Source organism: Peromyscus californicus, unplaced genomic scaffold (genome assembly GCF_007827085.1).
Source record: "Peromyscus californicus insignis strain IS unplaced genomic scaffold, ASM782708v3 Scaffold_11__1_contigs__length_118956290, whole genome shotgun sequence".
NCBI classification, from domain to species: Eukaryota; Metazoa; Chordata; class Mammalia; order Rodentia; family Cricetidae; genus Peromyscus; species Peromyscus californicus.
In genome coordinates, this window is record NW_026294402.1 from 94401828 (window position 1) to 94473916 (window position 72089).

A 72089-nucleotide genomic window follows, 5' to 3' on the forward strand; every position below is an offset into this window, starting at 1 on the left:
TTGGTGCTTGCTCCAGAGCTCTGGTGGCCTTCATCTTCAATGAAGCTTATTTCATTCACTATGCAGTACCCTTTAAAGTAGGAACTATTTTATCAGAGTAAATATACAGAAGTTTGTGACCCAGAACAGGCTGAGAGCTGCAAACCCAGTTTTTGGTCTCAGAACTGAATTGGATATTCATTAAGCTTTGAGTTTATTATTTTTTTGCATTGAATGCAGTAAATATGCTTGGAGGATGCTCAGACAATTTGAAAAATGTAATTGTGTGTTGTCAAAGTCCAACTTCATTCCAGAAACTAAGAATTAAGAATATGTATTTTTGCTCAAATAGAATACTATTATCTTTAACCCAACATATATAATATAATAAATACAAGTATTAAATTAGCAAAAAAGCTTTGCATTAAAATTAGTTGCAGACTCTTTAGAAATGTGTCCATAAACTGTCAAGTTATCATTCAACATTAATCACTAAGAATGATCTAAAAATGCTAAAAATGATTTCATCATTGCAACTAAAAATTGGAGACAATCAAATAATTTTTTTTTAAAGAGAAAAGACATTCCAGCTCCAGAGTGTGAGTTTATAGGTTGAAGAGGTTCAGGTCAAGTCCCCTGGAGTGACTGATGGGTCTAGGAAGAATATGATAACAATGGAAGAGAGAGCAGAGAAAGCCACAGTCCCTTACGGAGGAACCTGTTCTTGACCATAGGAAGTGTATTCCCACTTCATGTTCCAGCCTCCAGCTAATAGAGGAGAGAAAGTTCCCTGGAATGTTACAGCAAGAAACCAACTATGTCCTAAAGCACTAGAACACAAACTTAGGAGTCAAGATTCTGGTTTATCTTTCTCCACATGGTTGCAGAAGAAGCCCGAGTTCATCTAATACCTTGAGGTACCCTTTCCTTATTTGTAGGAAGAAACAGGAATATAGGTGTCTTAGTTAGGTTTCTATTGTTGTGAAAAGACACCACGAACATGTCAACTCTTATAAGGAAAACACTTAATTGAGGGGGATCACTTACAGTTTCAGAGATTCAGTTCATTATCCTCATGATGGGGAACATGGGAATGCAGGCAGACATGGTGCTGGAGCTAAAAGTGCTACACCTTGCAGACAACAGGATGTTGACTGACTGTGACATGGAGAGAAGCTTAAGCAAAAGACTTCAAAGGCCACCTCCACAGTGACACACTTCCTCCAACAAGGCCACACCCACTCCAACAAAGCCACGCTTCCTAATAGTGCCACTCCCTGTGAGATTATGGGGGCCAATTACATTTAAAGTACCATAATAGGTGTGGTAATTTGAATGAGAATGGGCCCCATAGGCTCATATATTTGAATGTTTGGTCACTGGTTGGTGGACTGTTTAGGAAGGATTAGGAGGTGTGGCCTTGTTGGAGGAGGTGTGTCACTGGGGGTGGGCTTTTGAGGCCTCAGACCAGGCCCATCTTGTGAATAAAGTGTAAGCTCTCAGCTACTGCTCCAGCACCAAATCTACCTGGCTGCCTGCCATCATACTTCCAGCCATGATGGTCCTGGATGAAGCCTCTAAAACTATAAGCAAGCCCCTAATTAAATGATTCCTTTCATAAGTTGCCTTGGTCACAGTATCTCTTCAGAGAAATAGAACAGTAACCAAAACAATAGGGCTTTACTTTCTGGGCTTGTAATATTTGAATTGAAAAGTACAGGAAGACCAAATGGAAGCAGAACCAAACATCTCAGGTCATTTATGTGATTTAATTTTGCCTTTTAATCTTAAGTGAAGTTATACATGAAAGGAAAAGTCATTATCTCAGATTTTAAAAATAAAAATTTATTTCAACTTTGCTTCTGCAGCTCTGTCAATATGCTGTGTCATATTTCAAATCCCAGATCATTTTTGGCAACCCCTAGGTGAGAGGATTAAAAACATCCCCCTAATCTAGCTGAGAAGGAGAAGGTGGAATTTAAGCTTCCAATTAGAATAAGAAGCCCCATGCAAAGCTGAATATATCTGAGGTGGTGTGCTGTAAGTACCCTGAGTGATAATGGTGGCTATTTTCTTTAGTGTTTCCAATTCGCTTTTGTTTCCACATGGATAATTTCTCTCTGTCTTCCCCAAGCCTCCCTTTTTGACAGATCCCAAATTTCCAACAAATATGTTTTGCGAGCATCAAAGGCAAACACATTTCCATACCAGTCAAACCCTGCTCGGTGAACTTCACAGTGTATCCAAGTTGTTTAGATGGAGTGCAGTTCTAAAGTGAGCGTGTGGCTGGGGATCTCACTCTGGTGGTGGAAGCTAGAGGAGACGATGAGCTGACAGCTGTAAAACTCCCGTTGAAATGCACGTTTTAGAGGGTGCTTTGAAGCTAAGAGAGAGTGAGGCTATACACATGCATGTGAATTCTCTGCATTCTACCTCAAAACATTAGACACTGTTATTTACCTGTGTTGTCAGGAGGCAGGGATGAGGGGGGGATCCTTAATGAAAAGGCCTTATTTTTGCCTGCTTTAAGAGATGAGGGGTGTTACAGTGTCCTGATGAGGGGTGTTACAGTGTTCTGATGAGGGGTGTTACAGTGTCTTGGCGCTCTGTTAGACAAGGATTGCAACCCAGTCTTCATCCACTTGCTTCCTTTGTGCCCTCCTTTCCATCTCCTCATGAAAAAAAAAACAATAAGCATACAATTGTGTTTTTAAAAAGGTACCCTAGTAGATTAGACTGAAAATGGCCAACAAATATATTTTTGAAAAAGGAATAAAAAGGAAGAAAGAAAAGAAGAAGCTCAACTTCAATTTACAACTTCATATTCTAAGTTGCATAAAAAATTTAAATGGTAGCTACTGCTAAGGAAGTCCAGGAAAATAAGAACTTTTCATACAGCACAGTGAAATTTCAAATCGACATTTTTGAAGGGCAGTTTTTCAATTTACACAAAAAGCTATAAGAATGCCCATTTCCCTCAGCAATTATACTTTAATAAAAGTATAAATGTGTATAAGAACTTAGTTTCAGGAATACTTATCACAGTATTATTTACAAAATCCAAGCACTGAAAACAAAAAGAATCTTTATCGGTGATTAAAAGGATTATACTCTATCTACACAGAGATGGTATAGACAACATATTTTATAATAGGAACAAGTGATTAGAAATAGTGAATAAAAGGTTTGTATATGTGTGTGTGTGTGTTGTTTTGATAAACAACTCTCTGATCTACTAAACAATGTCTCAGGGAATATTCTAAAGACAGTAGAAGAAATTAGCAACACTCATCTCAGAGGAACTTTCCAGGGAGGAGGATTCATTTCATCAGTACAGCCTGAACAGTAAGAGTTAATCAAGGGCACGACCGTGCTCACTAGAGATTTGTGTAGAGGAAAAGTCAGTGAATGAAGAGACAAAGAAGCAAAGGAAATGAGATAATCTGGAGAGACAGAGGGAGGATGGGAAAATAATGTTGGGAAACTTGAGGAGAGGGCTGTAGCAAAATGTGGAAAACAGAGCACATTGCTTTTAAAGTGTCAAGGGAAAATGCCTGTAAGACCACGGAATTGAGAAGGTATTCCCAAAGTCAGTAGGAAAGTAAAAGTTTGCCTCAGAGTTTGTGAGAACAGAAGTCAAATGGAAGGAAACGGCTCATTCTAAGTCTGGCTGTGAAAGGAAAAATAGGGGGGACACTGGAGAGGTGAGCAGAGGAAAAAAGCAAGTGGTGTTCTCCAAGCTTGAAGAGGCCTGGCAAAGGTCAGAATGAGCGAGATCATCTCTTTCCTCAGAGATAAGGAAGGACAGACAGACACCAAAGGATAAATACAGGGGTCAGTCTGTAATGTGAACACATTCAAAGTAGGATTTAGAATCCTATATACTTCTATGGTAGAACCCTGAACCAGAGACCTAGAAAGACAAAGCTGTGTAGAACTTGCTGATTTGAATCAAGGTTAAGTATTTGAGGTACCTTTATTTTATTTTATTTTATTTTACAATACAATTCAGTTCTACATATCAGCCACGGATTCCCTTGTTCTCCCCCCTCCCACCCCCCTCACCTTCCCCCCAGCCGACTCCCTATTCCCACCTCCTCCAGGGCAAAGCCTCCCAGGGCAAAGGACTGAGATCAACCTGGTAGACTCAGTCCAGGCAGGTCCAGTCCCCTCCTCCCAGGCTGAGCCAAGCGACCCTGCATAGGCCCCAAGTTTCAAACAGCCAACTCATGCAATGAGCACAGGACCTGGTCCCACTGCCTGGATGCCTCCCAAACAGATCAAGCCAATTAACTCTCTCACCCATTCAGAGAACCTGATCCAGTTGGGAGCCCCTCAGCCATTGGTTCATAGTTCATGTGTTTCCATTCGTTTGGCTATTTGTCCCTGTGCTTTATCCAACCTTGGTCTCAACAATTCTCGCTCATATAAACCCTCCTCTTTCTCGCTAATTGGACTCCTGGAGCTCCACCCGGGGCCTAGCCGTGGACCTTTGTAAAAACTCTACTGATTCTCTCTCTCTCTCTCTCTCTCTCTCTCTCTCTCTCTCTCTCTCTCTCTCTCTGTGTGTGTGTGTGTGTGTGTGTGTGTGTATGTGTTCTTTTTCCACTATTCTAGTCCATTAGTCTGTTATAAATGTTTTTGTCTTTTTGGGTTTTTTTGGTGCTGGTACCATGCTGTTTTGGTACTATGGATATGTAGTATAATTTAAAATAAGGCATTTGGGCACTTCCAGCATTGCGTTCTTCTCAGGACTGCTTTGACAAATTGCCAAGAAATACATAAAAAAAATCAATATCCTTAGCTATCAGTGAAACGCAAATCAAACATACACTGAGATTCCGTCTCGTTCCTGTCACAGTGACTTCCAAGAAAACAAGCAACAAACACTGGAAGGGGTCTGAGGGGAAAGGAACACTCCAAATGCTGGTAGGAATGTACATTATTCCAACTACCATGGAAATCAGTATGGAGATTCCCAAAATACTAAAATCAGAATTACAATATGATCCTAAGCATATGACTGAAGGAATCTAAGTCAACACACCACATATACTGACATATCTACCCTTATTCCAGCACTGTTCACAATAGCCAAAATACATAGTCAGTTTAGATGTTAGATAAATGAGGAAGAAAAATATTGATTCAGCCATAAAGAACAGAGTTATGTCATTTACACGAAAAGGTATCAATCTGGAGATTATCATTGTATTAACTATTTTTTTTCAGTTGCTGTAATAAAACACCACGACCAAAAGCAGCTTATGGAAGAAAGAGTTTTATTTCAGTTTATGGTCCAGGGGGCTAGAGCCTGTAATGGTGGAGGAGGCATTGGCAGCAGGTGGCCAGAGCAGGAAACTGGTAGATCTCACCTTCATCCACACACAGGAAGCAGATAGTGAACTGGAAGCAGGGTGAGGCAATAAACTCTCAAATCCTGCTCCCAGTGATGCACTTCCTCCAGGAGGCTATACCCTGTGAAAGTTCCATAACCTCCCCAAATGAAGCCACCTACTGGGGACCAGGTATTCAAATGCTGGAGTATATGGAGGACACTACTTATTCAAACCACTACATTTATGCTTAACAAAAGGAGGAAAATTCAGATGAATATTGAATGTTTTATCTTTTATGCAGAATCTAGATTTTATATACATTCATGTACAAATGTGTGTGTGTGTGTGTGTGTGTGTGTGTGTGTGTGTGTGTGTGTGTGTGTGGTGTGTAAAAAGGAACATTAAAAGGGAGATTATTTGAGGGTGAGAAAGACCAGTGAGGGGACAGTAGAAAAAGAGAAGGTAACGGGAAGGTGTGAAAATGAGCAAAGTATATGATGTACTTGTTTAAAGGTGTAATAATGAAATCTATTATCGTTTATAACAAGGAAACAAAAAATTAAATAGAACAAGTGTTGCCTGAAGGAGGCTTATGAGGCTAGTGACATCAGATGACCTGATGATGAGTCCAACAAGTTGAGATCAGGGAGGGGCAAAGGATGGACAATGTAGGAGAGGTCTAGTGAAAATGAGGAGTGGGAACATTGAAAAGGCCATGGCCAGTGATAGTGCTAAGAACTGGAATGTGGGATAGGAGGGAGAGATTACATCCCAGGATACACTCACTTTTTTGCTAGGGTAGCCAGATATTCAGAGGGACTGATTTGAGCAGAAGATAGATGCAAAATTTAAAGATGAGGAGTTTTCAGAGTGATAGGAATGGCTATGGTGGATGGCAATGCTAGTATTAAGGTATAACTCAGATTACCAGACCCATATCTCTCACATTTAGTGAGCTTGGCTTTCCCACTTATATAATGTCTCAGCTGTTTGGCCGTATAAAAATCGCAAAATCCCTCCAGTCCCCTTATTTGCTGCATAGATATTGATAATGGTGGTGGAAGTGTCTCATATATGGACACCATTAAAGATCTTATAAAAGATTTGAAAGTATGGTCCTGGTTACCTTATTTCTAGGGTGCTAATGAAAGCAGCCATAGGCAAGTTAAAGCTGTTGCCTTGGTCCCATAATGTGCCGGAGGAGCTGTCCAATGTGCTGAAACATGTTTGCTTGGTCTGCAAGCATGCTCCTAAATTCCATTGTTCTGTTTCCCAGTTCTGTCTCCAGCTACTAGACTTGGTTGAAGATTTCCAGTCCTTGTCCTTCAATATGTCCACAAGAACTGTATGGTCTATAGGTGGGCTCTCTAGACTACTGTCTTTGTTTTGTGTTTACTTCAATAGAATTATTTTAACTCATCTGTTTTTTCTTTTAGTTTATTTAAAAAACAAAATACTGTAATTATGTCAATAGCAATTTTGAGTCCTTTACAAGTTTTAATGTTTATTTTTCTCTATTTTTGGAAAGTAAAAAATATATAAGATATTCTAGGCCTTTTTATCTTTAAAAAATTATTGAAGTAAAAGAAATAATTTGGCACTGAACCTATGGGGGATTCAATATTTTTGAAAATAGCCCAGTAATTTTACATGAATAAGCCATTAAGTCAGTATACTCATAAACCAGACTCTTAGTTTAAATATTATCTTTTAATTTGTTAGCTTAATCATATTTTTTGTCAAATTGTGTAAAAATTACTTGTAGTAGCTATTCAGAAAAACATAAATTCTTCCCATTCATGTATAAATTAGTAGGAATAATCTGCTTGTTTTCACTAATCACCATTACCTGTCTGTAATAGATGATGGCTACATATCAAAATATATAGATCTTCAGGCATCAAGTGTAAAGATGATGAACAAATCCACCAATAGTGTACCATTCTCACAAATATGGTTCATATATAAATAATGTATGTATGTAAATTTCAGCATTAGACATAGCATGCATATGCATGTTTCAATGTAGTTCACTTATAGATAGGGCTTAGTATTAGGTTTGAGGTTCTAAGATAAACGAAGATCCGGGGAAGCCACTGTGTGTTAGGGTGGGTAAGGAGACAAGATGAGAAGCAGAGGCAGGGAAACTGCTCAGCAAAGAGATCAGGCTGATTGATCAGCTGAGGAAAAACAATCTAGACTCTCCTCCTTCTTCTCATCCCCTAAAAAAGTAGATCAATTATTTGCATAATTAAATATTTAAATCAGCTAATGTCCACAGACCTGAATAAAATTTTAAACATGAATGACTTATATCTTCATGTTCTCTTTGATTCATAAAGCCCCTTATCCATTTCCTTAATTAATGCCTTCTTTTGATTGGAGATGTCATCTCTGAAAAGTATCTGAGGAGTCTGATGTGAAATTAGACACTTTAAAATATGTGGACGCATAAATATAATTTTTAAATTTATTACCGCAACCTGGTAGAGTCTGCTCTAGGCTCTCAAGAGCATTATTGACAAATGAGGACTTAAACATGTCGATGACTCTAAAAGTTCATGATTTAAGCACAAGGAGAAGTTAGAAATCCAATATTAGAACAAGGATATTTGAAAAATGACAGCTTATTTATTCTATGAATTTAAAATATGTTTAAATTCCAATAAAAGGAAAGTTTAGACACTACCATCAAAATGAGATAATCACTGTTAAATGGAAATATAACTACTTTGTAACCTTTTGGTTCAAGGACAATGGAAGTTGGCTACCCTACTCTGAATCTGTATGAAAACATTGGAACTGAAGGAAGGGTTATTAAAGAAATGGATTAGATCTAACACATTCCTAGATGTTTCTATTCTGTCAGGCCATTTGGAGTATGTGTTGATTCTCTCTGGAACCTATACAAATGGAAATGTATGTGTGCTTTTGGGTGATTTGAAGTCTTTCGGTATTTGAATTCCCATTACTGCAACACCCAAACACCCTACTTACCTTTATCACATCTGCCGCCTGAATTTGGCTAACCCCTAACCATTTTCAACTGAAGTGCATCTGCTTGGTACTTAGCAGCTAGCTGAGAAGATTCTTCCTTCCCAATCAACACAACCACAGCATGAAATGAAGACAGAATGAGAAGTAAAGAAGGGAAAGAGAAGGAGGGGGTGGGGGGGCACTGTTTCTTTATAAAAAAAATCCCCTTTGCTTCTTATGTGTTCTGGAAGGACTATTAATATTTCTTCCTGACTCTTCCTGCACCGCTAGGCTCCCCTTTCTCTGTCACCCTCACACCTCCCCATGCAGGCAAAGTCTTGAATCAGCAGATTCAGAGCTGGAGCAGTAAAGAGCTATTGAGGGACAGACTCTGATAGCATTACAGCCAAACATGGAACCATTTTCTGTGGCGAATCGCTGAGTTCTACCTGGTTATCTCTTGCCTTGCACATCACTTCCAAATGACATGCTCTCAGTCTGGGCAAAAATGAGAGTTTTTTAAAGAACTGGGATTTCAATAATATGTGACGAAAGGATGAGATTACTTTCTGAGGTAGGGGAAGGCAGGGAGGCATAGGGGAGGGAGAGGGATGAGGGAGAGAGAAAGAGGTAGAGAGTTGGGGAGACAAGAGGGAGGGTTGTGTGTGCCTGAAAGAGCACTTGATTCTAAATGTTTCTGTTTCCTGACAAGACTGACTTGGAAATTCAGAAAGATTATAAATCATTTAAATGCCCTTTGTTTCTCTTCAATCTTCTATTTTTCTCATTGTTGGAAACTGAGCATTGTAGATACTCTGAAAACTCAAGTAATTTCCAGAGATTCCTGTCCCTTGGGTTGTGATACCCAGTTAAGTAAGGTGGGTACTCACACTATTTTGTGTTCTTCAACACACAGCAGTTGAAACAGATAATAGAGCCCTTTGGTGGGGAATAGGATCACCAAGCTCATGAACAAGGGAATCGAGAATCAAGCAGTTTTGGAGGTAAACTTAGTAGCTAGTTGTCCTATCTTCTCCCAGTAATAGAAAGACAGCTTCATGGTTCACAACACTCTCCGATGCCCAATATCTATCACCCCTTCCAAAGTGTCTAAGAGGAAGAAATGGGGACACATGGAAATGCTTCATGTATGTAATTAATTAGTATGGTTATGATGTGGGTTATCCCTATTTTAATGAAGAAACATGAAGGAATGATAATTTAAAAAATTGTTATATGTATCCTTGTGAGAAGATTTAAAAGAGAAAAACACAAAAAAAGGCCATCTTTGTCCATAAATGGCGTACAGCTGCTTTTACCCCCTTCCTATGGAGAAAAGATATATTTTCATTTGAACTTGACAGTGGCATTAATTTCTGCCAGTTAGGGACACAATCTCAAGGTCTAGGATGGACCCTTAGTGGCCCTAACATTCCACACAACAAGTGTGACAAGAGACATGTCATAAACGGCACCTCTAGGCTCTTCCAGCACCCTCTTATGAACTCAAATCCCAGAAAAATCTTCACAATAATAATTATAAAATGGCCCCAACTGAGGATGAGTAAGAAATAGGAACAGAACCTGATCAAAAAGTATTACAGAGAATAAAGCTCATTGATCCTTAATGTCTAATGTAAGGTAAGTTCCATCACTTAGAATTGCTAGCGTGATGTGCACATGTGATACAAAGATGGGAATTATATTTTCCTAATTTTACACTAATGTAACAAAAGTAATTCAAAGTGTGTAGAGCACAATGTGAAAGTTTCATGTCATGAAATCCCACCTCAGTCTGGGACCCTTTCTTGAAAACAGCCAGTGTTAAGGTATTTGTTTGTCGTCTCCACCTATCACACTCACTGGCATGCCATGTTCTCTCTTCTTTTGTCACACATGTGATTCATCCTTGGCATACTGTCAGACAGCCTTTTCCCCACTTGATAGATCTTGGGGAAGTGTTCTGGTCAGGAAGGAAGATGACACTCTTTACTCTCTTTAAAGCTGCGTCATCTTCCTTTGTTTGGGTGTGGTAATTTATTTGGGACTTACCAAAAAGATACTCTCTGAGGTCTTGTTAGCCTTTTGCTCCTGAACCAAACATCATAATAGTTTTCCACATAAGTTTTTGTGACAATATGCCACTTCTATCACTGTTATCTTGAACTGATTTCAAACATACAGAAACATAAGAATAGGATAGAATGTCCCCCTTCCCCCCTGCTCCCTGAGATCTATCAAGGTGGAGCAATCTGCCACCTTCTTTTCTTTCCCATGTGTATTATCCACACATTGTGTTACTATTTTTTTCACACATTATATTACTATTTTTTAACAGCAATGTTCTTTGCCATTGTCTTAGTTAGGGTTTTATTGTTGTGTAGAGACACCATGACCACTACAACTCTTATAAAGGAAAACATTTAATTGGGGCTGGCTTATAGTTCAGAGGTTTAGTCCATTATCATCATAGTCAGAAGGATGGTGGCATGCAGGTAGACATGATGCTGGTGAGGTAACTGAGATCAACATGCAGCAGAAAGTGACAGTGAGGCGGTAGGTTTGGTTTGAGCTTCTGAGGCCTCAAAGTCCATGCCCTAGTGACACACTTCCTCCAACAAAGCCACACCTACTCAAACAAGGCCACACCTCCTAACAGTGCCACTCCCTACAGACCTATGGGGGCCATTCAAACCACCACAGTTATCATCATTCCCTTTCCTCCACCAGACTCTTCAGGTGTATTTCCTTTTTAATATTTCTAGGTATAGATAGATTTCCTTATGTTCTAGAACTTTAAAAGGACACACATAAACTATCTTATAACTATTCCCTGAGTATTAGGACACCATCAGGAATGGAAAATGAGGAATATGCTTTGAAAATGGTGACACAAGAGTAAGTTACATGGAAGGAAGTATAAATAGGAGGGCAAAAACCATAACAAACAACACTATGTTAGTAGTGGGGGCACAGCTCAGTGGGAGAGCCTGCTTACTATTCATAAGGTTCCAGGTTCAGTTCTAGCACCAAAAAAACATTTCTGACTGGAACTTACATTCCAAATAATAAGAATATAATTGAATTAGCAGCAGCTAAAGTTTTTAGACTTACATTAGGTTTCATCAAACAAGTATGTTTTTCTCACCCATAAGGGACTCAAAACCACGTGCTATTATCACACAGTGGCTCCTCACACCCATCAATGCTCAGGTCTTCTACACACACCTGCTCCAACTGTAGTGTTCTCACGCCTGGTATCTCACATAGAGAGCTACTAGCACAGCCTGTGTGCATCACATCCACGTTAAAAGTGAGAAGGGGGGAGGTGAGCAGGAAAGTGGGTCTCCTTCACAAAGAAATCAAAAGTCTCTAAGTAAATTTTCTTTAAACTTCACTGACCAGAATGTGGCCACTTCCCTACTCCTAGACGCAAAGGATCTTGGGAGAATGGATATTATTTGGTCTTCTAGTACTAGAGTAAAAAGCAGCAAGCAAAGAAATAAGAAAGAGTGGAATTGACTGCTAAGTCGGCCCACATACTGAGATTGTCATATATGACAAATTCAAAGTCTGCTCAATGTGAAGAACTATTTTAAGAAAGAAGATTCTCTTGTGTGTCTCTAATATTTAAAGGGTCATTCTATAGAATAAAGAATAGTTCATAATTGCCAAACTGGGCCAACAATGGGATTTCATAGGTGAACTAATTTCATCTGGTGGTAAAGCCGAAGTGGAGACCTGGTTGTGAGTTAACAAGCTCCGACATTTAGCTGTTTGTTGTCTGTGCCTCTCATTATTACTCACTTAAGTCTAAGAAGATGAACATGTTCTTCCTGTAATAAAGATTTTAAAGAGCCAAGATCAGGTGTGTTAATGTCTGATACAAGATTATACAGCTAGTAAGAATCAGACTGAGATGTGAATCCAGGCTGCCTGGCTCCAGAATCCATATTTCTTACAGACTTTACACCCTGCTTTGGGGGACAATTGGCTCTAATTACTTTACAGGTCACTTCACAACATTCTTAAAATAGATCCCTTAGGTATTAAGTATAGGCGTGTCTAAGCTCTATAACTGTTATTTATCACTGTTTAACAGATTGATTTCCTTTTGGAGGCTCTAGAGAAAAACCTTTATTTTCAGCTCTCTTTGAAGATGTTGAAATTGGAGTATAACTCTACTATTATTTCTGGGTCTAATAATACTTAATGTCAAGTTCCTCTTCATAATTTGGCAGTACAAGATGCTCACTTACTTCCTCAAGATCTCTCGAAACACTTTAAAGAGTCTTGTCTGTTGGTATAGAAAGCATAACAAAACTATTTTAGAACCAAGATATCTAGCAGGTTGAAAAAAAAAACAGAGCCAGAAAAAAGTGGGGCTTAGCAGGAGCCATCCATGCTCAGCATGATGCTGAGTGCTGAGCTCTGAGTGCTTTGCAGCCTTGTTTTCTCAAATCAAGACCCTACAATTTGTTCCAGGAGTCCACATCAGTGAGACAACCTGGAATGATCCCACTTACAATTCTTTCCTAAAGAGATGCAATCAGAGGGATCACAAACTCTTGATTTGTCTTAACTCTTGCTTCAAGTTAGCAGAAGGCTGCAAGCCTGCTTTTCCTATGATCTGATGGAATGAAGTCTTTCAGTGGGTTGCTTCTAAAAGGCCAGGGACAGTGACAAGGATAAGGATCTCATTGACTGCATCAGTTGAGATCAAAGATGGCCATGATCTACAGTTCCAGACTGCAGTGTGTGTATGGTACCTGGAGTTTGGGACAGGATTTCGAATATTGAGCAAGGGAACATGGGCAAGGCCATAGCCAGGGAGGGAATTGTGAGGTTGGATAGTGGGATTTAGTCCCAGCAGAGCAGTCTAGACCTCAAGGATGGAATGGGCTTCTGATAGAAATAAGGTCTTCAAGACTAGAGGACCATCCTCAGTTCTGACCTGATTGGCAAGAGCATCTCCCTATGGGAAACAGAGTACCGGGACATGAGTCTGCAGATATCAACCCCACATATCCTTCTTTTCCCACTGTGTCAACTCCCTACACATTGATTTCCATTCTTTTGGTGCTATGTAGATAAGGATCTTGGTCTGTCTACTATGTGAGCTGAACTCTTGCTTTTCCAAGTTCCAAGTAATATAACCTCATCCTAGTTCCAAAGAATATGCTGGGTAAGGACTAACATGGCACAGCCATCACCAAGGCAAGCCAGGCAGCCCACACTGGGATTTGCTGCCTTCAGCTTTTCAGTCTGTAAATCAAGTGAGTGACAGCTACATAACAGTGCCAGGATGCAGGGCCATGCTGGAGGTGAGCCTGCCATGTAAACAGGAACTCATCACATTACTGTGAGTTACAGTGCCTTTGTTGTAACAAGTCATGCCCCAGAGAGGGTTGACTTGGTAGTGGCAGCAGGACTCAGACTGTGGGGAGTGGCCACTCTGAGAGGTTTACTTTAAAAGGCGCATGACATTCTGGCTGAGCTGCCTTATTGGGCAGATGCATTACAAGATAAAGAGTAGAGGAACAGAGTTATATTAGAAATATTTCTTGGATTTTTTTTATTAATTACTTAATTATTTTTCCGAGCCCAATCACAATGCCCCCCTCTTCCCAATCCCTCTGGCCAACCTACCCTCCCCACCCACATAGACTCCCCTCCTTTCTCTTCAGAAAAGGGCAGGCCTCCCATGTATATCAGCCAGCTAAGGCATATCAAGTTGAATAAGACTTCCTATGAAGGCTGGGCAAAGCAAGCCAGTAGAAGGAAAGGGTCCCAAAAGCAGGTAACAGAGTCAGAAACAGCTCCTGCTCCCACTGTTAGGAGTCTCACAAGAAGACCAAGCTATGCAACTGTGACACATGGGCAGAGGGCCTAGGTCAGTCCAATGCAAGCTCTTTGATTGGCAGTTCAATCTCTGTGAGCCCTTATGAGCCAAAGTTAGTTGATTCTGTAGGTTTTCTTGTGATGTCCTTAACACCTCTGACTCCCATAATCCTTTCTCCCCCTCTTTCACAGGATTCTGAAGGTCCACCTAATGTTTGGCTGTAAGTCTCTGCATCTGTTTCCATCAGTTGCTAGATGAAGCCTCTCTGATAACTATTGGGCTAGGCAACAGTCTATAAGCAGAATATCATCAGGAATCATTTCATTGCCATTTATTTTTTGCCGGTCATATTTAGTTTAATCATAGGTCTCTAGGGTATCCAGATTCTGGGTCCTGGCCTTCCAGGCAGTGTCAGGAGTGGGCGCCCTCTCACGGTATGAGTCTCAAGCTGGACAAGTCATTGGTTGGCCACTTCTTGTATTTTTAACTCTTGCCTTATTGGATAATCGGGCTTCTGTATGCTTACAAATATTTCTTCTCTATTCTTTGTTTCTTATATGTACTCATTAAGAACTGCAGAGTTTTCTTGCACATTATTTCTCTATAATAACCAGGATAATTAGAGACTTCATTATTTGCTCCCTCTCTCAGGTCATTGACAACATGCTCAATTGAGTGGGTAGGTTTGGAATCAGCCCTTGATGCTGTCACGGGTGAGTTTAAGTTAAGAGGACTCCACTCCCGTGAATAGAGTAACACCCTTGTAAAGAGGGTTGGCTGTGAATACTCTCTCTTCTGCCAGAGGTTAAAACATACAAACCAAGCTTATTGGAATCAGATGCTCAACTTTGATCTCAGCTTCCTCAGCCATCATGACTGTAAGAATTGCTTTGCAGAAACCACCAATCGGTGAAACTTTATTTTTGCAGCACGAAGTGGCCTAACATTGAACTTACTTTTCATCCCAGGTGGATTTACATGTTCCCTGGGAACAGAACTCCACTAATCTCACTCATTAGCATGAACTCCCGAATGCTGAGCCATCTCTCCAACCCCATTACTGACTTTTAAAATTCTAAATTTCATTTTTGTTCTAGGACACCTTCCACTACTAACTAGATGTGTTGTAGATTATAATTTTCTTTCCAGTCTATTGAGTTAGATTGTGTGGTAACACTCTAATGTGTTCATATCACTGTAGCTGGAGCTTTCCTGCCTGGCCCACAGTCAGGACAAATTTCTCTCAACTGCCAGTCCCACAGCCGCTCAAACCCAACCAAGTAAACACAGAGACTTATATTGCTTACAAACTGTATGGCCGTGGCAGGCTTCTTGCTAACTGTTCTTACAGCTTAAATTAATCCATTTCCATTAATCTATACCTTGCCACATGGCTCGTGGCTTACCGGCATCTTCACATGTTGTTTGTCATCATGGCGGCTGGCAGTGTCTCTCTGACTCAGCCTTCCACTTCCCAGCTTTATTCTCCTCCTTGTCCCGCCTACACTTCCTGCCTAGCCAATGGCCGATTAATCAGTGTTTTATTTATTGACTAATCAGCAACACATTTGCCATACAGAACATCCCACAGCATATCACCTCATGGACAAATCCTACTCACTGTCATAGCTCACACCAGTTCCCTGACACACAGCCTCCTCTATCCTTCTGTTGGAAACAGTCATTTTTCTTATCTGAAAATCTCACTTCCAAACCTATTCCCAGGGAGGCATTTTGCCCATCTATGATTGAGTAATTAAAGTCTCCTTTATTACTACCTAGTCTAATTTTGCAGCTTCTGCGGTCTCAATTAACATTTCTATCCCTGTTTCCTGGTCAGGTGGGCTGTAACATATCCCTATTAGGACTTTTTAATTATATCAGAATACAATTTCTACCCACGGAGGTTTTATCAAAGTCCCCTTTTCTGATAAGATTTTTATCCTCCTGCTTTGTTGAGCTATGCTTCACACAGCAGCATTATTAAATGTATTTTATTTATATCATCATCTTTGCAAGGCATATTTGAAGCAACTCACATGCACACAAACACACCAAAAGAGAGAGAGAACCTCCCGTCAGTAGGAAAACAGGACAACGCGATAAAAGGGGAGAGAGAGGGCATGAGGTTGGAACGAGCTCCTGTTCACTGGTTACTAAGCAGTAAAATTACCTCAGTTTCCTCACAGCCAATATGAAGAAGAAAGTAGGATCAATTACACGAAATAGAGGGTTTTTAGTACAGAATCAAACCATTTCCTAGGAAAGGCACAAACATTTCTTCTTCAGAAATTAAAAATTCTCTCCTGGATTTTAATGATATCTTCAATTTTTTTTATAGTAAATGCAAGATACTTCACCAGTCAGCAGTTTCTGAATGTGCTTTTTAGCAAAGGTAAAAGTAGCAGCTGGGCCAGTGAGATGATTCAGAAGGTAAAGAGCTTTCAGCAAAGTCTGAGGACCTGAGTTCAATCCTTGAAGCTCACATGGTGAAAAGAGAGAAGCAACTCCCAATATGTGTATGTGTGTGTGTGTGTGTGTGTGTGTGTGTGTGTGTGTGCTCATGCATGCACACAAGCACATGTGCACACATTTGTGCATGTATGTATCTAAAAATATAATTTAGTGAGAATGATTTGATTCGAATGAATTTTTGAGATGGATTCAAGAATATCCTCCCTGCCATATGACTGAGCTGCAAATATTCTGTGTTCAGCCAGGTCAGATACCTTGATAGTCAACTGAATAAGTGTTGACTCTCACAACTATGTAGTAACACTTCTAGAACCTTAACTAGAATGAAGAGTACTTCTCCTCTTTATAAAAAAGTCTCAAGGCAGAAATGAGGCATTACATAAGGCTTTTGGGGGCCAGATCCAGTTTTTGCATGAACAGGTGAAAAATATTTACTGTAATCAATGACTTTCATCTTGGAATGATTGGTATTATTATCAATTCTAACTTCTGGAAGTAATTAGAAAGCTAGGGTTTTATCCTTTTAGGGCTTCCACATTCTGGATAAATGAAATTATATGATATACACGAAGTTTGGACAAGTTTTTTATTGTCTTTAGTATGGATAGTTGTCTAGAAGACAGATGAGGGCTTTGTATGCTATGGAAGTAGCTATGGTCTCAAGCTATTAAGGTAAAAGCTGAAAACAAGAAGGAGCCAGGTGCGGAACACAAACCTCTTTTATTTTACCAGAATGCTCCTCCTGTATCAATCAAGTATTTGTCTCAGAATCAAATGGGAATATTATTTAGGTTCCAGGTAAATGTCAACAATCCTGGATCTCTACAGGCATTTTAGTCTTTAGTTCTTTTCACAAAGCACAAAGAAAGATCAGCAGAACTGAGCCTCTAACAGATGAAAATGTCACAAAGATGTTTCTAAGTCTACAAACTGCCAATAATAAGGCAGGTACCTGAGAGGCTTTCCTGATTCTATAAAGAATGTTGCCTGGCAATGAGCTAAGAAGGAGAGTGCACACACTGTCTAGGATAGAACTTGAATGCTATAGCAAACTGTGCCATTAAAATATATGAGACATTCTAAACTTTTGATTAAACTCTGTGAAATTATAGCCAAGGGCAGTACTGAGTGAATTCACCAGCAAAACCCCTTTCTCATGACCCTTGAGCAGCTTTGGAGCTAGCCTTTTTCCAATAGTTGCTAAATTAGTCAAAGATTTCAAATCCATTTGACTATATAAGGAAGAACTCTTGGGCCAGCACAAGGCTCAATTTATTGGGTCAATAAAAGCCATTTTTACCCATCTGTTGACTAAATAGTCCAGACTGACTTGGTAGAAGATAGGTTTGGAGAACATTTCTACAAGTGTGACTGGAGAATAACTTCAAGTGAGTGATCATGAAGAATAGATGCCAGGGACTGAGAGATCATTTTGAAGGTGTCAATATTGATACAGTCTTTCAATTGCACTTTAAAAGTGGAAGTTTCAGCAGTTCGCAGAAAATTCACAAAGTTGTACATATCACACTATTCCTAGCATATTCTCGTCACACACAATAGGAAACTGGATGTGTATCTGTGGTCAGTCTTCATGGTCAGTCCCAATTCATCCTTCTCCATTCCTTGGCACAGCCAGTTTATAATTCCTCTCCTTGATTTGCCAGTGTTGGACATTTCATATAGCTGGAAGCATACTACAATCTTTTTTTGTCTTTTGGTTTTATTCACTTATCTTGTCAAGCTCAAGGATCATCCATATCATAGCATGTATCAAAAGTCCATCTCTTTTTATGGATTATAGTATCCCATTGAATGGATATGCTATGCTCTGTTGATCATTTGTAATTGTTGATATAATTAATATACGGCTATGAACATTCATGTACAAGGCTTTCAGTGGATATATATTTTCATTTTCCTGAAGGTAAATCCACAATTAGAATTGTTGGATGGTTGGTAACTCTGTTTAACTTTTAAGATTTATTTTTGAGGAACTGCCTAAAAGTGTTTCAAAGAACATATACCATTTAACACTTCCACTAGCAATGCATAAGTGTTCAGACTTTTGTATATCCTTACCAATACTTACCAGTTTTCATATCCCCATTGCCATGGCTTAGCAGATATAAAGTAGTTCCTTATTGCAATTTTTATTTCTGTTTATTGATGGCTGATGATGATGAGATTTTTTGATAGTTTTTGACTGTTAATATAATTTCTCCTAATAAATTATATTTGAATCTTTTGCCCATCTTTTAAAACTGGGTTGTGAATTCATTGTTGAATTGTGGGAGTTCTTTGTATAGTCTGTAGAAAGTACCTCATCAATAGTATAGTTCATAAAGATTTTTCTTTATTCTGTGAATATACTTTCATTTTATTTTAAAGTATTTTATTTATTTATTTACTTACTTACTTACTTATTTACTTTTGAGACATGATCTCATGATGTAGCTCAGTCTAACCACAAAGTCCCAGACCCTAGCATCAGTCTTGGAATCACAGTAGTTCATGACTGTGCCCTGGTTATTTTCGTTTCCTAAATGACACTCTTTGAGACATGAATGTTTTTAGTTTTGAAGAGGTCTAACTAATTATTTCCTCTGGTGGCTTCCACTTCTGGTGTCATACCTCAGGAAACACTGCCAATCCAAGAATATAACAGTTTATTCCTATGCTTTCTCAAAGAGTTTTGTGGAGTTAGCTCTTACCCAGGCTTTGAACTTGCTTTTAGACCATAAAGTAAATTAGAAGTCATCCTCATTTTATTACATTGCATGTTGATATCCACTTGTTCCAATACCATTTGTTGAAAGACTATTCTTTTCCCAGTGAATTGTTTCAACAAACTATTTAAAATCAATCAACAATAAATGAGAGGATATTTCAGGACCTTCAAATTAAATTTCAATATCTTGTATTTTATCTTATGCCAATAATTTCAAATTATCTTGCTTACAACATATTTGTAGTAAGTTTTGACATAATATAAAAGACAGCAGAAGGAGTGGAGTGTTGTGAATGCCTTTTTCTTAGTAATGACACCGCCATTTTTCCCCTTGAACTCTTAGCAACAGTGATCATCAGCACAAGACCTATACAAGATTGAGCCTGCCAACATGCCAACATTCTGTCCTGGAGGTGGGAGGGAGTCATGAAGCTCTACCTCTCCCTGAGGATGTAAACACAGCTACTGGTTGTTGTAGGAATGTCATAGTTAGGGTTTATATTGTTGTGAAGAGACCATGACCATTGAAACTCTTGTAAGGAAAACATTTAATTGGGTGGCTTACATACAGTTTCAGAGGTTCAGTCCATAATCATCATGGCGAGGATCATGGCGCTGCACCATGCAGACAGACATAATGCTGCCTACATCTTGATCAGAAAGCAACAGGAAGTGGACTGTGACCCTGGGAGTAGTTTGCACATAGGAGACCTCAAAGCCACCCCCACAGTGACACACTTCCTCCAACAAGGCTACATCTACTCCAACAAAGCCACACCTCCTAATAGTGCCACTCCTTGGGGGGGGTGTGTCTTTCTAACCACCACAAGGAGGAAGATACATTTTCTTCAGTGATAAGTTGTTTCTTCAGTGGTAAGTTGTCTATGCTCTAGTAAGCAGCCCCTAATCTATAACCTCCTATAGGCAACTCTAATTATACCCAAGGGCCACCTAAATAAATAGATAAAAAAGTAAATGAATAAATAGATACAGGAAGAAAGAAAGGAAGGAAGGATGAAATGAAGGAGAGAGAGTAAGAAAGAAAGAAAGAAAGGAATAAAGAAAGAAAAAGAAAGAAAGAAAGAACAAAGGAATGAAAGGAAGGAAGGGAGAGAGGAGGGAAGAAAAAGAAATGGCATGACAACAGAAGATAAACTGTGAGAGACCTGGGAAGACAAAAAAGACTTAAGATGGTTCGATATTATCAAATTACATTATATAAGTATGTGAAAATATCGTATTGAGACCCAACCCATTCTTATGTATAATAATATATATTAACAAAAACTTGTTAAAAGGATAAAACAAAACCTAAGAAGGTGCTCTTCCTACAGAGAGATAGTTATTTTTTAAATTAGTATTCTTCAGTCTGTAATAAGTCTTTGGCTGATTTTCAGAGTTCTGAATGACTTGATTTTGACACTTGTCATTATCCTTACTGCTTCTTTGGAAAATTGAACTTTTACATTTTATTATTTCATGATTTTATGAGTATGCATGTTTTGCCTGACTGTGTGTCTGTGGATCACATGTATGCCTGGTGCTCTTGGAGAATGGTATCAAATCCCCTGCAACTGAAGCTAAAGAGGGTTGTTTATCAGTGCTAAGAACCAGGGTCCTCTGGAAGAGCAATCATTGCTCTTAACCACTAAGCCAACTCTCTAGTCTAAAGAGTGTCCATTTTGAGGTTTCATTTCATCATCTCAAAGCTTAAAGTTCATATTATTGCCTTCAGATATAGTCAACAAACATTATGATTAGGTAGAGGCATTGTGGCCTGGAGCAGCTTCAAGAGTAACTGTTGGATGCTCTCTTTCATGGTGTAAATGCAGTTTTTATCCCACTTCCTTGTTTCAGGCTTGTAAAGAAGTCAGGGAACTATTGGTATTTTCAAGACTTTACTCATGTATTGTGCAGGAGCATGTGCCTATGTCAAGAGAATAAGTAATAAAATTTGAACACACCAGAAAGGTCACTACCCTAACTAAAAGAGTAAAATATAAGAAAAATGTACTTGTAAGCCTGTCATAATTTTGTATACCTCTCTCATCATAATCAGATTATGTGATTTTGGCACAAATTATGGAGTGTTAAAAACATTTGATATGAATATCAGGTAAATAACGGCTTCTAAATTCTAGTCTCAAAAAAACCACATTCAGATTAAAAGAATTTAAAGAAATACACACACAATTGGGAAAGGAAAAAAATGACACGTTGAATGAGAAAAACTATTTGGAAATTATATATCAAGTAAAGAGTTAATTCATTCATTTGTTGTCCAATAAACAATATAGCACCTATATAAAATGGAATGTTACTCAACCTGACATACTACAACATCAGTGAGACTCAAGGACATTATAATGAGCAGAATAAGCCAGTCATACCAAGATAAATATAGTATGACTCCACATTTGGGAAGAGATTCGAAAGGGAATCTCTGTTTGTAAATGCATGTGTACTGAGTTGCTAGTGTCTTTAGAACTTAGAATGGTCAAGTTCATAGAGAAAGAAAGTAGAACAATCTTGCTATGTACTTGGGGAATTGTAGCTGGAAATTTCTCCGGTCCTGCCTGGCCAGTGGTTGGGACAAGTCTTTTCCACTCACGTCCCCCAAGTAAATACACAGAGGCTTATATTAATTATAACTGCTTGGCCATTAGCTCAGGCTTATTACTGACGAGCTCTTTACCCACTGAGTCATCTCACCAGTCCTGACTAGTTCTTACACTTAAATTAACCCATAATTCTTATTTATGTTTAGTCACATGACTTGGTACCTTTTCTCAGTTCTGCCTTGCTATCTTGCCTCCTTTGTGTCTGGCTGGCAACTCCTGACTCAGCCTTCCTCTTCCCAGAATTCTCCTTGTCTGCTTACCGCACCTATACTTCCTGCCTGCTACTGGTCAATCAGCATTTTATTAAACCAGTGTATAAAAACATTATCCCACAGCAGGGAACAAGGTTTGAAAATTGCTCAACTAGTGTAGAATTTCAGTTTTGCAAGGTGATGAGTTCTGGAGATTAGTTGTATAGTGACATGAAGGTACTTAACACCTTTGAAATGCACAATTAAAAATGGCTGTAAGAGTATATGTTACATTAAATGCTTTTTATCACCATATATAATATATATTATATATATAATGTGTGAATGATTACAGAAGTATATAAATATACTATTTACCAAAGGGCAGTGGGACATTTACTGTCTGTCTTAGTTAAGGTTTCTATTGCTGTGAAGAGACAACATGGCCACAGCAATTCTTATAAAGGAAAACATTTAATTGAGGCTGTCTTACAGTTTCAGAGGTTTAGTCTATTATCATCATGGTGGGAAGCATGGCAGCATACAGGCAGACATGGTGCTGGAGAAAGAGCTGAGAGTTCTACATCTCAGGCAGCAGAAGCAACTGTGTCCTACACTGGGTGTAGCTTGAGCATGTGAGACCTCAACACCTCAACACCTGCCTCCACAGTGACACACTTTCTCCAACAAGGCCACAACTACTCCAAAAAAGCTACACCTTATAATAGTGCCATTATCCACTCACCAAGCATTCAAACACATGAGTCTCTAGAGGCCATACCCATTCGAACAACCACATTATCTAATCAAGGATCAATGCTAAGGTGAGTGGGACAGCTTTGGAGGAGGTGTGTGATCTTAATCTGTGGTTCTAAGAAGGAGTCTATGTACACAATTATGAAAGCAGTGCATGCGTTACAGGGGTTCAAGGAGGGAATTTTCTGCATTGCAGGTACATATGCATTGAGTCTCATTGCCTTTAGTACTGGGTAGATAAGATCAGATAAAACAGGCAATGTGCTGAGGAAGGTGCTGGGGTTGGATTTCACCAGTGAGCTCCCAACTGATTCCATGTGTTGAGACACATTATTAGTCAGGTTCTGTAGAGAAATAGAACAGGCATAATGAAAAAATGTGTGTTATTAATTCAACTTACATTAAAATAATACCAAGTGGTTTCACACCCTTGAGGCTGAGAACCTGGTAGTTGCTCTGTCTTTGAAGCTGGGTGTCCCAGCAGTCCCAATCTGACATTAAGACCTGGAAGTTTCCTGGAGAGCCACTGGTCCTTAGCCAATGATGGAAGCCTGGTGTTTTGGTTCTGATATTAGTGAAAGGATTACCATCATCACCATCACCATCATCACCATCATCATCATCATCAGCAGCAGCAGGGTAAATCAACTCATAGCAAGCTCAAAGGCCAGGTGAGCAGAGCGTGAATCATCTTCCTTCTGCCGCACCCCCTTTCATGAAGGTGTTGCCCACATTCGGGGTGGGTCTTCCTACATCGATTAAGACAATTCTTCAGCTGAGACTCCCTACTTAGGTAATTCTAATTTGTGGCACATTGACTTTAAAAGCATCCATGAGAGACAGCAAAGGCTTGAATCCAGACAAGACAGGCAGCACTGAAAATGAACACTTTGAGTTGTCACTTTGCTGTTACTACTGGGAAAAAAAGAGATTTGAGAGGGTGAGAGAGTAACAATGTGAGCTTCCAACTAGGTGGAGGTACTAAGCCCTGAGGAGTCCTAGGATCCTTTTGGCAAGATGTAGTTATATAAGTGTATCGGTCACATGCGCATTCTGCTTTCCACCCACTCATTTGCATGCTTCGAATAGTGAGAGCAATCTGGAGCTCTGTCCAGGGCAATGAGAAAACCACTGCCATGACACCCAGATAGCATCTCACCCTTGTCACCAGGAGGCTCCTGCCATCTGTCCAAGGGAACAATCTGACAGAGCGTACAGGATGAAATTTTGCTAGCTTCTGTCTTTAGATAAGGACGCTATCACTGGCTGAACATATTTTATGTATTACCTACCAGCTGCAAAGACCACTCAAGCATCATGTTTAAATATATTTGATAACATCTAGAATTCCTGTTAACTCTTGCTGGGGTGTGTGGACTTTAAAAGCCACACGGTAATATTCAGTTCAATAGCTGCTTAGATTAAAAACAAAACCATGTATGAAAAATTGTTGTGATCCACCCTTGAATTGAAGTTTGGGGGCAAAGATGGGTGGTGAAATGGAGAGGGGACAGGCTGTAATTTGTCTCTTTTCTCTGCTTTCTGACTTCACCTGGGAGCAGACGTAGCTACCTCCTCACCATGAAGCCTTCCTCTTATGCAGTCCTGCTAGTCACTCACTGTTGGTGGATTTTGAAGTTTCATAGAATTTTTGTATTGGGACAGAATCAACATTTAGGAAAATTAGAATATAAATTCAGGCAGATCTGCAGCTGTACTTTTCTTTTCAGTAACATCTACAAATCAGTGTCAATTTTATATGCTACAGCTGAGCCTGAAACCTTTGAAATGGAGGGTCCTCCAGAGGCAGTTACATGTTTTAAATGTGTCCTGGGATCACTGTAGATATTTTATCAGCAGCAGTCTTAATATTTAATAACAGTTCTGCTCTTTCAATATGATGTCCCTGCCTTTTAAATGTAAAAGGGATAAATCTTTGACACAGAGTTCAGTGTGTATTTACAAAATGCAGAATATTTTGTATAACTTATAGTAGCACAGTTACTGAAATCAAGGGATTTTAACTTAACACGAAATAGCATTATTATACAATCCATAGTTCATAGTAAAGTCTGTTTTCTCCATCTCTCTTCATACAAAGGCATCCCTGTGTGGTCCCTCAATGGTCCATTCAGTTGTCCTGTCTTCTGTGTTCCTTCTATGATATGAGGGCCTTGCTCTGTAGACCAGGCTAGCCTGCAACTTGCCATCCTCCCAACTCAGTTCCCTTAGTACTCAAGGTCACAAGATGAGCCACTGTGTCCACTGGTCATATATCCTTAGAGTCTTTAATATGGGGTTACAAGATGAGTCATTGTGTCCACACTTCCAGAGTCTTTAATATGCAACAGTTCCATGGATTGTTTTCAACTTGACATGGAGTGTGTGACTCTTCTGAAGTGCCAGTTATTTTTGTAAATAACCCCTCAGTTTAGATTCTTCTGTATTTCTTCACAGTTAACTTCAGATTGTTCATTTTCAGTAAGAAACGCTTCAGAATCGATGCCATGTCTTTCTCAGTACATCCAATTAAAAGACACACATCAGTTATTCCAGCATTGGCGCTGTTGCCTTGATCACACTGTTCAAGTTGTTTCTCCACCTAAAATTCATTTAAAATACACATTTAGCAGTAACTTATTAAATCTGAGGGAGGTCATGGGAAACTCCTGCATTTGTAGCCAATTAGCAAGAAATATGAGTGGTCCAATATTGCTGAACTGTGGCTGGCATCCATTTAAGGCAGTATTTTGGATGATGGTCCTAAGCCTTTGAAGCCCGGCACTAACTCTGGGTGGATGACATCATAATATACTACAGTAAGTAAGTAGCTATTAGAATACCTACTATTTTCTATTTTACTGATTTCCACTCTACACTCCATTATTTCTCATCTATTATGCTACTTTGGGTTCACTCTGATCTTCTTTTTGTAGTTTCTTAGTATATAATTGATATGGGTTTGAAATATGTCTTTTTACCCAAGTATAAGCATTTAAAAGTATAACATTCTCATGAGCATCATGCCTATTTTGATACACTGTATTTTCACTAGCATCGCATTCTAATTTCTTTCAGATTTCCTCTGTGATCTCTTTGAAACATGGATTATTTACAAGTTAGTTTCTTTTCCATTTTTTTATAATTTAGTTTTTTATTTTAATCTCTCTCTCTCTTCTCTCTCTCTCTCTCTCTCTCTCTCTCTCTCTCTCTCTCTCTCTCTCTCTCTCTCTCTCTCTCTCTCTCCCCAGAATATAGTTTCAGATCCTCTGGAGCAGGAGTTACAGACACTTGTGAGCCACCAGACATGGGTGCTGGGAACTGAACTTGGGCCCTCTTCATGAACAGTGTGTATTCTTAACAACTGAGACATCTCTTCAACTCTCTTTTAAATTTTTTGAGACTCTTTCAGATGTTTCTTTCATTAACAATCTCTAGCTTGATTGCATTAGGAAGCCAATTACTTAATTCTCTTGTCTCACTGGCATTTTAAAGAGGTTCAGACATCCTTTATATGAAGCATTTTATGCAGTGTGTTGCTTCTACCAAGTTCAGTTCTCTTGCAGGTCAGGGAAGCCTAGATCCTTGTGCAAGAAACAGGCACGAGAGATATTTTGTGCCTTTTATCTTCCTGTTAGAAAAAGGAACACAAACCCTTGAAGACATTCAAATGTCTGTAAGAATGTAGGGGCATTGGGAAGGTTAAGTGTAAGAAATATGCAAAGACAAGAGATATCATTGTCTCTTCACCGTTTTCACAAAGGTTAGCTGCTCTGGGCTGTGCCTCTCTAGTAGACCATTGTTTAACAGCATAATACTGTGTGCTTCATGGGACACTAAGAAGAGGGTGAACCTTTCTATGACGCTTGAAGTCTGCTTAAGGATATAAATATACAAGTATAAACTGGAGTGTGCTGCTTATTCTGTCCAATCCCATTCCCTCTGTCTCTTCCTCTTTTCATAGGCTGCTTTTAATTTTGAAAGGACATTGAGGTAAATATCATCCACTTGACAACCTAAGACCATTTATCTTATACATTGAAAGAATAATGAAAAAGTTATTTAAGTTTTTGCAAGCAGATTTTGCATAGGGAAAGAGCTGTCTTGCCTAATATGAAACCTTTTTTACTAAACTTAATAAATGGTTCATAGTCTCAGTAATTTAGTAAAATTCAGCAACATCACCCAGATCATTTTTTAAAGGGGAGGATGTGTTAGTGTTTCTAACTGAGTGCCATGAGCCGTATGATTTAAAACTCATACATCAAGTTCAATAAGATGTTAGTGGACTATGAATCAGTGTTGTGTAAATCTGCTGGGATGTACAGCAAATACCATGCCTTGACGACTCAGCAGTGAATGGTGGCCCTGATCACAGGATGAAAGAAACACCAAGAAGTCTTGCTGTTGGTCCAAGTCAATCTGCTTGAAGAGCTATTTAAATTAAGCCATCTGCACAAATGAGCAGCTTTCTTCTAGTGAACCTCTGTTGTCCTAAAGCGGATTAGGAGGGAAGCAGGGCAGCGCTGCTTTGCACTTAATCCCGTTCAAATCAGAGACTTCATTCAGTCTGCAGCTAGGGGCCCAAGTTGAGGCTGAGATGCAAGGAGGATAATGCATTTTGCTTGCTGCCTAATCCTACACACTGGTTTGCTTATGCATACCCTTTATTTCCCCAGATGGAGTGTCAGTGACGAGAGCTCAAGAATCAAGTTTGGGGCCAGTGCAGAGGTGATTGGAGTAAAAGCTTTTTGTTCAAGTAGGTTATCAAGGAATGATTGTTCTCCTTGCCTACCCACAGTCCAGAAAGTCTCTAAATCTCAAGATAATTGACTTTTTACATGAATACTCATATATAAACACTCCAACACAAATGTTTTGACGGTTGTGATGAATTCAGACAAGCAATTAGTTCTTGGTGATTAGCTCTCCATAGGTTGCCTTATTCACTCCCACTCTTCCCTCTATTTTTCCTTCTCTCTCTTTGCTTTCTCCTTCTCCCTCCGAGGCCCAGGAAGGTTTACTGCATGGTATTTGTTCAAATGGGCTTCAATGAAGATGTGACAACTAAACAGACACTCATGGAACACAAAGAAACCTTGTAAGTGAATGTCTGGGGTATTCTAAGCACACTGTTTGGAGCATATACAATAATCAATATAAAATCAATATAAAAATCTAAGCTGGCGTACACTTTGTAAGAAAGTTGGTGTGGCTATAGTAGGGTGAAGAGAGTGAGGTGGAGATGTGAGTGAGTGTCTAAGAGGCATGAGAGGTGCAGGCTATAGGTATTTTGCTTTCACTCCAAGTATTATGAAAGGTTATTGTAAAGTTTCTGGCAAAGATATGACACAGTAGGACTTACATATTAAATAGAAGTAAGAGAGTTTGTGGCAAAAATGTTGTGTTATTTGTCATAAATTGACTTGAATCTTGGACTTGCAGTGAGAATATCAGGATTGCAACCATAGCTTTCTCAGGGACCTCACAAAGCTCTTTGCATTTTCCTCACAGCATTTTTATTGTCTATGAAACAGGGATGATGGTTTCAGGCTCTCTGATATAGCTGGAAGTTTTCCTGTGTCCTGCTGGGTCCCGCAGCTGTTCGGGCCCAAGTAAACACACAGAAGCTTATATTAATTACAGACTTTATGGCCTATGGTTCAGGCTTCTTGCCAGGTAGCTCCTTTATCTTAAATTAACCCATTTCTATTAATCTGTTTTGCCACATAGTAGTGATGTTACCTGCCCTCTCACATCTTGCTTTTCCTGGTGGAGGTTCACAGCATCTCACCTGACCCTGTCTTTCTCCTCTCTCTATCCCTCTTGAATCTCCTGTCTGGCTCCATCCTGCCCTGCCATAGGCCAATGCAGCTTTATTTATTAACCAATGAGAGCAACATATATTCACAGCATACAGAAAGACATCCCACAGCAGACCAGAGCCTAGCATTGTCAGAAAGGCTTCATCCAGCAACTGATGGGAGCAGATGCAGAGACTTACAGCCAAGCATTTGGCAGAGCTCAGGGAATCCTAAGGAAGAGAGAGAGGAAGGATTGTAGGAGCCATAGGAGTAAAGGACACCACAAGAAAATCCACAGAATCACCTAAGCAGGGCTCAAAAGGGGCTCACAGAGACTGAACTGACAATCAGGGAGCCTGCATGGGTCTCACCTAGGTCCTCTGCATTTATGTTATGGTTGTGTAGCTTGATATTCCTGTGGGACTCCTAACAGTGGGAACAGGGGCTATCTGACTCTTTTTCCTGCTTTTGGGACCCTTTCCCTCCTACTGGGTTGTCTTGTCCAGTTTTAATATGAGGGGATGTGCTTAGAGTTACTGCAAGTTGATATGCCATATTTGGTGGTATACCTGAGAGGCCTGCCCTTTTCTGCAGGGAAATGGAGGAGGAGTGGATTGGGGGAGAGGGGAGGTGGGAGAAAGGGATTGGGAGGAGAGGAGGGAGAGGAAACTGTGGTGGGGGTGTAATATATGAGAGAAGAATAAAAAACAGTCTTCATGGTAGTTTGAATGTAATTGGCCTCCATAGGCTCATAGGGAGTGGCACTGTTAGAAGGTGTGGCCTTGTTGGGGTAGGAGTGGCACTGTTGGAGGAAGTGTGTCTCAGTTCACTTCTTGTTGCCTTTGGATCTAGATGTAGTACTCTCAGCTCCTTCTCCAGCACCATGTCTGCCTGCATGCCACCCAACATGACAATAATGGACTAAACCTCTGAAACTGTAAGCCAGCCCTAATTAAATGTTTTCCTTTGTAAGAGTTGCCATAGTCATGGTGTCTCTTCACAGCAACAGAAACTCTGAGACATTCTTTTTCAGGCTTATTCCCAGGGTTTATTTATTTGTTTGTTTATTATTTATATTTTTTTCCTGGCTATTGAGAATGGATTGTTTTCATGACTTCTTTTTCAGTATGCTTGTCATTGCTCCATAGAAAAGTGTTAATGTTGTGTTCTGCCACGTCTATCATTATCTTACTATTCCAGCTAAGTCTTCAAGCACTATATTGAATAGAGGTAAGGAATAGATGCCCTTGTCATTCCTGATCTTGGTATGCTTGTTGTTTTTCACAGCTTAAGTTGTCTATAAGTTTGTCATAAGTAAGTTTCATTATGTTTTGGTATTCTCCCTTCACCCTTAGCCACAAGATCCACCATGATGATAATGGACTAAACCTCTGAAACTATAAACCAGCCCTAATTAAATGTTTTATTTTATAAGAGTTGCTGTGGTCATGGTGTCTCTTCACAGCAATAGAAATCCTAACGAAGACAGAAATGAGTACCAGAGACCAGGGTATTTCTGTGATAGGCCTAACCATGCTTTTGTTTGGAGGAATATGGACCTTGGGATTGTGGATTAGAAAAGCAGTTGATCACTTTAAGTGCAGCATAATGGGGCATACTAGAAGGAACATGGAAGGCAGTGGTGTTGAATGTGATTTAATGAACTGTGGGGGCCTGGCTCAAGAGGTTTCATGGAAGAATTTTAGCATGTTGCCTAGAAATTGTGCTTGTTGACTTTTACTTCATGATACAATTCCTTTACTTTAAGCCCTAATATTTTGTTTCCTCATGGTGCAGTTTGTCTACACAGGAACCACAGGTAGAGCTCACTCTTTCCATAGTGGGTGGGATCAATAACCAAGACACTTCCCATGTGATGTCACCTGCTTCCTAAATACTTTAGCAGTCTGCATCGGGTACTCATTCCCTTGTAGCTGCCTCTTGAGCTGCCTCGCTCTGTAGAAGGGTGTTCCCAGACTCCCTGACTTGTGATTGTTCCTTGTTTTCAAATTCTCAGAGTAGCTCAGTCACAAACATTAGCTTATTTCCCAAGATGCACCTGGCTCCAGCAGTGTGAGATGTGGAGAGAGGTGCCATGGATTTCTTCCCAGAGCTAGCCTGCAGCACAGGGTTAGGCACTCTCATACCAAGTTCTCTCATCACATTTAAGGAAGCTTGCAGGAACCATGGGTTTCTCTGCATCTCAGACTGCCAGGCTACTGTCCAGTGCTGCCTGGCTTATTTTGTGGCTTCAGCTTTGCCACACTGCTCCTCGGTGAACCAAGATTCAAGGTGCATATCATTCCCTACTTTTTTCTGGATGGCCTTTCTTTTTCTCCATGTTTTTCTATGGTCCTATTAACTCTTTCTTGATTCTCAATGATCCTCCTCCTCCTGCCATTTCTCTTCCTGGTATACTGCTCTCCTTTATTGTATTCCTCCCTTAAAAATTTATTTTTATTATTTTTAATCATATGTGGGTTGTGCTACCATGTGGCCATGTTCATGTGATGAATATCGGTGTTTGCAGAGACTAGCAGAGTTGGATCCCTGGAGCTGAAATTATAGACAGTTGTGAGCTGCCTGACGTGGGTACTGGTAATCAAACTCAGGTCCTCTTAAAGAACAGCGGTGCTTTTAACCACTGGACCATCTCCCATTTACCCAATTTTCATTCATGAAGCTGCTCAAAAGAGACATCTAATCTATTATCATATTTTCCCCAGAAGACTTACTGTTGAGTTTTAAGAATTCTTTGCATATTTTGGATTGAAGCTTTTAAAACTGTATGCCATAATCCTATATATGGTTATGTTCTCAATGCAAAACAACTAAAATTCAATTCCAAATCAAATGTGTAGTGAATCCCAGGGGCAGTGCTTTCCTGCGTTGTGGTAAAACTTTTTTGCAACCTTAGTTCTGAACACATAACATGCATATTTTGCACTGTGCATAAAGTCACATGTTCAACAACAGTGAACACAGCCTGAAATAGCTTGCCTTAGACTTGACATTGTTGTGTGTTAGAAACTGAACAGCTTTAACTATATGATGCTTTCTACTCTTACAGAAGCATCATGGTTTAATTATGAAAAATTTGACTTAATATTTTGTACTTTCATTCTTTCACATGTTTATCTTTGGATGATATTGTTGTAAGTAGATGGGCGTGTTTACATCCATCTCATTACTATGCAAGTTTGCTCTTCTTTTTAGTAAATGTTAAAATTTTGTGTACACCAAATTTTTTTAAAACAAATTTCTTTGGTATTTATTATCTATAAGTGTTTGATCTGTATTCCTATATTCTATATCTGTGTACCCAAGTTTGCATGGCCATCTTTTCTGTGGATATGGATCATGAATGGACAAAGCCTTGCTTTGGATAACAGTCCTAAATCCGGAATGTTGTTTTCACCATGGTCGAGTCCTTGTCTAGCATGCGTAAGGCTCTGTGTTTGATTCTCAGCCATGCAAAAATCAAGTTACGTCAAACAGCACTGCACCAATGACACATTGTCAGTGCACGTCAGTTCTCTGTGGTTGTATATTTGTGGCATCCTGGAGGGTGTGCCTCCAGAATCAGAACTGTGGAGCCAATGAAGCTAGGCAAAAATTTCTTTAAAAACAACCATGAAACACCCACAGTGTCTGTGGGTATTCCTTTCAGACTATAAAGGACCATAAAATGTTAAAAGGGAACATAAAATGTTAAAACTTTGCAAACTAATCATAATCTGAGAAGCATTAGTAATGTTAGCCCCAGATTATTGCATATTAAAGCAGCATAGAATGAACAACTGAAGCTCCAGTGTAGAAGGAAGGAGGCTTTGATGTAAGGTCTATAAAATTCAGTGAGAAGTCCAAAGTTTTGACTTTGATTTAAAAGTATCAGAAAGTATCAGTATGAAAGAATGATGTAGTTTTCAGAAATATCTTTCCTATTTGTGTTCACTGAAAAAAAAAAAAACTAGAAAAGGTGACAAAAAGAGACACACCAACCATGAAACTAGCACCCTGAGCATGTCCTATAAATACTATGGGATTCCTTGGGAGAAATGGAAGACCAAAACCTATAGCAGAAAAAAAATAAAAAGTGTCTAAGACAATCCACCAGACCAGAAGTAAGGATATTATCAAACACATCTAAAATGCCATCGAAAGTACTGTGACCCAACCTGGATGAGCCTCCATTAACCCAATATGGGAAAATGTATTTGGCATACAGACAATCACCATGACGGATTTGGAATATACCACATCCTTGCTCATGATACTGCTGTGCAGAATGGCTTGCGAGTGAGAGTGAACTCCACACGTGTTTGCAGGTGCTAGGATTCTGCAGCTGTATGCTTGCTAGCATTTGGCATTTATCAATGCATTAAAAATTTTAGCTACATTCATCTTACATCCTGTATTGATCATATGCTAGTGCCCCTTCCTCCTGTATCCCACCATAGACCAGTTAGCACTATAGCACTATACCATGCTCTTTCTGGAGAGCCCCACTCTTGTGCAGATTTCTGGACACTTTTTACCTGAGATATCTTGTGTGCTGGGTTAAAGGCTAGCAATGATTCTGTGATTGTTAGGTGAGAACAGCACACACTTAACTTTTTACACTGTGTAAACACATAGAGAAACTCCACCTGCTCACAGTCATTTCTAGTCAGTCAAAATTGTACTGTTGTTTCCATGAAAGCACGTGTGACTTACCTTTCTGTTCGTTCTTGTTTTATAGAACAAACAGAAAGGTATAGATAAAGGTATAGATAAAAATATAGATAAAGGTATGTGATTACAGCTTCTTGGATCAGTTTCAAAACTATCACATAGAGATCTCGTTTATTTTGAAACTCTTTGAACCAGAATGAGAATCTGCTTGAAACAAAAGCTTTTTCTTACTGACTATCACACCATTTTACCTTTTGAAGAATATAAAAGAACACTTTAAGTGAATATCCCTTCGTTTGACATGAAATTCAAACATTATTATCTTTCAGTGGGGAAGATTATTGCTCAACATATTTTTTAAATAAATGAATATTATATATTAATGACATTCTTAAAAGAAATTACTATATTTCAGATTTTTTTAAAAATACCAAAATACGGACTTTTTCTTTCTGGCCACTTGTGGCTCCCTCCATCCTGTTTGCTCTAGGATTCTCCAAGTGGCCACTTGTGGTGAGATGGTACAATGGGATTTCCCTGACTTCCGGCTTCATTCTGTTTTCTGAGTGGAGCGTTCACAACCATGACCTTGTAAGTTTTTCTCTTCTTGAGTTCTAACAATCACATTCAATTTCATCCCTGAGTCACCGGGGCTTCCTTTTGTCCAATTGCTTTCTAGAGAGTCCTGTCTCTTTAAGAGTTTCCATTCTTGCCATTGTGTTAGTTACCACATCCATCCCACTCTGTGGCCAGGTCTGATTGAATTGTTTTTCTTTGCCATTGACATAATCTTTGTTTTACCCCTACTCTTTTCATCCGTTCCCTTTCTTCTTAGATCTATTTAAGTTCTCTTTGCAGTATCTCTCACCTTAAACATGAAGGCTCGTCCATGTTGGCTATTTGCAGGGATCTGCAAGGCAGGTTCCTGGGTTGTTTTTCCAGTGTGTGATAATTCACTTCTGTGAGTGGGATCCCTTTGGCATTTCTGGTTCTCAGACACCAGAAGCTGCACAGACAGGCTGTACCTTCACATCACCACACTGACAAATCCCTCTGCAAATGCAGCTGGCCTGGGCCATCCTCCTCATCTTTCTTGTGGAAACTTGGGACTACAATGACTCATGAAAGCCCTGTCACCACTCTGCTGTGGATTCTCAGTGTGCCCTGCCAGAGCTCACTGGGCATGCACAATTGGACCATGGTGATTTTCCCAGAGGCTACCAGAATCTTCTCTCGGTCTGTTTCTATAGTTGTGTTTCACCGCACAGCTTGGACATTGTATTCCCATGTATCATGACTAGAGTTTTCTCAAATTTCATTGAGAATGAACTTTTATTTCAATTTCCTATTTTTGCTCCTTTCTATATGTGTTCCCATATTTTAAAATTTAATTTTGTCTCTACTCTTTTTGTTATTATCCTTTATTGCAACACTGTCTTTTAAATGTAACATGTTTTAAGCTAGGTTGGTTGTGTGTGCCTATCATACTAGTATTGGGAGCCTGAAGTAGGAGGATTACCACAAATTTGAGGCCAGCTTGGCTCATATTGTGAGTTTCAGGTCAGCCTAGACTAAAGAATGAGACCATGTCTCAAAAACAATAACAATAAACAAAGCAATACAAGTCCTGAAGAGATGGCTCAACAGTTAAGAGCACACTCTGGTCTTTCAGAGAACCCCAAACTGGTTCCTAGCACTCATGTCAGATGGTTCACAACCATCTCTGACTCTAGCTCCAGGGAGATCTAATGCCTCTGTTTTCTTTGGGCACCTGCATTCATACACACAAACCCATACACAACCGCACACACGTGCATAATTAAAAAAAAAAATTAAGTATTTTGCCAGGCGGCAGTGGCGCACACCTTTAATCCCAGCACTCAGGAGGCAGAGGCAGGCAGATCTCTGTGAGTTTGAGGCCAGCCTGGTCTGCAGAGTGAGATCTAGGATAGGCACCAAAACTACACGGAAAAACTCTGCCTCCAAAATCAAAAACAAAACAAAAAATAAAGTATTTTTTAAAACCAACAGTATATAGAAGCCCTTTGCCATAGACTAATTTTTTAAAAGATGCTATTTGATGAATTTAAGAACTTGGAAAGTTGTGACCAATTATTAGGTCATCACAGGGAACTCAGAATGCCCCACTTGAGCAAATGTATACCTAGAGATTTCATTCTCTTTAAACCTCTGCCTCACTGTTTGTTTGATGAAAAGCTAGTCAGTGGGTCAATACATTTGACAACAGCATCTGAACTCATGAAATAATGTAAGAGCTTAACATAGCAAACAAGAAAGAGAGGCCACTGCTGCTGACTAAGCTGAAGAGTGCAATGTAACTTCCCTCCATTGGGTGGTAATCATGGCCATCCTCCGACTCTCGTAGATATGTTCCTCAGTCTTTGCGTGGACCACTCTGATGCCTGCCATGCTCCAGGGTCTCTGTGCTCTAGCAATCTTGTTCACTCTCAGTTCTTTAAGCCAGCCAAGCTCTCCCAATTTAGGAGACTTACATAGCTCATCCCATCTCCTGTGGCCCTATCAACTTCCTTTGCTATATCAGAGGCTCCCTCTTCCACCGAAGCTTGCATTTACCTTGTTGCCATCCCTTGAGTATTTTCAGATCCCTCGATTGCTACAAGTTTTTAAGCAAGTTTCCCCTTATATGTGCTTCTTATGTGACTAATTTAAGTTGATTGACCTATTATAAAAAATGTTAAATAAGCTCTAGATTCCAAAGACACTTTAAGAAATAACTGTTATGACCAAAATAAATATAAAAAAGAGATCAGAAACCATACAGAGTAAAAAAAAAATAGTTGCCCTCTATAAAAACTCCTGAATCACCTATTTATGTCTCCAGCACTACATTAACATAACACACACTAGTGAACATTAATTAGTATTAGTTTAACTGAGCTCTCCATCTCCAGAAACCAACCAAAACCCATTATTTCACCATCTTTCTTGGTTTCTTTCCTATTGCTGTGGTAAGAAGCCATGACCAAGGCGATGTGTAGAAAAAAGCACTTAATTTGGGCCTCACAATCCCAGAGCGTGAGTCTGTGACCGCCATGGCAGGGGGCATAGCAGCAGCTAGACGAATGTGGTGCTGGAGCAGCAGCTGAGAGCTTAACTCTGACCTACAACTGTAAGGCAGAGAGAGAGAGAGAGAGAGAGAGAGAGAGAGAGAGAGAGAGAGAGAGAGAGAGAGAGAGAGAGAGAGAGAGAGAGAGAGAGCACACTATTTGGGAAAGTCATGGGCTTTTCAAACCTTAAATCCCACTCCCAGTGACACACTTCCTTCAACAAGGCCACATCTCCTAATCCTTCCCAAATAATTCTACCAACTGGAGACCAAGCATTCAAATACATGAGTCTATGGGAGTCATTCTCATCCAAGCCATCACACCAGCATAGCTAGCTGGCTGGCTGTTCAAAATCCTTACCTGTTTCAGTTACCTAGGCCTCCCTCATCCCACTCTCTTTTGACCTCTCACGTTCAAGCTGGCGATAAACTGTGATTAAAGAGTTGCCAAGGATAGGTTGCCCAGGTCTTCAGCTCCCAGCACCAGTTCTGCACTGGGGTGCACTGTGCACTGGGAAGCTGCAAGATTTTCTCCTGTGTGTATGAGGCTCCTGCTGGCCCTGTGCTTCTCCAAATTGCATCTTTTTGCTCCTTACCTCTAACAGAATGGAAATTTCCCCAGTTTTTGTTTTAAATCACAACCACCATGGGAGCAATGTCCTTTCCTTTTCCTTTGAAAGACTTTTTGCTGCTGCTGCTGCTGCTGCTGCTGCTGCTGCTGCTGCTGCTGCTGCTGTTGCTGTTCTGTCCCGTGATCTTGCTTTTTGCCTGCACAAGGGTTTGCTCCACCCATTCCTTGCTGCCTGTTTCCCAGTAGATGATTCAGCTAGAGAAGCAGTCGGGTGCCACCAGCCCAGGCCGAGTATCTGTTGGAAACTGAAACTCTCTAAACGGACCCCTTGTCTATTTGTAGCCTACAGCAGGTGTAATAAAGGAAGGCTTATAATGGTCAAAAGACACTAATTAAAATAGTTTCTAATCCCCCTGTGTTATGAAGCCCTTTCTAACTCAAATTCCCAGGAAGAAGGAAAACCCAAGTATGGAGACAGAGACGCAGAGAAAAGCTCCTCATAACAAGGGGGTCGGAAGCGGGCCATGTGGGCTCAGGGCACAGACTTGCATGAAGTTGTGAAGAAAGCAGGGGTTATGTCAGCCTGAGAGAGTAGAAATTCTGCAGTTGTTCCTGGAGTTAAGCCCAGAAGGATGAACTGAAAGAGGCAGAGAAATGGGAAGGCATGGAGACTGGAGACTCCCTAGCGAAGTGAGGCTCGGAGAGGTTCACATAATGGGAACAAAGGGTAAGAGGAAGGGGCATGTAAGGGACATTCAGGAATCGTGCTTTGGGGACAAATGGGTCATAAGGGAGGAATGGAAAGACTGAGGGGAAGAATGCCTTCAAATTTTCTCAACTGGTAGGTCATACAGGCTGCAGTGCCCTTGAGTGAACGCTGACGGTGGACAGATTCCGTCGGAAAGAAGATGAAAAGGATTCCGGCCTTGTGTGGGGACCATTGAATTTGGTGCGATTATTGGGTATCCAAGTGGAATGTACTACAGAGCCTTAAAATGGGGGTGCTCCGTGAAGGTGAGGGGTCAGGAGAGAAGCTGTAGTTCCGGAAGTCATCAATATCAAATCCATACAGAAGAAAGTGGATGAAATCTCAGGGTGAAAATAGAGACATAAGTCCTGACTCTAAGATTGGGAATTGGTGCTGCATGGTTTTCTTTTTTTTTTTTTTCATGGAGTTATTCCTAGCAGGCAGCCTACATTTCATTCAATTGATGGTAGCATCAGGATTGGGGAAACATATTTCCTGTTTTTCTATAGGTTTTCCATTACTTCTGTAGTCAAATTTCCCCATTACGGTCCACAGTCTCTATTTGTTTTAGTGATGAACTTTCCTCCAGCAAGCATTAAAAAACGGTCTTGTCAGGCTGCAGATTTTTTTAAATGACACAAACACAGCCTATTACCCACACTTTAATTTTCAGTTCGGAGCTTTCTGACAATGGACTGCACTGTGGCAGAAGAGAGAGGAAAGCCGTGGGTAGAGACAGATCTTTTTATAAAGATCAGCAATTCTCTGTGCTTTTATCCCAGGGAAAGATTACATTTAACACCCAGGGGTCTCCGCTGCCTCAGATCCCTTTCAGAATGAGTGGCTGTGGCATTGCAGATAGTTTGGGGTGTCCTTTCATAGTTTAATGGTATTAAATATACCCCAGTGAGCCACAAATCAGTGACTTATCTAGGAATAGATCAGATCTCTAATAAGGGGCCACTTCTTTTAAATTGGACAGTGCATTATAGTAAACAGATAGAATTTCTCAAAAAGTAGCAAATGTGTCAGCCAGCTGTTTGTAATGAAGGCAACTTAAAATTCCTCTTTCTGTAGGAGACAGCTGTTTCTTGTCAATCACGTCAAAACTAAGAGACGTGTTAAATTGTGTTGTCTGCTGTGAATGCCGAGTTTATTCTCTCAATGACAGAGTTATAGTTCCTCTCAGCTTTCCTAGTATCCATGTTGCACATCAGGGAAAGAAAGAAAGAGAGAAAGAAAGAAAGAAAGAAAGAAAGAGAGAGAGAGAGAGAGAGAGAGAGAGAGAGAGAGAGAGAGAGAAAGGAAGGAAGGAAGGAAGGAAGAAAGAAAGGAAGGAAGGAAGGAAGGAAGGGAGGGAGGGAGGAAGGGAGACAGAAAGAAGGAAGGAAGGAGGAAGGAAGGGAGGGAGGGAGGAAGGGAGGGAGGAAGGGTGAGTGAAAGTACAGAAGAAAGAAAGGAGGGGAGGCAGGGAGAGGGGTGGAAATGAAAGCACATTCAGCAACCCAGCTAGGCAGGAAGCACAGGGCAGAGGCCAGCTGTGGACAGATTGTGCACATGCACACAGCAGCACATCTCAGTGCTGCCTCAGGGGCTGGGACTGCTTCCTTTACTGTAGGGGTCCTGGTACTCAACAGAGCAGTATCTGAAATACCTAGTAGGTGCTCCGAAACTGTCTACTGAGTAGATCATACTGTGTGCTAAAATGATATAATTATTTCTTAAACATTTGGATTATAGTGTGTCAAAGATGTGATCTGTCCACTCACTACTACTAGTCTAGAAAAAAGTATGAAAGAAAAAAAATTTAAGAATAAAATTAACCTACACCCCCCCCGACACACACAATAGCATGAGGTACTTTCCAAGCATTTATGTCTCTAAGCCAGTGTGGTTCTCAACCTGTGGGCTGAGATCCCTTTGACAAACTTCTATCTCCAAAAAAATATTTACATTATGATTCATAACAGTAGCAAAACAACAGTTATAAAATATCAATGAAAATAATATTATGATTGGGGGTTACCACAACAAGATGAACTGTATTAAAGGGTCACAGCATTAGGACGGTTGAGAACAACTGCTCTAAGCAAAACTTGGCTATGTTCTGCCTGGATTTTTTTTTTTGATTAATGTATTAACAGATTTCAATGGTAGGTAATAGCAACAAGGTTGTGGTCAAGGGGAGACAAAAACCCATGATATTTTCAAAGCATTGTAACCTGCTTTCAGAATCTGGCTAGCCACAAAGAAATGGATTAATAGCATACAGATGTATGCCATGAGCAACTGAAGGTAGGTATACCCATGAAGGAGATATCCATTCCTGGCAATAGCAAAAAAAAAACAAAAAAAAACCCCTGAAAGTGTTGGATAAAATCTATATCTAACTCTTTTTTTTTAAAGATTTATTTATTATGTATATGGTAGAGGGCATCAGATCTCATTACAGATGGTTGTCAGCCACCACGTGGGTGCTGGGAATTGAACTCAGGACCTCTGGAAGAGCAGTCAGTGCTCTTAACCTTTGAGCCATCTCTCCAGCCCTATATCTAACTCTTAAGCAAGCTGGGGACCATAGCAGGAAAATACTTAGGGTGGAAATAATAGTAAAGCACCAGAAAGGTGAAAGAGCTGTGAACCCATGGCTGCCTTGGGAGATCTACCTATTCCAGACAAATTAGAATTTCAGTTGTCAAGGACTGATGAAGCTTAATTAAGGTCAGTACAAGTCACATCAAAGATCTGCCTAAATGCATATCCCAAGAATGGCACTCAAGAAAAAGAAACAATTGGAGGGATAAGAAAGAGGAAATAGAAAGGGAACTTCTCTGAGTTATATGTGAAGGAAAAAAAAGGTATCTTCTCTGGGAATTTATATTACAAATTTCCCTCTGATGGCCTTAAGAGCAAAACTGTTACCACTACATATGTGAGCCAAAGACCCAAAGTGAAGCATCCAAACATGTTCTCTGCTTGGCAATGCTCCAAGATTCTGAGGCAAGCACACCTTGAGTTCAAGGTGCAAATAATTCCACATAGAAATGGAATAAATGCAAAATCACAATTTAAAAGTAATTAAGAAGAAACAAGACACCTGAGTGTGAGTTTCCATATGACAAGCCCACGAAGAATTCAGGTCTTCCAGTCATAGGCATAAAATATAAAATCAGGTGTCAGCTGCTTCTTCACCCACTTAATAATTTCCTTTGCCTTTGAGTTTGGTGTGATCCCTTTGTAGATGACTGACATTAATTCTTGAGTGACTGAACCCTACTCAGAACGTGCTCGCCTATGTCTGTGTACTGGAAGGTACTTCTTTTTCCTAAGTCCGTTTCAAAATTGGGTTCTATGTTGATGTTTTTAACTATTTGGAGGTGACTTCTGTACAGTATGAGATAAGGATCTTGTTTCATTTTTCTACATATAGATATCCAGTTTTCCTTGCACCACTTTTGAAGATTCTGTTTTTTCTGCATTGAGTACTTTTGGTCTCTTTTGTCAAAAATTAGGTGGCTGCAGTTACATGGACTTATATATGAATCCTCTGTCCTATTCCATTGGTCTACGTTCTGTTTTGTGCCAGTGTGACACTGCTTTTATTACTATTGTTCTGTAGTTGATACTAGGTGTGGACCACCATATCTATCTCTGGGGATTTTCTTTTTCCCAGAATTCCTTTGGCTATCCAAGGTCTTTTGTGCTTTCATGTAAGTTTTAAGATCCTTTTCTATCTCTGTGGAGAACTGAGACAACATTTTGAAGGGGATTGCATTGAATCTGTAGATGGTTTTTGATAGTATGAACATTTTCACACTATTAATCCTTACCTATCCATGAGCATGGGAGGTCTTTATATCTTCTCATATCTTCTCTAATTTATTTCTCCAGAGTTTTAAAGCCTTCACTGTAGAGGCCTTTCACTTCTTTGGTCAGGTTTATTTTAATTTTGACTATTATAAGTGAAATTCTTTCCCTAATATCTTAGTGTATTTGTTGTTGGTCTGTAAAAAGACTACTGATTTGTATATATTAATTTTGTAACATGCTACTTTGATGAAAGTGTTTATCAGAGATAGGAGTTTACTGGCAGAATGTTTAGGGTCTCTCATGTATAGAATCATGTCACCTATAAGAAAGCATATAGACTTCTTTTCTTCTTTGTGTTCCCTTTATTTTCTTTTCTTGTCTCATTGTTTTTGCTAAGACTTCAAGCACAACACTGAATAGGAGTGGAGAAAGTAGAAAGACACCTTTGTCCTCTTCCTGACTTAAGTAAGAGTGCTTCATTTTCCCCTGTTTACCATGATGTTGGCTATTGATTTGCCATATATAGCCTTCATAATGTTGAGATATGCTCCCTCTATACTCCCTCTAGCCCTACCCTCTCCATAATTTTTTTTAATCATGAAGGGATGTTGAATTTTATCAGAGGTCTGTTTGGAATCTATTGAGATGATCATGCAGTTTCACTCTTGGAATTCATTTATGTGATTGCTTACATTTATTGACACATATGCTGGATATATGATGCAAGATTTATATATCCTGAATCTCTGGAATGAAATTGACCTGATTGTGGTGGAAACTTTTTTGATGTGTTGTTGAATTTGGTTTGCAAGTTTTGTTTTTTTTGTTTGTTTGTTTGTTTTGGGGTTTTTTGAGAATTTTTTCATCTATTTCATTGGAGATACTGGTCTATATTTCCTTGGTGTTGTGTCTTTATCTGATTTTGGCATAGTAATGGCTTTGTAAAACAAGTGTGGAAGTCTTATTTCTCCTATATTTTATGGAATAATTTGAGAAGTGTTGGTGTTAGTTCTTCTTTAAAGGTCTGGCAGAATTCTATACATTTTATGCTTTGCTTTCTCCTTCCTTTCTTCCTTCCTTCCTTTCCTCCTTCCTTCCTTCCTTCCTTCCTTTCTCTCTCTCTTCCATAAGTTGGGAACCTTTTTTTTTTTTACTACTGCTTCAATCTTGTTGCTGATTATAGATTTGTTTAAATTATTTATTTCATCTTGACTTGATTGTGGTAGGTCATATCATCTGGAAATGCATCTGGAAAGCCATTCATTTCTTCTAGACTTCCCTATTTAGTGGGATATGGATTGGATGGTTCATTTTTAATTGTCAGCCTGCTAAAACCTAGAACCACCTGAGATGAGAGCCTCAACTGAAGAATTTTCTAGATCAGGTTGTCTTGTGTTCTATCTGAGAGGCATTATCTTGATTGTTAATTAACCCTGTCCACTGTAGGCAGCACCATTTCCTAGACTGGAATCTGAACCGTATGAGTAAAGATAGCTAGCTGATCTAAGCAGCAAGCAGTCAAGGACTCATATATTCTCTTCGATCTTGGCTGTGACTGTGGTGTAACTTGAGCTCCTGAAATGACCAACTGTAACCTGGAATTGTAAGCCCCATAAGCCCTTCTTCCCCTCAGTTGCTTTCAGTCAAGGGTGTTTGTCAGCAACAGAAATGCAATAAAGACAATAGGTTTTTAAGGTATGGTTTTAAGATTTTCTGAATTTCAGTGGAATCTATAATAATGTCTTTCTTTTCATCTCTAATTTATTAGTGGAGAGGTCTTCTCTTTCTTTTGGCAAATTTAACTAAGTCAACTTTGTTTATCTTTTCAAGAATCAACTTTTAATTCCATTGATTATTTGTGCTGTTTTTCTTTTATTTGTTTCCCACAAAACCCCAAGCTAAACAACCACAGCATGTATGCAGAGGGCCTAGCACGGACCTGTGTGGTCTCTGTGATTGCCACTTCAGTCTCTCTGAGCTCCTATGAGCCCTGTTTAGTTCATTCTGTGAGCTATGTTCTCCTGGTGTCCTATACACTCCCTGGCTCCTACAATTCTTCCTCTCCCTCTTTTGTGGGGTTCCCCAAGCTCTGCCTAATGTTTGGCTGTGGGTATCTGCATCTGCTCCCATCAGCTCCTGGAGGAGGCCTTTCTGATAATGCCGGTTCAGGCACCAATCTATAAGTATAGCAGAATATCATTAGGAATCATTTCATTGACTTTATTTTTTCAATTGTGTTTGGTTCTACCCTAGGTCTCTGAGCCATCCAGCTTCTGGTTCCTGGCCATCCAGGCAGTGTTGGGCATGGGCTCCCTCTTGTGGCTTGGGCCTCAAGTTAGATCCATTATTGGCTGGCCACACTAAGCTCTGAGCCACCATTGCCACAGCACATCTTGCAGGTAGGACAGGCTATGTGTCGAGGATTTTGTGGCTGAGTTGGTGTCCCTAATCCTACCACTGGTAGCTTAACCTGGTTACAGAAGATGGCTAGTTCAGGTTCCATACTCTCCATTACTAGGAGATCTCACTAGGGTCATCCTCATAGGTTCCAGGAAGTTTACTCTGCACTAGTTTTCCACATTGCCCCCTAAATGCCCACCTATTCCAGTCATCTCTCTCCATACTTTCTCCTTCTACCGCTTTTTCTTGCACCTGATTCCTCCTGTTCCCGTCCCCACCTGCCCCCAGACCACCCACAAATCTGTTTCCATTCCCCAGGAGACCCATGCATCTCCCCTACAGCCCTCCTTGTTACTTAGATTCTCTGGGTCTGTGAATTATAATGTGACTATCCCTTATTTAACAGATAATATCCATTTATAAGTGAGTACATATCATGTTTGTTTTTCTGGGCCTGAGTTGCCTCACTCAGGATGATTTTTCTAGTTTCACCCATTTGCCTACAAATTTCATGATTTTTTTTTGGTAACAGCTGAGTAATACCACATTTTCTTTATCATTCTTTTGTTGAGGGATGTCTAGGTTGTTTCCAGTTTCTGGCTATTATAAGTAAAGCTTCTATAAACATAGTTGAGCAAGTGTCCTTGAGGTAGGATGGAACATCTTTTGGATATATGCCCAAGAATGGTATAGCTGGGTCTTGAGGTAGATCTATACTCAGTTTTTTGAGAAGTCACCATATTGATTTCAATATTGACTGTACAAGTTTGCACTCCCACCAACTCTTGCTCCACATCCTCACCAGCATGAGCTATCACTTGTGTTATTGATCTTAGCCATATTAGTCTTGTGTGATATATTTAATTTCAAAATCTTCTTCTAGCCTATGTGAATTGTCATTTTTATTCCTTAATATTTTTTTGCATTTCATGGTAATTATTTTATAGATTATATTTTTGATAGTGTATATAAAAATGCTTTACTTTTTAGTGTTCCTTTTCTCTCCAAATTATACATTTTGCATTTCTTTCTGACCCATTTGCTCTTTTTCACTGTAACCCTGCATAAGAGTTATTGGTTGTGACTATTCCACAGATCCCATGTTATGCTGTCTTGAAACTTCTTTTATCAAAGAAATTAGTCTACTTTTTTTTTTGTTTTTTTTTTTAATTTATTTTAATTTATTTTGCAATACAATTCAGTTCTACATATCAGCCACGGATTCCCTTGTTCTCCCCCCTCCCGTCCCCCTCACCTTCCCCCCAACGCCCCTCCCCATTCCCATCTCCTCCAGGGCAAAGCCTTCCCCACAGACTGAGGTCAACCTGGTAGACTCAGTCCAGGTAGGTCTAGTCCCCTCCTCCCAGGCCAAGCCAAACAATCCTGCATAGGCCCCAGGTTTCAAACAGCCAACTCATGCAATGAGCACAAGATCTGGTCCCACTGCCTGGATGCCTCCCAAACAGATCAAGCCAATCAACTGTCTCACCCATTCGGAGGGCCTGATCCAGTGTGGACCCCTCAGCCATTGGTTCATAGTTCATGTGTTTCCATTCATTTGGCTATTTGTCCCTGTGCTTTATCCAACCTTGGTCTCAACAATTCTCTGTTTTTTAATTTATCCTCCTGTGAACTCTCAGGGCATGAGCAAAAAGCATCCAGATTCTTTTCCAAAATACCACACAAATGACTTCTGGTTCAATTGCAAATATTGCTTCCCTCTGCATTTTGAGTTGTAAATTGCTCTCGGCACCACTGTCTTCCAGGCCTCTTCTAGAATGGCCTGTTAAGTCCCTCTTACATCGTTCAGCTGGTTTCTGGTCTAAAGTTCCAAGGTCTTTCACATTCCTCCATGAAAGGTTCTTCACAGCAACAGCCCCACTCCTTGTACCAATTTCTGTCCTGGTTTGTTCTTTGTTGCTATAACACTATGACCAAAAGCAACCGGGGGAAGAAACGGTTTATTTCTTCTTATAGTTCTGGGTAGCAGTTCATCATCAAGGAAAGCCAAAGCAATAACTCTAGGCAGAACTCTAAAGAAGAAAATACAGACAAATGCTGCTTGATGGCTTGCCTCCAGGCTCACATTCAGTTACCTTTCTTATGTAGCCTACGACCACCTGTCTAAAAATAATATCACCCATAATAGGATGGGCTATTCTACATCAATTAGCAGTCAAGAAAATCCCCCAAACAGACACGCCGATGGGCCAATCTGATGTAGGCAATTCCTTAATTGAGGTTCTCTTTTCTTAGGTGTGTCAGGTTATCAACCAAGTTTGGTTGTCACAAACTACACTGAAAATACAGTCCAAATTAAGAGAATTTTTTAAAAATTGTGTGTGTGTACTGTATGTGTGTGAACATGTTTATGTTTCTGTGCACAGATGTATTACTTGGAGGCTAAAGGTTGAAATCATATGTCTTGCTCTATCACTCCCTTTCTACTTTCTTTTTGAGGTAGAGTCTATCATTAAATCTGGAGATCACCGTTTATTTAGACCAGCTTTCCAGCAAGCCCCTATGATCCTCTGGTCTCCACCTCCCTAGAGCTGGTATTCAACACAGATCACCATGCTTGACTTTTATGTGGGTGTCTGAACTCAAGTTCTTACACTTGCAGAGCGAGCACTTTACAGACTGAGCCATTTCCCCAGACTCCCAAGTTGGGAGAAATTAACAATTAAACAGAAACTGAATCTAGTCAAGGCCCAATCTACCAGTCTTCAACAGATAAACAAAACAAGAAAGAATATAACTGTATAATAAAATCCTAGTCCTGAGGATAAAGGCAGGACATATTTTAAACAGTAAATTCTTTTGATGTATTTTAGATTTTAGACAAATTGTCATTCAGAAGAAATTGGAATACAGAGTATATTGCCCCTATTTTTTTTCTTTTAAAAAGTTCAAACTAGTTACCACCTTGTTTCAGAATGAAATAACAAATCCCAGCCTCTGTTTTCTCAATAGGCCCAGAGCTATCTGAGAGAAAAATGCCATCAATTCCCTAGAGATTGTGTCAAAGAAAAGTTGTACTCTTACATTTTGTAAGAATTGTTGCATTGAGATGATTTTCAAAGAATTTCCCAAGAAAAGAAAACTATAGCATTCTGTCTACAAGGTGATAAAGACCCACATCTCTAGCCTGAATCCTAGCTCTGCAAGCAGGTACTCAGAAAGCTGCTTTTCATCACAAACCTATTTCACTTATCAGGTTGGGTTATCCAAGCATTTTATTCTTTCTGGCTCTTAGTTTTTTCATCTTTAAAATGGGGGTGCTGACGATAATAGCATGGCAGCTTGGTGCAGAAAAGAATACCAACCTGGCCTATTCTAGTCAGTGGCACAATTCAAATGCCAAAGCACAGTCTTGACAATGTTGACTTGAATGCACCAAGCACACAAGTACCACAACCAAACTGGCTTCAATGGATGTGAGTTCCCCCTCTGAAGTCATGATTGTAAGCTGCTATCACACGGGAGGCTTATTAGAATAAATACCCACAGAAAATTTGTTAAAATTGTATCTCTCATTTTATTTTCATTCTTCACTCGTGTTACATATACGCATTCATAAGACATGTCAATACAACCTGCTTAGTTGGTCTAGTGTTGCTTGTATGTATATACTTTTAGGGCTGGCCACTTGGGGTGGGTAAATAATTAGGGGACTTGTCCCTAGGGGTGGCTCTTTCTCCCTCTCTCAGTAGTTGTTGATCACCTGAGCTCTTCATTTAGGGACAAGGTCTTATGAAGCTTCCCCAATCCATACTGGCATTTCAACCGGTGTTGTCATTGTTTAGATCTTCCTTAGGCTGCCATGTAGTAATCACTGATGCATGAATCTGATTAATTTTCATCAATAAAACCAGGATCAAATATTGGGGTGAGAACCTGAGAGATCAGAGAACAGGGAGCAGCTGCCAGTTGCTTCCTGCCTCTCTCATTCCTCCATCCAAAAGGCTGGAGATCCCCTCTCAGCCCTGCCTTACCACTTCCTGTTCCTCTCTCTACAGTCCTCCAAACATCTATGGTTAGCTAGTGGCTAACTCTGCCCTCTGACTCCAAGTGAGCTTTATTTGTCAAAACACAATCAGAATATCACACAACAAATCACAGAAGATTTTTTGGTTTTTTTGTTTGTTTGTTTGTTTTTTAAAATGTCTCCATCAAAAATTTAATAATAACTTTTCATGATTTTCACTCCTGTGGATGCCTCTTATTTATAGCAACATATTGACTTTAAAACATTAGAGCAGTAACAAGAGATTTGATTTCAGAATGCATAATGTGAATATATGTGAAGGGGATTATCAAGCTACCTGTTCAGCCTGTCATTAGTTATAAGTTCCTGACAAACCAGCTATTTTCTTGTTCTTATATGTTCTTATCTCCCAGATAGAATGACAAATACAATAATTCAGTGCAGGAGAATTCAATAGAATGTCCAACCGTTAGGAATACATTCTCAGCAAATTCTTCCTAGATATTGTAGGATTTTAATTTTTAATTATTTCTTTTATTTTCTGAGATTATAACATAACCACATCATTTATCCTTCCCTGTCTTTCCTCAAAACCCTCCCATATACCCTCCTCTTTCAAATTCATGGCCTCTTTTCTCATTAACTGTTGTTAAATATATGTGTATATGTATATATAGATAGATTACTAAATACATAAATATAATCTGCTCATTTAATATAACGTTACTTGTATGTATGTTTTCAGGGCTGACCATTAGGTATTGAATAACCAGTTGGTGTGCTCTTCCCTGGGGAGGACTGTTCCTCCCGCTCCCAGCACTCCTGAGCTGTCTGTAGTTCTCTGTGTAGGGCTAAAGCCTCCTGGGCTTTCCCTGGCCATCTACCTTAGCATGTCTACTGTTGTTGTCCTTGTTCAGCTCACATTTATGCAGTTATGTTGGTGAGACTTTATAGATGTAGCTTCTGACATTACTATGAGACACAATCTTAGTAAAGTCCCTGATCCTCTGGCTCTTACAACCTTTCCACATCCTTGCTCACAATGTTCCCCGAGCCTTAGGTGCGGAAGTTGTTTTGTAAATGTATCCTTGTTGACTGAGCTCTACAACTCCATATTTTTAATCGCTTGTAGCTTTCCATAATGATCTCCATCTATTACAAAGAAAAGTTTCCTTGATGAAGAGTGGGAACTACACTTATCTGTGGGTATAAGGACAAATATTGAGAATGTAGTTTGGGATTATGCTGTTTTAGTAAAGTGGTGGTTGTAGGCTGTCCTCCAAGATCCACAACTTCACTAGCCCTGGGTAGTTCCAGCACTGAGCATGATTTCTCTCTTGTTGAACAGGTCTTCAGTTCAGTTAGAGAGCTGTTGGTTACCACCACGATATACCTTCCACTGTTGCACTCTTATGGTTATCATACCATGCTGGTCACTTTTGTGGATCATAGGCATTGGGATGGCTTGAATGGGAATGGCTCCCGTAGACTCGTATGTTTGAATGCTTGGTCCCCAGTTGGTGGAACTGTTTGGGAAGGGATAGGAGGTGTGGTGTTGTTGGAGGAGGTGTGTGACAGAGTGTCACATTTTTCCAGTCTCTCTCATCTGCCTAGTGATTATGGAATAGATATAAGCTCTTAGTTACTGCTCCAGTGCCATGCCTGCCTGCCTGCCTGCCTGCCTGCCTGCCATGCTCCCCACTATGATGATCATGTACTAACCCTCTGGAATTGTGAGCCTCAAATTAAATGCTTTATTTTAAAAGTGGACATGGCCATGGTGGTTTGTCACCACAATAGAAAAGTAACCAAGACAAGTGACATAGCTGGGTGGGGGTGTTGGTTGCTTCCCACCTTTGGAAGCTTGCATGGTTCCTTCACAGATTTTTTTAAAAAGCCTTCTATCTTGAGACAGAGGAATGTCAAAGGTGTCCTGTGAACTTTTTCTCCACTTGAAACAAGTAAGGCTCCAGGTGGCAGAGAGAGTCGACTGAAGTTGTAAGCTGTGTGGCTGTCCACTGCGGAGACTGAAATTCCCTGCATTCTTCAATGGTTTGGTACTCATGAGCAAAAGGAAACACACCCCAGAGAAGGTGCCAGCATGCATGATGGCAGCTTGTACTTTCTGAAAACTGCTCTCCACCATCTCCCTGTACATAGAATGGTCTCAGATCTGCTCTTCCCTGTACATTGCTTCCCTGTATGTTGCACCCATTTGCTCTCTACTACTCAAGCAAATTTTTTCTTAGGAGAAGGGGCCATGGTTCTCCTTTGCTCCCTTCAAACTTTCCTTCCCTCTTTCCTTATTCTCAAATTTGCACTAGAATATATAGAGCAACATAAAAGAGTTGGAGCGGGAGAAAGAAAGGTAAAAAATAATGTAAATATAGTATACTCATTATAAAATACTAAAAAAAGTTCATGAATAATAAGAAAAAAGGAGACAGAAAAATTCTAGAGCCCTCTGAGCAGGGGCGAGGATATGGTACCATTTTAGGTCCCTCTCCTAGAACCTATAGGCCAAGGCAAGGCACATGAGCATGTCTTATAAAGCCACATTTGCATCTTGGCCAGGACATCATTCCAGATTATCTCTGAATTTGTTTAACTTACTCACAATCTGCCCCAAGAGTCTGTCAATGTCAGGATCTGTCAGGGCTGAAGCTGGTTGTTCAAATGTTTAAAAATATCTGGGTACTACCAAGCCACCAGGACTGGGAGCTACAGTGTGAGCCTCCTGGTGGGCCAGAGGAGAGATGCACATGACAGCATAGAGAAAGCATTCATCTTAATGTTCCCAGTATCTCACACTAGCTGGCACACAGCTGGTATTCAGTAAATGCCCATTGCTTGAATGGATGTGTGATTGACATGGATGAGCTTTGTGCATCTATTGCAAAGAGTTTGTGTGAAGAATCACCTCATTCACTCTAAGTCTGGTGTGATTATCCCTGTTGGCAAAAAAAAAAATCCAAACTAGGAATTTTGTTCTTTTGTATGTAGTATCTCAATTCCGATGGTTTAAGGTATCTTTTAGGTGAATAAAATTAGTTAAATAGGAGTGTGCAAAAGTTACATATTCAAACATGGCCTGGCTGACTACACCTGAAGAAGTACCTGACATCTCAGCAGTCCTAGTTGGGTGGAGCGACCCAGAAATCTCAGCAGCTAAACTTAGTGCTTGCCTACGATTTCTGCATATTCATCAAGAAGTATTTTTACTACTTACAGAATAATAGGAACATAAATTTCTGTTGTAATCTGTCTTTGTTTATTAATGTTTATGTTAATTGATAAATAACATGTATCCAATCTTTGAAAGGTTCCCTTATCTAGTTACTAATAGGGGAAATGAAGGTGATATCTTCCAGCACATGAAGCTGACCCAAGGCAATCCTGTGTTTCAGATACTAGTTTAGACATGAACTTGAGTCATAGCTGAAAAGGGGAAGAAAGCATTCCCTTGGACAGTTTATTTGGAATCCTGAAACATCTTGTCAGTAAACTGCTTGCCTTGCAAGCATGGGGACCTGAGTTTGATCTTCTGAACCCACACAAAAATGCTAGACAAGGTGCTGTGTGCTTCTGACCACAGAGCTGGGGAAATAGACAGTTTTCTAGAGCTCACTGGCCAACAACCATATTATCTTCTGGTATATGCACTCAGCCCATGCAAGCTCATGCAAACACACACACACACACACACACACACACACACACACACACACACACACACTCAGAGAGAGAGAGAGAGAGAGAGAGAGAGAGAGAGAGAGAGAGAGAAATATAACTTCAGAGTCTGTCTTTTCCCACCCCCACCAGATGTCTAATTGTGGCTTTTAGTCATTAGGGAAATCCAATGCTTTACTTTTTGTTTTTTTGTTTTATTTTGTTTGCATGTAGAATTTCACCAAAAGCCCAGACTGTCCTTGAATTCTCAGCTTTCCTGCCTCAGCCTCCCAAGTGCTGAGATTACAGATAGGCACCACCATGCCCTGCACAGATGCCTCATCTTCTTAAAAAAATTATTATTTTTATTTTATGTGTGTGGATATTTTGCCTGCATGCATGTTTGTGCACCATGCGTGTGATGCCTTCAGAGACCAGAAGAGGGCACTGAATCTCCTGGAACTGGAGTGACAGATGGTTGTGAGCTTTCATGAGGGTTCTGGGAACTGAAGCACTTCCTCTGCAAAAGGAGCCAGTGCCCTTAACCACTGAGCCATCTCTCCAGCCCAGCAGGGACCTTCTTGGTATGCTTGTCCTTTAGGTTTGCTTCAAGTATCTAATTCTTCTAGTTCCTCACAGAAATTGCAAAGGTAAGACTTTTTTTTTCAAGTGTGTAACATTCTATGTCAAATCAGGATTTCTAAAAGACAGGTGCTGAGCCAAGAAGCAGTAGAATGACCGAGTGAAGAGTTTCACAAATTTTTCTTGACTTCAGGTGAACATGAAGGCAGGGTGTGCTATATAACATGTTCTTCGCTGTAGTCGAGCTACATTGGATGATGGGTACTGCTCTTGAAGGGTTTGCCATAGCCTGCAAGTTTGTGTGCTCCTCAAACCCTTCTGCTGAAACCCTAACCCTTGATGACCTGTGCCAGGAGGTGGAGCCTTTGTGGAATCATTAGGCTGAGATGATATCACACGCATAGAGCAGAGTCTCACAATGAGATTAGTGTTTGTATAATAGAAATAATCTATAGTTCATGCTTTTGTGTGACTGTCACAAAGCACCAGACAGAAACAACTTGAAAGAGGAAGGATATTTTTGGCTTATGGTGGAACAGCCCCTATTAGGGTAGAAAGAAAACAAAGAGGGGGAATGTTCACACTCCATTGGCTTTCCTCATTTCCCCATTTATTCCATCCAGGCCCATTGCCCATGAGTGATGCCCACATTCAGTACAGATTATCTCCCCTTCAATAATCCTCTCTAGAAATGTCCTGACAGACACACACAAAGGTGTGCCCAAGTCATTCTAAATCTAGACAAGATGATTAACCCCCATACTGAATTTTTTGTTTTGTTTTTCAGAAGTAAAGCCAAGTGAAGCAAAGTCCAAGGACTGAAGCTAGAGTGCAGGCATCAGAGTCAGAAGCAGGAAGTGTGGGCAGGAAGAGCTGGAGACAGTGCCAGGGATTCACTCATTTTCAATAGGGTCTTACTAAGGAAGTGTCTCACAGTATACACCCAAAGTGTGTTGCTTACAATTCTGCCTTGGTGATGTACTACTCAAGGGTTTATGTTTCTATTCCTTTTAGATTTGTTCCACTTTATAAATAATATTACATTTTGGTAAATTAAATTTTTGAGTTCATCCTATGACTAGTTCTCTCCAATAACTGAATGATTTGAAAATTGAAAAATGTATATAACAGAATAGGTCGTTAGTATTTTAGGTACCTGTAACATCCACACAGTGAATTTCAGCTAAGATTAAATCCATCAACTTCTCTCATTTGCCCATTTTAAGAAATAGAAGATTCAGCCATATTAAGTCAATTACATTGGTTTTATATTTATTTTATCATTCAAGCTCAGTTTGCACATTTTCCCAGTCATTTTAACTTTCATGGACACTTGTACAGGAACTGATGTGATTAGAGTAACAGCAGAGTTGGTGTGTGTTCTCAGAAAGTACTAGACCCACATCACTTTATATCACATTTCCTACTCATGATGTGGTGGTCCTTTTCCCAACCCCTCCATCTTTCCCACATATACATCGCTAACCTTTTGGTTTATTCTGAACTTAAAGGAAATGAAGTTTACACCCCATCTGTTGCTAGAGTTGTGTGAATATTTGCTCTTACTGAGTACTGCTGTTAACTGGTTAGACTGTGCACACCTGTGTGCCTCCAGACTGTGCACACTTGTGTGCCTCCAGACTGTACACACCTGTGTGCCTCCAGACTGTGCACACCTGTGTGCCTCCAGACTGTGCACACCTGTGTGCCTCCAGACTGTGCACACCTGTGTGCCTCCAGACTGTACACACCTGTGTGCCTCCAGACTGTACACACCTGTGTGCCTCCAGACTGTGCACACCTGTGTGCTTCCATCCCTTAGCATCTGCTTTGCCTCAATTGCTGCATCTACTTACCAGCCTCACTTGGGATCCATCTTCCGAATTGCCTGGGGCCCATCAGTGGCTGGCTTAAGAGTTCTGGTCCAATTCCTTTGGCAGTTGCCATACACCCAGGCTAACCAGGTACTTGCCCGATCTCTACTTCTCTTTGTCATAGAATTCAATGAAATGCTACAGCACAGACCTGGGAGCTGGACAAAAAGTCAGATTTTACAATTAGGAAATCAAGGATATAGGGATGGGTAGAGGAGGTAGGGGTTATCGGTCAAAAGATGGTGGCAGAGAGCCTAACAGATACATTTTTCTTTCTCCCTGGATTTCCCTTTCTCTGGGGACTAGGCCAAGACCAACGTCTGCCAGTATTGACACCCGTACAGGTCACTTGATATGTCTTACTGGATCTCAATGAGGCAGTGGCCAGAGAAGTCAGGTAGCCTCTTGTACGTTTCCCCTCCTCCCCTGAATCCCGTCCCTTCAAGCTCCTCCATCCTCTGCATAAACGCAGCTCTTAACCCTTGCCTCAGCCTGTGTTCTCCGGGAAACCCAGGCTAAGATACTAAATTGTCCTGTTTATCTTAAATATAGTAATGCCATTTACTTTAACCCTTGCTCTCTGCTCAGAATCTATGCACGGACCTTGGAGCTTTGCCTGCTCACATGAATCTATATTCAGTTTGTACTGATGATTGTAAAAATATACATGCAGAAGACAGACTTTCTCTTCTTCAACTACAGATGAGTAATGTAATTTCTTTCCAACAATTAGAGATTTACCAGTGACACTGCTGGTTCTTGAGCATTTCTGGTATGTTCCTGCCTTCTGGTATGTTCATGTGCCTTCTACATGAAGAACTCTTCAACTGGACAGCCACATCCTTTATCTCCTTCAGGTCTGTGTTCAGTGGCTGTTGATCAGATTATCCTATAAAAATGCTAGAAGAGGGTATCAGAATGTACATATATATCCATATATATGTATGTATACTGTTTCCTCTAAAAAAAGAGAGTACCCTTGTAGCTAGAGTTTTCCTGCCTGGCCCACAGTCAGGACAAATCTCTGCCACCCGTCAGTCCCACGACCGCTCAGACCCGACCAAGTAAACACAGAGACTTATATTGGTTACAAACTGTATGGCCGTGGCAGGCTTCTTGCTAACTGTTCTTACAGTTTAAATTAATCCATTTCTATTAATCTATACCTTGCCACATGGCTCGTGGCTTACCGGCATCTTCACATGCGGCTTGTCATCATGGCGGCTGGCAGTGTCTCCTCTCACCCAGCTTCCTGTTCTCTCAATTCTCCTGTTAGTCCCGCCTATACTTCCTGCCTGGCCACTGACCAATCAGTGATTTATTCATTGACCAATCAGCAACACATTTGACATACAGACCATCCCACAGCATACCCTAGAGCCTACAGAGTACCTGGTTCATAAGATACTCAGCTAAGTGTTTGCTAAATGAACAAAATGAAAGGACTGGAGAGATGGCTCAGAGTTTAAGAGCACTGGCTGCTCTTTCAAAGGACCCAGGTTCAATTCCAAGAATACAAATGATGACTGACAACCATTTGTAACTCTAGTTTCAGGGGATCTGATGTCCTCTTCTACCATTTATTTCCATGCACCAGGCATGCACATGGTGCATAGACATGCATGCAGGCCAAACATGCATTTACATGAAAAATAGAATGATAGAGAAAAAAAGAGTAACAAGTTAATCTGTTCCTTAATCAGTACATCACTGGCATGCAATAGATAGTAACCTTGTAGTGTGTCAGCACAGATTCACTTTCAGTTTTGAGAAAAGAAATGTGTGTGTGTCTGTTGAGGAGGCCTGAATCAGGCTGACATGTAAGTTGATTGTATAATACAGTGAAAACTGTCCGTTAATAGGGAAAAAAGATCCTTATCATTAAATAGGACCTCAAAATATGCTAGTACCCAACCTATCCTAGGCACGAACACAATGTAATATGGTAGTGCTGTTCCCAAGGCTTATCATCTTGCTTAGACAAAATATTGCATGAAGTGGTTAGACAGGGCTAAGTGCTCAGTTGTGGGGACTGCAACTGAATTGCAGCAGTGGTCCAGGGACAAGGGAGGCATCAGATGCCAAACCTCTCAGTCCAGTTCTCTAACTCAGCTGGCCTGACAGTTGCCCTCGCCTTTTCCTCAGCCCAGTTTTCTCCTATAAAATGATGATTACTAAAAGGATTGAATGATGCAATGCACCTTAAATGTCTCCCGTAAAGATGAGTAATTCTAAGATTTCATTGCTCCACCTGTTAAGCAGCCACATAGGAGTGCTTCCACAGCAGTGGCAGGGCAGAAAGAATCAGTGGAGGAGATAGAGATGGACAAAATGATGGAGAAACAGGTCCAGGAGCAGAGACAGGGGTACACACCGGGTACCAGGGAGTGTGCTCCCAGGAAACAAGACAGGAGAAAAAGCAGAGAGGAGGGACACAGCCAGGTCACTTGAAGGGGGACTTGGGATTTAAATCCAGCTGTGTTGCTGGGTTTCGAAGATCCTGAGGATGGAGTAAGAATGAAAAGAAAACAGGTGAATAAAGAGCAGGAGGAAGGGACGGTGGGGGTAAGTAGAGAAGCAAATGTAAAGCCTGGCCATTGGACATAAATAGCTTTCTCATATGTAATATTCTCTTAGAATTTATTTAAAGCATTGAGATGAGAGGACAGTTCAGAGCACTGGATTAATTCCCTTTTCTCTCTCCCCATCTCTTTCTCTCACCCTTTTATTAAGAAAATAAAAGAGACTTTGAAATATTAAGAGATAGTGGGATTAGAACCTTCTTCTCCCAGCCCCAGTCTTTCCTCCCTATTAATTTCCCCTTGATTAGAATTCTTTTTGAAGTATTTAAATATGGACAATGGGATAGAGAAGAGTGAGTTATTGAATATCAGTTAGGCAGTATTAATATTATCATGGCTTCCATTTTTATATAGACACTTCATCTATATGTATAGTTTCCATTAGGAATAAAGTAGACACTCCTTCTCCCCTTCCTCAAGTAATTATGATTTTAGAAAACTATAATGAAACTCTTAAAAGTTAATAGCTGACTTGTAAATCCTTGGCTTAAATTTTTTAATTTAAAATATAAGTTTTAGAACTCTAGAAATTGAAAGTTTTTTTTTCTTGCTTGTCTTAAAAAAAATACAAGAAACTCCCTAACACTAACCTCTTGAACTGGGGAGGGCTTTTACCACCTTCTCATCCTTAAAAAGAGGCCTCACTCTCTGGATGGAAGCTGGGGACCTGGGAGTCTTCACTTCTGGGTAATGTGGGAGGGTACTGGTGTTCAAAAGTCCTTCAGGAACACACAGGGGGTGTCTCCATGGGGAAAGCAGCTGTTCATTCTTCTTTAATAACCCAGGGCTCCCGGCTGTCTCAGCTGACGTTCACTTTCATGTTGACTGATTGGTCTAAAGGTACTTGTAAAACACAGTGAGGCTTTCAAAGTTCGCAGAGAGTGTGAGTTTTCTGAAATGAGTATTGTGGAATCCTTTGGGGTTTTCTAACATTAAGGATCTACGTCTTTTAGAAGAGAAATTCTTTGAGGTATAGAAATTTGTTAAGATTCTTAACATTTAAAAAAATTCTTTAAATGTATGTGTGTCCTGTGTGGACACATATAGGTGAATGCAGGTGTCCGTGGAGGCAGGAAGGAACCATCAGATCCCCTAGAGCTGGAGTTACAGGAAGTTGTGAGCAGCTTCATGCCGGTGCTGGGAACCAAACTCCCAGCCTCTGAAAGAACAGCAAGAGGTCTTGACCTCAGCCAAGCCATCGCTCCAGCTCTTCTAGACGTTTTTGAAAACTTACAAATGTTATTAAATTTACAAATCTTATCCTTTCACATTGAGATCTCAAATGTTTACGTACTTTACAAGCAGGAAATCTTTATAACTTCTTAACCCAAATACAAACTCTTCTAAATATTGTTATTTTAAAGATGGATATGTCCTTGACATACATGAAAACCAAATCCTTTCCAGCAATGTAAGACAGGACATAGACCCAGGGCTTATGTTGGAAGAGTTCAGATCCCTTTCAAATGTTGAAATGATGAAGTATAATAAAGGAGTGTGATGGGGCCTTGGGCAATAAAAGTGAGATAAGAAAGATAAGAAATTCTATAAATGTTCTTTGTGTCAAACTAAGCAAGAGAACACCAATTTGAATGAGTGAAAAAACTGGCTGACATCTAATCTTAGCATGACATGAGTAAATACTATGTGCCTCATGAGTTGTCTTCCTTCTAAATTGTTCTGCACTCTAGAACCATCCCATAATTAGATGAATGATGAGAACACAAAGTTCTAAAGCCAGAATGTGTGCCTTTTCCACCTCAGCTTATAGCCTGTACTAGTTTCTCTTCTCTTGCTATGCTAAAACACCATGTTCAAAGAGACTTATGGATGAGTTCATTTTGGTTTATGGTTTCAGAAGGGTCCATAATTGTGGCAGAGGCATGTCCACAGACAGCAAGAGCAAGAATCTGGAAGCACATCTTCAATGACAAACACATACAGAGAGAGAAAACTGAAATTAGGGTGAGACTATGAACTCTCAAAGCCTACCCTCAGTGATATACTTCTGCCACAAGGCCACATCTCCTAAAGGTTCCCTAACTCCCCCCAAAGAGAACCACCAACTGGGGACCAAGTGTTCAAACATTCGAACCTGTGGGGGCCATTCTCATTTAAACTACCAGATAGTCCCTGATACAGAGCTGTTCTCCAGCAGAATGTTTTAACCAGAGCACTCTGGCTCATACATAAGACTGCACCTTCCAACAACTGACAACTTCAGAATAATGCTTCTAGACCTGCCTTGATAAATGGATGACTATTGACATCCTATGAAGACAATGTCCTCAGCACTTAACAGACCTCCAGACCACCACTATAGTACATATTTTTTGTATGGAAATGCATAGGCCAAAAAGTTGTGAATGTAGTTGATGTATTTGTTTTCCACGCTTATGAACAATACAAGCATTAAAATACCGAAAAGCCATCAGTCAATGGGCATTAGTATAGGAGAATGCCTTAAATTAAAATTACCTGGGAACTTTCTGTCTTATATTCATACTATATCTAGACCCCAGAGAGTTGGACATTATTTTGAGCTCAATTCACAAAACACCCAAACACCCTCTGGGCCTTTCTCATTCTACTGAGCATCATTGCTTCTCTGAGAAGTTAGAAAAGATTAACTTCACAGGTGATCAACCTATGTGCAAGTATAAGGACCAGTATTGATTTTTAAAAAAGCATTCTAGGTTTAAACTACATGCATTCTGTTCTGAGGCTGTCCCCATTATTTTCTCTTTCAGTGTTGTTATGTAGCAAATCAGCCCTCATTGTAATACTACCTAAGACTCTCCCCTGGAATGAAGTTGCTCGCTCTCATGACTAGAAATTCCTAATCCTAGATTCCTGCTTGGCTGTTATCTACTGTCTCCCCTGGAAATGAGAGCTTGAAAGTCCTGCAACTCAGGAAAGGGTGTTTGCCATTGCCATCTCCACAACTCCATATGCTGTCTTTGGGCAAGTATGCACGCCTGACTTCCTGGCAGTAGCCAAAAAAAAAAAGCATTCTGATGCTTCCGGTTCAAAGAATCTTGGGACCCAGCTAATATAATCTTCAGACAAGGCATGGGAGGCTTGGGATGAGAAAGAGAGTGTCCAAGGCTGAGCCTAATGGTATATAGACGAGGAGGACTAGGCCTGGGTGTCCCAGCCCTGGGATCTCTTCTGATTTTCTGTGCTTTCTCAGTATATTGGAATCCTAGCTGAATTGGAGGTTTGTCGTTACTCTCTTTCCAATAAGAAACAAATCAGGAACTATTGGGACGAGAGCTAATGCCAACCCAGTGCCCTCCAATATAGGCCAGCATTCATGTAGATTCAAAATAGGACCTACAAGCTGGATCAGTCTTTGTTGGGGAACATTATCTTAAGGTGTGGTACTTTTGTTGATGTTGCATCTGTTTGACTCTGTGAAGCTGTGTTACTGTGCCTGTGTAACACACCTGATGCTCTAATAAAGAATGGTGAGGCAAGAGAAAGGACAGGCGGGGCTGGAAGGTAGAGAGGAGAAATCTGGGAGGAAGAAAGAACAAGAGAGGGAGGAGGAGGACTTCAGGGGCCAACCACCCAGCTACACAACCAGCCACTGCATACGAGTGAAAGTAAGGTTACAAGAGTAAGAAAAGGAAAAAGCCCAGAGGCAGAAGGTAGAAAGGCTACTTTAAGTTAAGAAAAGCTGGTTAGAAACAAGCCAAGCTAAGGCTGGGCATTTATAATTAAGAATAAGCCTGTTTATGATTTATTTGGGAGCTGGGTGTTGGGCCCCCCAAAAGAGCAGAAACAAACAACAACAAGTCTTTGCTTTCAGGACACCTCACAGAGTACTTCAACTTTCTGACTCAATAGGTTCCAGGTACATAAATTCACAGAGCAACCCTTCCTTGAGGGATGACTGAATGTATGTGGCTTTTCTTTGGAAGCCCATAATTTTGAATATCTCTTTTTATCTATTAGAATCCAACTAAACTCATCTCTCTCTCTCTCTCTCTCTCTCTCTCTCTCTCTCTCTCTCTCTCTCTCTCTCTCTCTCTCTGTGTGTGTGTGTGTGTGTGTGTGTGCGCGCGCGCACGCGCGCACATCCTTTTGTGATAGTGTTGGGAATTGAACTCAGGGACCTGTGAATGATAAGCAAGTATTCTGCTACTGACCTATATCCCTAACCCCTACCTTGTCCTCAAAGGAAGCCCTACCTAGATATACCATCACCATTTTCCTGGTTCTATGGTTTCTACCAACACCTGGCACTTATACCACATGACCTTGAACTTGATCATGATACTGTGTTATCCATCTAATATCAACCCACCTGTGCTAACTGTAAACTAAAGTTATATTCCCAGGTGCCAACATCCAGCTCTTATATACCTTCTGGTACTGAGCAGGCATATGCTCAGTTTAACTCACCATAGAATGGCTTCAAACAATAGGCTAGCACAGGACTAAAATCAGCCAGAGCTGGTTGATGCTGACCCAGGTTATTCTTCTGCACCTGCATGCCTGCTTCTGTTTTTACCAAGCAGCAAATCGAGGCTTCATGAAACACTGAGGACACAAACCAGTAAGCTCACTCATTTCTGGGATTCTTTAGGCTAAGCATCCTAAAGCAGCTAAATTCAAATATTTTGTCATAAATTGTATTTGCACACAATGTGCACAAATTAATCACTCCTGAATTTGGCTAACTTCAGGCAGACATCTTCCATCAAATCCTAGCAGAAAGAAAAGAGAGGAGGGAAGGGAAATGGGAGGGGGAGAGGGAGGCATGGACGGAGGGAGAGAAAGGCCTCATACCTAACAGATGACAGGCAGTGCAATACAAAGAGACAAGGAAAACTCCACAAAAGAAAGACCTTGGATTTCTTTCTTATTATTTGGTTTTGTAAAAGGTTTTTTAAAGTCAAAGAATTAGGTAGGTAGCAAATTATACAACTGGAGGGAGACAGGGGCCAAAATATAACAATTGTTCCTGCGCAGGTTCTTTACGCACATAGCAGAAAGGAGGAAATCTGAATGAGAAAGGCAGAATTATTCTTAAGACCTCTCATACTACAAAATCAGTTGGTGAACAGTGTTACTAGCTTGGAGCTAAAAAAAAAAAAAATCATTTCTGAAGTGCATGTTTAGAGTGTGTGTGTTTTTTTTATGCAATAAAAATGGAAAAGAATTTGAGGTAAGGTGGGGGAGGCCCTTCTGCAACGGCGGCTGCTTCTGTCTTCAGGCTCTGGGCAAAGATGTTTCGTCCCATCCTTTCAGCAACCCATTATCAGGCCTCTCTCCTCAGCATTATTCTCAAGCAACCTTATCAGACACAAGCATCGGCCTCAGATGCTGTGACTGGAGTCTTGTAATTGTCCCCGTTAGAGCTCAATAGCACCTTGAACCATCAGAGCAATCTCAGCTTTTAAGGAAAGGTCTCCACAAGGAGAAGCGGGGAAGAGAATTTGCCTGTGGCTATGTGCGCTCTTTAATAGCTAACTCTCTTCTGCCCGCCTGCACCACAGAGCCTGTGGAGAGGCAACGAGTCTCTCTATTTATCACTCGGGTCTTCCTAGCAGTGCCTGTTAGGCAATGATCATATTATTTATTACCAGGTGTATGGTGCTGCTGGGGGTAGGGTGGGAAATGATTTCTTTAATGGGCCTTTCACAGATGTGGGAACTTGGGAGATCAAGGTAGGAAAAAATAAAAAAAGAATGTGAAGACACCAGCAAAGCGTTTGCTGGTATGTGAGAGTCTGCATAGGAAAATAAAATTTATAGCACATATATATGTGTGTACATGATTAATTATGCAAGTTGAGGAGTCAGGGGAGAGAAGTATTCTTCAGGCATATGTCTATCTGCAAGTAAGTAACAGAGTGTTGGCAGAAAGTTTGGCATAGACCTTCAACTTTTAGCACCCTCATCCCTTAGAGCCTCAAAAAACATACTTTTCCCTGTTATAGAACTAACAGAAACTGGATTTATAACCAGAGGACTAATTTTCCAAAGTAAGAAAGTTCAGGACATGATCAGGAATATCAGGCCCTCAGAAGGCTTGTTGTTGAGACCCAGCATTCTACAGTCGCCTTTCCCCACACCTTAAATGCTACCATATCAACAGACTAGTTATGCCCAGTTATCACTCCGGAGTGCTAAGAATGACCCTTGCCAGAATCGCTCCTCCTGTGCTGTGTTCTAAATCAAGAGGCACGCTACAGTAGTAGGAAGGCTAGTAAGCTTCCATAGGAGCTCAGGCTGGGAGGTCCCTGACTCAGCAGCCCTCTGGGCAAATGAGAAGGGGCAGGCACAGGCAGGTAGGACGTTCTGGATGGAGCTTCTGGACAAATGTCTGATCTGTTTATTCTGACTGGCTGTTAGAACTCATGGACACTGTTTCTCTAACCAGCTGTAAGCTGGAGATGGTAACCAAATCAGGGGTCTCCTCAGGGCCATTAAGAGAAGTAGTTCTGCCGAAAGGATAGAGACTTTCCCTCTCTCCATGGAACTGGCCACTCTTGCTGTGAGTGGCCCAGCTGGTAAATATGTGCATTAATCAGGATTAAGTCCAGCTGCAAAGTACAGATGCCCAACCACAGGGACTTCAAGGGGATACACTGTGTGTTGTGAAGTCTGAGATTGGGATCTAGCGGATGCCATCCTTAGAGCATGGTGGCTAACCTCAGGGTTGTCTCCCATTTATAAAATCATGATTGTAGTCCTGGTAATCACATCAGAGTTCCAGTATGGAATCAAGGCATAGGAAAAAGGAAAGGAAGGAAAAGAAGAGAGAAGGTACAAAGAAAGGTGTAAAAAGGCACATGTCCAGTAACCCTCCCTAACACATGTGTCCTGGAAACACACATTGCCCAACAACTTCCATTGCTCAGGGCATCTTTACCCACCAACTTCAGACTGTATGCTCTTCTTCACAGTGGATATTAGGGAACAAATGGTCATTAATCTTGAAAAAAAAATCCTAGGACCATGGGACCTGGAAATGGAAGATTTTACCTAAATTGAGAGGATGCCTCTATCCCAGGAGTCTTAGTCTCAGGTCCCTGAAGAAAGACTTTGCAATGGGCAAGGCCAGAGTCCAACAACAAGGACAGAGCCATCACAGGTAGTCCTTGTTGGCGTGGATTTCAGATCAGTGGATTATGTACCCTGCCCTCTCTGAGGCCAATGTCTGTAACAACTCTAGACTCATGTTACCTGGTAACCCTGCATCCATCTAACCACTGGAGGGCAAGACCAAGCTCACACTACATGTTCATTTCTTCAGTAGCAACTGATTCTTGAAAGCCCATGTTTGGCCAAATTATCCTCTTAGATTTCCTGCAGTAACTAGCAACCAAGGATTAGGCCTATCTGTGCCCTACATCCATCAGGCCCTATTCAGTCCTTCTGAATTTGCAGTCTGGTAGGACTTGCTTCTGCTTAAATTTCAGCCTGGACTCAAGTTCTAGGATCATAGCTCTACATACTTTCTATGTCTAAACCTTCACCTTGGGCCTTAAATTCTTTCCATAATTCCTGGGAATGAACTTGCCTTCTAGAACCAATCACTGGCAACAATTCAGTCATGCTCAGTCCCTGAGACCAGACCTTCCTAGCTTTGGAACATGAATCTCCATATCCAATCTTCCATGCCCAAGCTTTGGTAATGGATAATGGCATTCTGTCTTGGTTCCTGAAATGAATAAATGATTGTTTGTGGTCACTGCCAAACATCCGTTATCAATTTGGAGTATTTCTGGACGATTCTCATCAGGAAAGTAGCTGTTAGTTTTTGGTCCCTAGGAAGGAAGTCTGTTCTGCTGTGGTAGGCATCTTGTTTAGTGCCTACTCAGAATAAAACTAGTTGAGCACCACTTAATAGAGTCAAAATTCTGATACGTGGACAGATGTAAGTACTAGTGTGAAAAGTGCCTGGAGGACCAGCAGTATGTATCATAACATAACTTTACATTTCTATCAATGATAACAGAAGTTATTTCCTTCCAAGCCCATCATCTCTACATTATAGAGTAAAAAATGCCCCCGGCACAGCTGAGATTTCCTGTATATACCTGATTTAAGCTCTCTATAAGAACCTAATACTTTAGATAAGCCTTTGAACTTGAAATATCCAAATTATGCTTTTATATCTTGTTTCATTGTTCATTAAATATCTTGAGGAGACCAAGATTTTCTTTCTGGCTGACAGAGTTGATAACATAGAATTGAGGATTAACTTGTCTAACAGAGAAATCTAGACAAATTCCAAGGAACCTTGAGCATGCAATAGCATCGTTGTCTTCATATAAAATTTGTTATTAAGCACTTACTTACATATGGTATTTCTGTGTTCATGGTGATTTGTACAATGCTTATCATAGCTTCTTCACTCCATCCTAAGCACAATATTCAAACACAGCCCAGCTTCTTATCTCCATCTCATCTGAAGAAGGAGAAATGAGCCTTTGTCTACAATTGGAGTGGGCAGAAAGTAGGGACTAAGCCACGGAGAGAGAAAGGAGGGCTGCTGGATTCAGCAACTCCTACCTTCCCTTTCACATCAACCTTGTCTTCTTTGGGCTTCGGTGAAATAAGGAGACTCACAAAAAAGCAATGTGGCCTAGACTTCAAAGTGTCATCATGTACGCTAATGCTGATCGTGAGATGAACAGATGGTGCAGGCCTATGTCTAGCAGTGACCACAATTACCAAATTTTCCTGGTTAGTGCTGCATGTCATGTCCTCAGTGTCTTCTTTCTGTGTGGAAGGCCGACAATAAGGACCTAGAAATGTAGGGTCTTATGATTATTCCTGCCTCCCTGGCTCAAAATGCCATAACCTTGTTCATTTTTCAATCCACAGAGTGTTAGTAGTTGGGAAGCCTCTACCACCTCCCTCAGTTGGCTTTCTGATGAGCAAAGCCACTCAAACAGCTGAAGAGTTTTGGTGTGAAGGCAGAAGCACAAAGACTAAAAGTTCCTGGTACCACCTGTTTGACAAGTGTTCAATGAACATGAATGTTTAATTGTCCCAGGGTTCCACCCGTGGGCCCTGAGTACAGAGTCTCATCACCACAGGGAGCAAGGATCTGGAGGGAAGGAGGGTGGGGATCCCTAGGGAGGGGTCTAGCACCACCTCAGTCTATAGTTGTAAGGGATGCATCCCAGCTCCACAGCCAATCCCAAGAATACAGTGTCCCACAGCTTAATATAAGAGCCCAAGGCAGAATGGTAATTCTTTCCTGCTTAAATCCATCATGTCATGGTTATTAATCAGAGAGCAAGAGGCCACATGAACACCTAAACGAACTCAGTGCCCTTAACAGCTCTTCCTCCCTCACGCTCTAAAAATATCCTCTGCCACATCCCTCCCTTCCATGACGACATACTTCTTTCCCACTGATGATATGGACCATGTGCTTGGGTCTCATTTTTAATTTCATCCACAAAGTTATTCTCTCAGATTACCATTGTATCTATGCCCACAGCCAAGACCACAGCTCAGCCTAGGCTCCAGGGCTCGAGATCCCAGCTTCATGTTTAGACTGAGTAGAATTTCAAAGTGTGCAACCAAAACCAGAAGCTAAAACACGAGGACTCTAAAATCACCTTGGGCCACATCATTCTGTTTTAATCTGGAAAACTGAATAGCAGCATCAGAGCATTATTAGGAGAAGGGTAGAACGTGTTGCCTTATGTGCAACTATGAAGTAAAGCAAGCCTCCAAACAAAGGCAGATAAGTCCAATAGAAACATGAATCTGGGAATCCCAGACCCATGTAGGTGAGAAAGTGGACAGTTCAGTGGCAAGAATCATGGGCTCTCAGAGAGAAGCACTGGCTAACTAGAGCAGCTGCAGGCCATAGTTACTATTCTCGATGCTTTGGGCACACCCTCTGGCACCTGAGCGTTGAGTTGTGCCATAGTCTTTCACCTAGTTAGATTGCTTCTGCATTTCTACCACTCTCCCTTGAACTCAGAGTCACTCACTCCCATTAAATGCCCAACTTGGAGCAGAGGACTATACAGACTTGCTGGCCTGTGGAATATCTTGGTCAGAGAGGCCAGATCCTTTCAATCTATCCCCACTGTGGCTTAGAGGGATATACCTTCCATCTTTGCTGGGTCCTTGTAGATCCACATACTTATCTACATCTTTCAGAAAAGCCAAGCAAACGAATGTGACCATAATACCATGTTCCTCAGAGCCCTGTAAAAGAAATATCTCACTGTTCCCACACCATAGCCCACAGTAAATTTGCATTTCAGAGCACTTACAAGAAGTCAAATGGAGTTCAAGCAACTCACACAATTAATATTTATACTTTTAAAAGAGACAGAATTATCAGGTTTCTTGCAAGTTCTAGACAGTATGCTAGACACACCCATTGTTAGAATTTACAATTTAATGCTTACAAACACACTTAGACTTTATTCGGGTTTTTTGTTTTGTTTTGTTTTTGTTTCTGTTTTTTGTTTTGTTTTGTTTTTTTGTTTTTTGTTTTTGTTTTGTTTTTTCTGATAGATGATGGGACTAAGAGTGAGAAAGTTCAAATAATTTGCATCATCTTACCACGCTAGGAAGTAGCCTGGCCAGTATTTAAACTACCTGTCTTATGTATGTTCATTCCTTGACTCTGTATTCCATGATGGGTATGATCAAGTTCAAACTGATGCTATGACAGTATTGCCCACCCACATTTGCCTACCTGTCTGCGTCCAACACTGAAGAACAAGGGTCTTCGCCTTGTGAAATATAATGATCCTAGTGAACTGATAGTAGTTAAGGCAATACTTTTACCCTTCCTCTAAACTCAAAAAAGATGGAGATCTAGTAACACTCTGAGGCTACTGTTCAGTTTTTCCAGATTAAAACAGAATAAGGTGTTTTTAAGATTTCTCATCTGCCTGACACACAGGGACATTTTGTATCTTTTCACTTTTCCATGGAAACCAATGCTTATGCTCCACCCTAGAAATGAAGATTTGGTTTTCATCTCAGCTTCCTAAGCAAAGAATCTACTTTACTATAATAACATTTGCTAAAAGTTTTGGCTGTCACTGCTCGTGGTTCTTAAAGGGAAGGTTTTTGCACCAAGAAAATGCAATGGCTGGCCTTTGGGTTCAGGATCCAATCTCCAGATTGGCTTCCCCATCTTCTGTTGTTCTTAGTAGTGGCCTGAGCCCATGGTATGGTATAGATTCCTAAACATAGTTAGGTCATCAACTCAAAAACCTTTGTGACTTCAGGAAAATGAGTACCAGGCCTGGGAAGTCCACATCATAGCCTCGAAGCTGATGCAAAGCTGAACATCACCCATAGAGTTTGGGTGGGTCAAGGCAGGTCCAGGTGGTTTTCTCCAACTCCAATCCCCAAGTTTAGAACAGTACTCAGCACACACAACACTTGGATGCTTGGAAATGAGAAGCCGGGTTTGTAAACACAGGAGTTTTCTTCAAGTTCTTCCCATCCTTGCTACTGTCAGGCTCTCAGATGTCGTCTCTGCCACCACCGATGGTGAGCTAACATTTACCTAACCATAGTCTTCTAGACTGTGGATGGGCAAACAGGAACCACGTCTGCCACAAAGCCTGATTTCCACAGTCTGCAAGTTATGAGTGGTTTTAAGTTTTTAAACGTTTGGACAAAACGTAAGTTAGATGCGTTCAGTATGTCCAGATTATGTAAGGTTCTAATCCCAATACTGTACCTGGAGTGCCGTGGTCCAGTGGCATGGGTGAGCAGTTGAGACAGGTTGCACAGTATGCAAGGTCTGAAATATTTCCTCACACTTTTGCTTCTTAAAGAAGTTTCTTGACCCCTGTTCTAGACCATAGGTTCTCTGGGGACCCATTATACTCTCACCCTATTGAATAAAAAACTGAAGTTGGGGCTTAGTGTCTTAGGGTTACCATTGCTGTGATAAAGCATCATGATCAAAACAACTTGGGGAGGAAAGGGTTTATTTAACTTCACTTCCATACTACTGTTCCTCCAAAGTTAGTTAGGAAAGGAACTCAAAGAAGGCAGGAACCTGGAGGCACGAGCTGATGCACAGGCCATGGAGGGGTGTTGCTTACAGGTTTGCTCCCCATGGCTGACTCAGCCTGCTTACTTATAGACATTTAGCTCCATGACAGTACCACACACAATGGCTTGCCTACAGCCTGATCTTATGGAGGTATTTTCTTAATTGACGTTCCCTCCTCTCAAATGATTAGCTTGTGTCAAGTTGACATAAACTGTCCTGCACACTCAGCAACCAGTTTCTATGGCCTTCCAAGTGATGCACCTAGAATCTGAGGATCACTAGCCTGAGAGAAAAGTGGGAACCAATCTTTGTTAAACATTTATTAAGCACTGACTCTCAGCTTTTCTGCTAAGAAAATTTAGCCTGCTATGTTCAGAGGTTGTAATACTGTGTCTACCAAGAGAACAGAAAGGACCATGTTGAGGAAAGACTTCTCGATGGTTATTGTTTCTATTGCCAAATATCTATAGGATTTAAAAAAAAAAAACCCAAAAAACAAAAAACTCGCAATCCTGAACAAGATAGCAGAGCATCCCTCGTGGGGCACAGGGGTGGGGTGTGTTGGGGAATTGTGGGCTTTAAGGTAAAAATGGGTCCTTAAATATTTGATTTTCTTTCCAGTCACTGGCCACCTTTCTATTTGGTTTGGGGCTGAAATTAGACAGCTTGTAAATAACTGGAGAGGGTGTTTACCCAGTGAATTAGTCCAGCTTTCTTTGTGCCGGGGATTAGCGCCAAGCAGTGGATGAGGCTCCGTTTCAGGTTAGAGGGGTTCCGGGTTTGCTAGCTCCAGGCCAGGACTAATTATCATAGGATGGGGGCCATTAAAGGGCTTAACTACCAGCGCCCCCCTTCCAGCACCGGATTAGCCTTTCGCCTGCAGCTCTGGGCCGATAACCATTCCCAGGTCTGTCTGCCCTGGGCGGCTATGTGAGCCCCAAACGGCAGCTACTTAAGAGTTCCCACTGCACAGCACGTGGACAGACTGGGGAGGGCGGCGCTCCACCTGTGCAGCTGTAGCTCTGGTGCAGGTGTGGCAGCAGCATCCCAAAAGACCAGGCAGGGAGCAGGGGCATGGCTGACCCAGCCAGGAGACAAGGTTGTGGGAAATAAAACCACCCCCACTCCCAGCCCTCCCCTCCCCACTCCATCCTACCCTCCACCCCCCTACTCCTACGCCCCCATCCCCGCCTAGGATGAGGCAAGTAAACTGCTTCACTTTCCTGAATCTCCAATAGGAAATCAAAACAAAGTATCCTCTAGTTACATGGCTTGGAGCCTGGGTGTCCCGGCTCCATTAAGGACACAGCGTGAGAGCTGACAAGGGAGAGTCAAGCTGACAAACCTGCTGGAATGATGGGGCTCACAGCATTTCTTTTCCTTCTTCCAGAACTTTCCAACAGGAAGACCACGTTTATTGTTGGTAGCGTTACTGGAAGAGTGAACAAAAACAGGTTTGAGGAGCGCTTACAGTCACTGTGTGGCCCAGGACACCAAAGCTCAGATTGCTACCTTTCCACTGTCTACCTCCAAAGATAGGAGCAGGTTGACCTCTAAGTCAACATGTAGTCCAGCAAAATCTTGAACTCCCCCTGGTCCTCATGCTTCCACCTCCCAAGTGCTGGGAATATAAGCGTGCACCACCATGCCTGCCTCTCGGGGTTATTCTGATTAGAGAAACTCTGCTTTCAAAAAGTACATAAATGGTGGTTACCAAAATAATACAGACAATTTGGGGTTGGTAGAAATATGGGTGATCTTTTAAATTTTCTGTGTGTTTGTAAAAGTCTGGAGTCAAAACGTACAAAATATTAAACCAAACCCCGTACCATTTAGACTCTTGTTCTATCCCTTTGTATGGGTAGAGAGGTCTCATATTGCCCAGGACCACTCTTCAGGTATGTGAAGTAATCACCCGGGCCCAAGCACTGCATAGAAGGGCTTAGGGAAAAAAGCTGGCTCAGAAGTGGGACCTGAATTGTGGTCTTCAGGGCGACATTGCTGCTTCATTTTTCCATGGAGACAACGAGATTATGAGGGATGTTTAATAAATCTCAGTGGCCACTTGTCATAATCACTCCAATTATTCTGGTTAGTTTTATAAAATCAACTGCTGTGGCATGTCTTTTTGTATGTTGTTCCCATTGGTTAATAAATAAATGAACTGCTTTATCCAATGGCAAGGCAGCTTAGAGGCAGGCAGGAAAGGCAAGAGACAGGAAAGAGAAAGGTGGAGTCTGGAGAGATGCTAGCCAGCCGCCCAAGGAGCAACATGTAATGGGACTCAGATAAAGCAACAGAACACGTGGCAAAACACAGATTACTAGAAACAGGTTAATTTAAGATATAAGAGCGAGCTAGCGAGAAGCCTGCCAGTTTGTAAATAATGTTAAGCCTCTGAATGATTATTTTATAAGTGACCACGGGACTGCGGGGCTGGGAGGACCAGAGAAACCTTCCCACTACAATCAACTTTAGTAATTTGAAAGCATACCAAGAATCTTTTCATTTCCTTTCTAAATGCTTGAAAATAATCTGGACATGGAAAGGATTCCACAATATGTGGAAACTCTGGATCTCCATTGTAGCAAACAGAAGCACAACAGTGGGTTGAATCTGTAGATGTAAAGACCTTGCCCATGCTGCATTTGGCACTCAGTCACAAAGCACAGGCCCTCGCTGACATTTTGCCAAGTGATTAGCCCTTTGTGATATGCTTTCTAGGACATGCCAGTTTTGATTCTGGTTTATGAGTCCAGGAGCTAAGAGCAATTCAACTCAATTCATTAAACATCAATTGAGTGCCTACAATGTGGTACCCACCATGCCAAAGGATGATAAGGCAAGGTCTTGCCAAAAACAGTGAGCAAGAGGCAGCTCATCCTAGAAGGCTTGGAACAGTTATATGACAGTGTCCCTATGACCTTACTAGTCTACTCACATCCCACCTCCAGGCTCTATGGAGGATTCAGCTGACTGAGCTCAATACAATCCAAAAGGTTAAAAAAGGAGTAGTGTTTTTGGAAAATTGCCAGTCTCTGAGGTTTGTTTTAATCCTGTGCATTGTTAAGCAAATAAATAAACAACAGAACTGAAAAGAGTAGAATGTACTTGGTCTATTATTTCAAAAAACAAAATACAAAAATCAGGCAATGGTAAGAAAATCAAAGTCAGAATGAACTAGTGTTGACTATTGAACATAATCGTATTTGTATCCCTTTAGTGAATATGTGTTGAGCAAATTCCATACAAAGGAATAGTACTTGCTATTATAGAGGACAGAAAAAATACAAAGAATAAAAGATGAACTCTAGACTTACATGTGCTGGTTAGAATGAGCATGTCTCCCATGGGTTCAGATATTTAAATGCTTGGTT